We start from the raw sequence: 63,394 nt of genomic DNA, 5'->3' as shown, positions 1-63,394 counted from the left end.
CTGCGTCTGAGGAGTCCAGGAGGGAGGAGACCCCGGGGGGCAGCAGGACCCAGAGGAGAAAGGAGAGAAGGAAGAGGTGGAGTAAGATTAGAGTCTTAAACTGGTGTACAGGGGGCGGGGATTCAGATGGAGCTTCGCCGGTCTAGACCCTGGACGTAGAGCTGGGGCGCTGAGGCTTGGAAATGGAAACTATTCTTCAATAAAGACTTTGATACTTTACTACCGGCTAGCGTTGGTCCTTTGTGAGCTGGGACCAGGAGCCAGCTCTGACAGTTAGATTCTTATGTTAGATTAAAATTTCATTGATGGTGTGTGAGAATGTGAACCCAAGATCTCTGTTTAGATAGAATTTAATACCATGAGCCATTTGTTTTAGTCATTTGTTTTGGAATGCAGGGGCAGCAGGGGCAACAGAGGCAAAAGGTGATCTGGTAATTAAGGTGCCTTGTCGAGGCAAATGTAAGATATATGGCTACTTGTCTGCCATTTATGGATAGAAGGAAATATAGCTCTTTGTCTTCCATAAAAGGTAATAGGAAATGGGTGTATCTTTTATGATTGGTTCTAGCAAACAGCCAATAGGAATTTCAACCAGGCTGATTGGACAGAGGCAGCCAAAGGAGGAGCAAGAGGGCTGGGCTGAGGAAATATAAGTGCTGGCCATCAGGGCTGGAGTGGGCAGAGCTTTGGTAACCATATACCACTGTGCCTATCATTTATTTGTCTGACAAATAAATTATTATTTTAATTTCTCTATTGCTGCGTTGAATATTTCATTCCAGCTAAGCGTTAACCACAAGCAGGGTGCTACAATTCCACATTTCAAGTGTCAATGGTTTTAAATGTTTACAATTATTTTTTAAAAATAAATTAATTATTTACTCCAGTCTTTTAAGAAATGGTTAAAGTTAAACTGTATAAAATCTTGCAAAACCGATAATTTTTTTAAATAAAATTAAAATTTAATAAAATTGTTCTTTGAGCCTCCCATCAGATCCTAGCCGTATTTTCCCAAGGTTTAAGGTATCCTAAGAAAGTTGATTAAGTATTTACTCCAGTCTTTTAAGAAATGGTTAAAGTTAAACTGTAAAGAATCTTGCAAAACCGATAAAAATTTTTAATAAAATTAAAATTTAATAAAATTGTTCTTTGAGCAATTATTACCCCTGTTTCTTTTTCTTTCTCCATCATGATCATTTCTACTTCTGTGATGTTGACAATTCCTGGAAATAAATGAAGAGATCCTCTCATTCTCTGTAGGAACTGCTGCCTAATCCACAATGTTTATTTGCTTCATAGTACCTTGATATCTGGTTCTAGTCTACCTGTCCATCCAGTTCCCAGCAAGGAATCCAAATTTCCCATGTTCTGTTGCTTGTGGTGGGGAGAAGGGAGGGACCTTTGCTTCTCCATCCCCTCCAATGTTCCATCTCTCAACCACCTAGTCTTGCTTCTTGCATGCGTTTTGCCCCGCCATGCACACACAGAGAGAGGGCAGGAGGGAGGGAGAGGGAGTCAGCAAAGAGATCCCCCAGGACTGCTTCTCACCTGGTCTCAGGGGAAATTTAGCTGGAGCTCTAAGTTGCAGCCAGGCTCTCGGGGTATACTGAGAAATGTGGGCAGGACTCAAGAAATAAGTACATCTGGTTTTATCTGTCCCCGTGTAGCATTGTACCCCTCCTGTGGGACTTGCCCTGCCTGAGTAAAAATAAGGAAGAGCCTTTACCCATCTATTAAATATCTATTGCTACCGTACTTGGACGTGGGTGGCGCTGTGGGTTAAACCACAGAGCCTAGGACTTGCCAATCAGAAGGTTGGCGGTTCGAATCCCCGCGACAGGGTGAGCTCCCGTTGATCGGTCCCTGCTCTTGCCAACCTAGCAGTTCGAAAGCACGTCAAAGTGCAAGTAGATAAATAGGTACCACTCCGGCGGGAAGGTAAACGGCATTTCTGTGCGCTGCTCTGGTTTGCCAGAAGCGGCTTAGTCATGCTGGCCACATGACCCGGAAGCTGTACGCCGGCTCCCTCGGCCAATAAAGCAAGATGAGTGCCGCAACCCCACAGTCGGTCATGACTGGACCTAATGGTCAGGGGTCCCTTTACCTTTACCTTACTTAATTCCACATTTCAAGTGTCATTACATCCCTGCCTATGATTTTAACTGTTTACAATTATCTTTTAAATAAATTAAGAATATACTCCAGTCTTTTAAGAAATGGTTAAAGTTAAAATGTATAAAATCTTGTAAAACCAATTAAAAATGTTAAATAATAATGATGATGATGATGAATAAGAAAGAGAGGTACCAAAAGGCTGACATGTTAACCAGATTTTTACAAGGAATTAGAAAGGGCATCGAAGCTATCTACTATGAGCAAAAAGCGAAACTCGTAATAAATAACACCGCATCGGAATATTTTGATATAACCAAAGGGACTAGGCAAGGTTGCCCCCTGTCTCCTTTACTATTTATAACAGTACTGGAAGTACTCATTAAGAACCTGAGGGAAACAACAGAGGTTAGAGGAGTCAAGGTAGGCATTAAGGAATATAAAATCAAAGCTTTCGCAGATGACATTGTACTAACATTGGAAGACCCCAAAGATAGTGTGAATGAGGCCCTAAAAAAATTTGAAGAGTTTGGTGCTGTGGCAGGACTCAAAGTGAATATGAATAAGATTAAAATGCTGACCAAAAATCTAAGTAAAGAAGATAATTTAGAATTAGAACAAAGGACTGGAATTAAGATAGCAAAGAAGGTGAAATACCTCGGAGTGTGGATTACAATTAAAAATATCAACCTATACAAGGATAACTATGAGGTCAACTGGAGGGGTATTAAGAAAGATCTAGAAATTTGGGAGAGAATGAAATTATCCTTCCTGGGGAGGATAGAGGTCATTAAAAAGAATATACTGCCTAGAATGCTATTTTTGTTTCAAACTATCCCTGTACTTAAGGGGTTAAAGCAGTGCAAAGAGTGGCAAAGAGCCTTGGCGAGATACATCTGGCAGGGAAAGAGACCGCAAATAAAAATGAAAATATTGGTAGATAAAAAAGAGAGAGGGGATTTCTCCCTACCGGATTTAAGTCTATATTATGAAGCGGCGTGTCTACTGTGGCTGAAAGATTGGATAAGACTGGAAAATAGAGACATCTTGGACTTGGAGGGCTTCGATAATAGGTTCGGGTGGCACGCGTACATATGGTACGAAAAGGTGAAGGCTCACAGAGGCTTCTTGAACCATATTTTTAGAGGACCAATATTCCAAGTATGGGAAAGAAATAAAAATCTGTTGGAAAGGAAGACACCTTGGTGGATCTCACCAATAGAGGTCCTAACTGTTAAGAAAACTAATATGGAAGGGAAGAACGCCACCTATGAAGAACTTATACGGAAAACTGATCAAGGTATTAAACTCAGACCATATGAAGAAATTAAAAACTCATTTACTGGGTGGATACAGTACAACCAGGTAAATGATCTGTTAAAAGAAGATAAAAAGAAATTAGGATTTGAGGATAAAAAATCTAAATTTAGTACAGAAATTATAGAAGGTAAGAATAAAATACTCGCTAGGTTATATGATATTTTATTGGAGTGGTACACAAAAGATGAGGAGGTGAAGGAGGTTATGACTAAATGGGCAATAGATATTGGGTACAATATCGATTTTGAGAAGTGGCTGGAACTGTGGAACACTAATATGAAGTTCACGGCGTGTATGGCATTAAGGGAAAACCTATGGAAAATGATATATAGATGGTATCACACGCCAGTGAAGTTAGCTAAGATCTACAGGTTGAAAAACAAGAGTTGTTGGAAATGTGGAGAGGCAGAGGGGGACCTCTACCACATGTGGTGGTCATGCAGCAAGGTGAAGGGCTTTTGGGAAAAGATTTACAATGAACTTAAAAAAATACTTAAATATACCTTTCCCAAAAAGCCTGAAGCCTTTCTGCTAGGAATGACGGGCAAAGAAATCAAAAAATAAGATAAGATACTATTTCTATATGCCACTACAGCCGCAAAAATTATGCTAGCACAAAATTGGAAAAAAGAAGATATACCCAGTATAAGTGATAAATTATGCTGAGCGCGCTAGAATAACAGGAAGACTAAGGGATCAAGACGAACAGAAATTTCATGATAATTGGAATAAATATCTGACTTATCTTGGAACTAAATTCCAGACGACACTGGCGGGGTTGAATTAACTCTAACAGCAAATGATATAGAATAAAAAAGACGAAATACGAGATTGTAAAACTTATTTGATACTTAAGAAAAGTGTGGAAGGAAGTCTAAAGCTCAGCAGAGCCTAAAAGAATTGTGTATTATATTTATGATTTGTGGTTTTGATGTGATATGCGTAGGTTATGCTATGAATTTTGTATTTGTTCCTATGTAAAAATATGTAATTTCAATAAAAATTTAATTTGCAAAAAAAAAAAAAAAAAAGGAATTACAGCTTTTCTGCAGAGATCCCTCAGCATTGTTTCTCACCTGGTCACAGGGAAAAAATAACTTGGTGCTCAAAGTTGCAGCCAGTCTCCAGAGGTGTTCTGAGAAATGTGGGCAGGACTCCAGAAAAAAAGTACCTCTGTTTTTATCTGCCTCTATGTAGCAGTGCACCCCTCCTGGTAGGATGGCCCTATTATCATTGGAGAAATGTTGGAGGGTATGGAGTTACCTGACCACCGAGCTGTCTGAAGGCAATCCTGGTCTCAGGGAAGAATTAAGCTGGCGCTCTAAGTTGCAGCCAGTCTCAGAGGTGTTCTGAGAAATGTGGGCAGTGCTCCCGAAAAAGTACACCTCGTTTTATCTGCCTCCCTGTATCATTGCACCCCTCCTGTGGAACTTGCCCTGCCTGAGTAAGAATAAGGAAGAGCCTTTACCCATCTATTAATATCTGGAGTTACCCCACTTAATTCCACATTTCAAGTGTCATTACATGCCTGCCAATGATTTAAACTGTTTACAATTATTTTTAAAAATAAATTAAGTATTTACTCCAGTCTTTTACGAAATGGTTAAAGTTAATATGTATAAAATCTTGTAAAACCAATAAAAATGTTTAATAATAATAATAGAATAAAGGAGAGCCATAGATACCAAAAGGCTGGCATGCTAACCATCTTTTTACAAGGAATTACTGCTTTTCTGCAGACCTACCATAAAACCCATGCAGAAACCTTTGCAGATAATAATTTAGCAATCCTAAATGGCCATTTTCCACACCAGATACATGCATCCGACTACAGAACTGCCCAGGGTTTTCTGGCCACTTGTTTTCCGCCTGCGCTTGAAGCAACAACAATAATAAAAGTCCACCTGCTAAAGCAGTGTATCTTACAAACTGAATGCAGGATTTCTCTAATCACTTAGAATCGTCCCTTAAGGTGTCCACGGCCTTAATGCAGCGCTTTGAGTCTTCTGTAATTCCATGCAAGCTTGAAATGTGGCGACGGCTGAAGAATTCTGAATTCTGGGAAACACCCATTTTGTTTTGAAAAATAGCTCAAGTCTTAAGCTCGTGGTTTTGGAGACTGAAGCTTCCCAATGCATGGAATATATCTCGTGAAATCTCCAGAAGCCAGAGACAGGGACTTGATGAAAGGGAGCATCCATCTCCTCTTCAGAGGGAAGATCATGACCCACCAGTTTGGCCAAGATGTAAGTGAGGGGCTGATAAGGCTGCTAAGCAGCGGCAACAGGATACAGGAGCAAATGGATGGTGTTACTCAGAAAGAACAACTACTGCACCAGTCCACTTGCTCTTCTACTTTTAACTTATTAACTGCCTAAATTCAAATGGCTTGATTACACCATCACCTAGTCTTGCTTCTTGCATGTGTTTTGCCCCCCCCCATGCAGACACCCACACCGAGAAAGAGAGAGAGAGAGAGAACAACTGTCATTGTTCTGTTAGAAATCATTTCCCATTTCTTTTTCTTTCTCCATAATAGTCATTTCCACTTTTGTGATGTTGGCAGCTCCTGGAAATAAATGCAGAGGTCCTCTCTGTTTCTGTAGGAATTGCTGCCTAATTCACAAATGTTTCTTTGCTTCATAGCACCTTGATATCTGGTTCTATTCTACCTGTCCATCCAGTTCCCAGCAAAGAATCCAACTTTCCCATGTTCTGTTGCTCGTGGTGGGGAGAGGTTGGTGACCTTTGCTTCTCCATCCCCTCCAATGTTCCATCTCTCCACCACCTAGTCTTGCTTCTTGCATATGTTTTGGTGCCCCCCCCCCCACCATGCACACACCCACACCGTGAGAAAGAAAGAGAGAGAGAGAGAGAGAGAGAGAGAGCGCAAAGAGATACCCCAGCAATGCTTCTCACCTGGTCTCAGGGAATAATTGACCTGGAGCTCTAAGTTGCAACCAGTCTCCAAGGGTGTTCTGAGAAATGTGGGCAGGACTGCCCCGCCTGAGTCAGAATAAGGAAGAGCCTTTACCCATCTATTAAATATCTAGAGTTACCGTACTTAATTCCACATTTCAAGTGTCAATGATTTTAACTATTTACAATTATTTTTAAAAATAAATTAAGTACCGTATTTTTTCGCCCTATAGGACGCACTTTTTCCCCTCCAAAAATGAAGGGGAAATGTGTGTGCGTCCTATGAGGCGAATGCAGGCTTTCGCTGAAGCCTGGAGAGTGGGGGGGGTCAGTACACACCGACCCCTCTCACTCTCCAGGCTTCAGGAAGCTATCCGCAAGCCTGCGGCACCCGGGGGGAGTTCCTGCTGGGCTCCGCAGGCTTGCGGATAGGTGCTTGCAGCCCGAAGTCCGGGGAGCGCGGCACTGCGCACCCCGGGCTTAGGGCAGCTATCCGCACGCCTGCGGAGCCCAGCAGGAACTCCCGCTGGGCACCCCAGGCTTGCAGATAGCTGTCCTAAGCCCAGGGTGCGCAGCGGGCTACAGTGTCACGCTCCCCGGGCTTCGGATAGCAGCAAGCTCCAGGAGCGATGGCAAGGTTGAGCGCAACCTCGCCATCACTCCTGGACCCGTTCTGGGGGCTGGGGTCGGGGAAAGCTCGGGCTTCCCCCACCTCCAGCCCTGCAAGCTCCGGGAGTGGTGGTGAGGTTGAGCGCAACCTCGCCGCCGCTCTGGGACCTGTTCTGGGGGCTGGGGTTGGGGGAAGCTCGTGCTTCCCCCGCCCCAGCCCCGTGGCTAAAAAGGAAGCCAAAGCCATGCACAGCCTCTGGGGGCTGGGCTGGGTTTATTTCCCCCCCCCCCCAAAAAAAAACTAGGTGTGCCCTATTGTCCGGTGCGCCCTATAGAGCGAAACATACAGTACATGGTGTTCCTCAGAAAGAACAACTACTGCACTTCTACTTTTAACTAATTAACTAAATTCAAATGACACAATTGCATTTCAGGCTAGAGTTGTTCCACACTAGGTACAACTAGTCTTGCTTCTTGCACGCGATTTACCGTCGCTCTCATGCCCTCAAACAGAGAGAGAGAGAGAGAAGAAGAGAGAGCAGCAAGGGAGGGAGGGAGAGAGAGAGTCAGCAAAGAGATCCCCCAGCATTGCTTCTCACCTGGTCACAGGGAAGAATTAACCAGGAGCTCTAAGTTGCAGCCCATTTCCAGAAGTGTTCTGAGAAATGTGGTCAAGACTCAGGAAAGTAGTAAAGCTTGTTATATCTGCCTCCGTGTAGCAGTGCCACCCCTCCAGGTACGATACCGCTATTTTCATTGGCGAAATTTTGGAGGGCATTGGATTTAAATAAATTTTAATTTTAAGTAATTTAATCAATTTAATTTAATAAATTTTAATTAAATGGAAATGCCTCGATTACATTTATGTGTAGACTTGTTGAAATAAACAAAAAAATACGGAGTAAGCAGAAAACAAGATAATCCTCCGAAACACAGGTCAGCAGCATCCCTTCGTTTTATCATCCTGCTGATCTGTGAGAAACATGGTGTGCAAAATATGGTACACCTTGTAAGCATTAATTGAAGCTGAACAAGCACCCAGATCACTTCCTCGAGTATGGTGGGGAATTGCAAAAGTTCCAAGAAGAGTTCTGCAAGTTTCTAAAACCAGTTTGCCGTTTTAAAATCAACCTGTCTGGCACTTGTTTTGCTTACTGGCAGCTTGTGCTTACATACATTAGAACATTTTGGCACAACTTTGTCCTTGAAGCTAGAGCACATCATGAACCAAACATATGCCAGACTCACCTTCCCACCCCTTGTTTCACACACACTTTGACTGTGGACCAGAGCAAGTTTGGACCAGATACAAGTTTGTTTGGCTGTAAATTGCTTCGAGTTGCCTTCGGCAAGAAAAAGCAACATATAAAATTAATTCATCAAATCCCATGTGTGGCTGTCTCCTGGAACAAGCTTGCTGGAACAGGGTTTGCAGGCAGAGGGCGATCTATGCTTCTGTATGACATATTGTATGACACACTGTATGACATATTCTGTATGACATATTCTGTATGACACACTGAGTTCTATCAGAACTATCTGTTGCACCATCCTACTTTGTGTAATATCATTTTAGATTTGTCAAAGTGTTTTATACTATTTCATATTCACAGGTACCCTGATGGGATGGGAACACCCTCCCATCAGATGTCAAGGAAATAAACAAGTATCTGACTAATGCAGCCCTATTTAGGGAAGTTTTTAACGTTTGATGTTTTATCGTATTTTAAATATTTTGTTGTGAGCCGCCCAGAGTGGCTGGGGAAACCCAGTCAGATGGGCGAAGTATAAATAATAAATTATTTCAGAGAATTACCGTATTTTTCGCTCTATAAGACGCACCAGACCACAAGACACACCTAGTTTTTGGAGGAGGAAAACAAGAAAAAAATATTCTGAATCTCAGAAGCCAGAACAGCAAGAAGGATCACTGCGCAGTGAAAGAGCAATCCCTCTTGCTGTTCTGGCTTCTGGGATAGCTGCGCAGCCTGCATTCGCTTCATAAGACGCACACACATTTCCCCTTACTTTTTAGGAGGGGAAAAGTGAGTCTTATAGAGCAAAAAATACGGTATCTTGTTTTCTACTTACATTGTAATTTTTCGCTTATTTCAGCAAGCCTAGGAACTGAGTCATTTGAATTTAGTTAATTAGTTAAAAGTAGAAGAGCAAGTGGGACGCGGGTGGCGCTGTGGGTTAAAGCCTCAGTGCCTAGGGCTTGCCGATCGAAAGGTTGGCGGTTCGAATCCCCGCGGCGGGGTGCGCTCCCGCTGTTCAGTCCCAGCGCCCGCCAACCTAGCAGTTCGAAAGCACCCCTGGGTGCAAGTAGATAAATAGGGATCGCTTTCTAGTGGGAAGGTAAACGGCGTTTCCGTGTGCGGCTCTGGCTCGCCAGAGCAGCGATGTCACGCTGGCCACGTGACCCGGAAGTGTCTTCGGACAGCGCTGGCCCTTGGCCTCTTTGAGTGAGATGGGCGCACAACCCTAGAGTCTGTCAAGACTGGCCCGTACAGGCAGGGGTACCTTTACCTTTACTAGAAGAGCAAGTGGACTGGTGCAGTAGTTGTTTTTTCTGAGTAACACCATGCATTTGCTCCTGTTGCCGCTGCTTAGCAGCCTTATCAGGGCCCTCACTTACATCTTGCCAAACTGGTGGGTTTGCCAAACTACCCTCTGTAGAGGAGATGGATGCTCTCTTTCATCAGGTCCCTGTCTCTGGCTTCTGGAGATTTCACTACATATATTCCATGCATTGTAAAGCTTTGTAAATCCTTCTGGCGGTTCCCTCCTTGCGAGAAGCAAAGCTGCAGGGAACCAGGAAGAGAGCCTTCTCAGTAGTGGCGCCTGCCCTGTGGGACGCCCTCCCATCAGGTGTCAAAGAGATAAACAACTACCTGACATTCAGAAGACATCTTAAAGCAGCCCTGTTCAGGGAAGTTTTTAATATGTAACGCTGTACTGTTTTTAACACTTGACTGGGAGCCACCCAGAGTGGCTGGGGAAACCCAGCCAGATGGGAGGGGTACAAATAATAAATTATAATATTATTAATATTAATGTTGTTCTCCAAAACCACGAGCTTACGGCGAGCTATTTTTCAAAACAAAATGGGTGTTTCTCAGAATTCAGAATTCTTCAGCTGTTGCCACATTTCAAGCTTGCATGGAATTACAGAAGACTCAAAGCGCTGTATTAAGGCCGTGGACACCTTAAGGGACGATTCTAAGTGATTAGAGAAATCCTGCATTCAGTTAGTAAGATATACTGCTCTAGCGGGTGGACTTTTATTATTCTTGTTGCTTCAAGCGCAGGCGGAAAACAAGTGGCCAGAAAACCCTGGGCAGTTCTGTAGTCGGATGCATGTATCTGGTGTGGAAAATGGCCATTTAGGATTGCTAAATTATTATCTGCAAAGGTTTCTGCATGCGTTTTATGGCAGGTCTGCAGAAAAGCAGTAATTCCTTGTAAAAATATGGTTAGCATACCAGCCTTTTGGTATCTATGGCTCTCCTTTATTCTATTATTATTAAACATTTTTAATTGGTTTTACAAGATTTTATACATATTAACTTTAACCATTTTGTAAAAGACTGGAGTAAATACTTAATTTATTTTAAAAAATAATTGTAAACAGTTTAAATCATTGGCAGGCATGTAATGACACTTGAAATGTGGAATTAAGTAGGGTAACTCCAGATATTAATAGATGGGTAAAGGCTCTTCCTTATTCTTACTCAGGCAGGGCAAGTTCCACAGGAGGGGTGCAATGATACAGGGAGGCAGATAAAACGAGGTGTACTTTTTCGGGAGCACTGCCCACATTTCTCAGAACACCTCTGAGACTGGCTGCAACTTAGAGCGCCCGCTTAATTCTTCCTTCAGACAGCTCGGTGGTCAGGTAACTCCATACCCTCCAACATTTCTCCAATGAAAATAGGGCCATCCTACCAGGAGGGGTGCAATGCTACATAGAGGCAGATAAAAACAGAGGTACTTTTTTCTAGAGTCCTGCCCACATTTCTCAGAACACCTCTGGAGACTGGCTGCAACTTCGAGCACCAAGTTAATTTTTCCCTGTGACCAGGTGAGAAACAATGCTGAGGGATCTCTTTGTTGACTGTGTGTGTGTGTGTGTGTGTGTGTGTATGGGGGGGTGCAAAACAAGTGCAAGAAGCAAGACTAGGTGGTGGAGAGATGGAACGTGGAGGGGATGGAGAAGCAAAGGCCCCTCCCTTCTCCCCACCACGAGCAACAGAACATGGGAAAATTGGATTCCTTGCTGGTAGCTGGATGGACAGGTAGAATAGAACCAGATATCTAGGTGCTATGAAGCAAACAAACATTTGTGAATTAGGCAGCAGTTCCTACAGAAACAGAGAGGATCTCTGCATTTATTTCCAGGAGATGCCAACATCTCAAAAGTGGAAATGATTATTATGGAGAAAGAAAAAGAAACAGGGGAAATGATTGCTCAAAGAACAATGACAGTGTACCATCCTGGGATAATCATAAAGGGTATCTGGCTCCTTATAAATCTCCCATTGCTTCAGAGACCAAAGAAGAGGACTTTAACTTAGATGGACATCTAGGAAATTGTGACTCCTGGGAATTGAACTGTGTTGCCATATACCTGAATGTGGTCAAAAGTGGCAGAATACTATCTTAAGAACAAAGAAGTGAGAAGACAGGAGGCCTCCCTTCTTGGCATTTACAGTTAAGAATGTCTTTAGTTATGCAAATAAATTAGAAATCTTAGGCAGAAATTTAATTTCAATACTAATTCCAAGTAATTAGCAACAATGAATTTAGAGACTGAGTTGATGTAAAAATGCACAAATTTCAAAAAACACAGTTAGTGAGGAGATTTCACCCCTCCCATATCCAAGAATCTCCTGAGGAGTCTGCTGATTCTGCAGAGAGGAGGAGGCGTGTTCTGCTCTTTACTTATTCTGCTCCAGCACCACATCAAAGAGTCAGTGAGTGAGTCAGTCAGTCAGTCAGTGTTAGAGAGAGATTGCGTGTTTAGATAAGGTTGCTGCTAAGAGCAGCTGCAGGCACTCAGTGCGGTTCAGCATTCTTTATGCTGACACCTATTTAGCTCTGTATATAATTGTATAATAGCTGTAGTTATAAGAATAAAGAGAATATTCTACAGAGCTGCTCTCCGAGTTGTTTATATACTCTGCTAGACTCTGCTGTACTCTGCTGTGCGATGACTGTCTACTTGTGGAAGTGAATCCGGTGCTCACAACTCTAAGCTGTGAGTCCACAGCACTTTGACCTGTTCCTGTGCAGAAGGTGGTCTCTGGAAGTGCTACCCAGCTCGCCTAGCCCAGTCGGGGCTGAAGTGGATGAGTCCAGTTAGTGGCACTGGCTCAAGGGCGATGCTGACAGTTAGGCTACATATGTGAGGAAATGGGAGAAGGATTTGCGAAGTGCAAAGGGTGGGTTTACTTTAAGTATTCTTCTAGGCATTTGTGTGGTGGCTTTCAGGCTTATTAATTCAATCTGGAACTTGATGCACATTTACCTGGGAGTACGTTCCATTGAAGTTATGGACATGTATAGCATAAAGGGTCAGAGTGCCATCTATGTCACAACTGATGTACAACAGTGGTTGTGTTCTGCATGTTGATCTTACCTGTCTTTTCAACCCATTTGCTCTTCCTTTAGGTGTTCCTATTGTGCAGCTATGGGTCTCCCCCAAAGATGTTCCTTCAGCCAGCCTGCCCTCTTATTCTTCCTCTGCTTCTTTGGCCTCCTGTCCCTCTCTACATTCTTGTACTTGTCTAAAAAAACACCATATCAGCAGTGGAGGATCTTCAGGAATGCATGCAATTTCCCAAGGATGGGAACTCCTGCTTCCCTAACAGCCACCACCACTTCTTCTCGGTCATACTATAACACAACCACCACTTCTTCCAGGTCATCTTCTAAGACAATGGATAGTGGTATATGGACAGTGAACTCCAATGGCCGTTTGGGAAACCAGATGGGGGAATATGCCACCCTCTATGCCTTAGCCAAGATGAATGGACATCAAGCCTACATCTCTCCCGCCATGCACCAGTACCTGTCACCAATATTCCGGATCACTTTGCCTGTGCTCCATGCTGAAGTGGCTAAAAAGATCCGCTGGAGGAACTTTGATCTGCATGATTGGATGTCAGAGGATTATAAACACATCAAAGGCAAGTACGTCCGGCTGACGGGCTACCCATGTTCTTACACCTTTTATCATCATATCCGCCAAGAGATACTTCAGCAGTTCTCCTTCCATGACCACATCAAGGAAGAAGCCAATCAATATCTCCAGCAGCTACGGGGGCAGCGCCAGGAGGTGACATATGTTGGAGTGCATGTCCGCAGAGGGGATTATGTCTATGTGATGCCCAAGATCTGGAAAGGTGTGGTGGCTGACAGAGGCTATTTGGAGAAAGCCATGAACTATTTCAGAGAGAAGTACCCCAGTCCCATCTTTGTGGTGACTAGCAATGGGATGGCGTGGTGCAAGGAAAACATCAATGCCTCCAGGGGGGATGTTTATTTTTCTGGGGATGGGAGAGAATCCTCTCCAGGGAGGGATTTTGCTCTCCTTGCTCATTGCAACCACACAATAATGACAATTGGCACTTTTGGCTTCTGGGCCAGTTACCTGGCTGGTGGGGAGACAATCTACTTGGCCAACTACACCCTCCCAGACTCTCCCTTCCTTAAGGTCTTCAAGCCCTCGGCAGCCTTTTTGCCTGAATGGATTGGGATTCCAGCGGACCTTTCCCCTCTGCTGCCCAAGAATTCTTCCCAAGTCCAGAATCCAGAAGCTTGACCAAATAGGAGCTGATTCAGGTCAAATTAGATACTGTTGGAAGGACTTGTTTGGCACTGATTCCACAAAGCATATATGTGAGAGTGGTCACCAACACTCCTGACAGGGGGCTCAAAGACCTAGCTTGGTCAAACACATTGATTCCACCTCTTTTAGACCTCACTTTGCAGTATAGTGAAGAGGTTGGAACATAACCATATTCTAAGCCCTTCCACCACCAAGCACTTAGCAGCAATATGTACACAGGCCCCATTTATTCCCTCCCTGGTTCCATTGCAGAACTTTATCTCGCCCCTTATTAGCTCTCTATTTATAGGCTTTGGGAGGAGTAAGAGCAGGAAAACGTTCAATACAAAGCAAGGAAGATGTTTTGCTTTGGTTTCTAGCCTGGTCAATTGTCAATAATGCGCTCAGAGAGACCCACTTCCAGAACTCCCTACTGCTGCCTTGCTTCTTAGTGCCCCCTATGTAATCCGATTGCTTCCCCAAATTCTTAACCCCCCGCCTCCAAGTTTGATTGAAGACATCACACAATATCACGCCTTGGGAGTCTCGATCTGGTGGATTGCCATAACACTGGGGAATCATGTGAGCATCCTTGATATTTGTAGGCCACCATGGACCAATAGGCGCAGGAAACTGGACATGGGTCAAAATGGAATATCCGATGCGACTGCTCTATGATGACAGTAGGTCATCATGGATCAAGAGCATGAGGTTTGGAAAGCCCTAGCCAATCAGGGGAGGGGGAATCTGGACATGTTGCAGACTGGCTTTTTGGGGGGGGGCATGCATAGTCATGCTGTGAGAAGTGGAGGTGGCAGCAAAACCAGTCATGGTTCCTGTGGGTTTTACCTACTTTCCTGCCAATATAAAAGAAAGCTTCAGTAGTGTAGCAAGAAAGCGATCAGTACTAAGGAGCTACCGTATTTTTCGCTGTATAAGACGCACCAGACCACAAGACGCACCTAGTTTTTGGAGGAGGAAAACAAGAAAAAAAAATATTCTGAATCTCAGAAGCCAGAACAGCAAGAGGGATTGCTACGCAGTGAAAGCAGCAATCCCTTTTGCTGTTCTGGCTTCTGGGATAGCTGCGCAGCCTGCATTCGCTCCATAAGACGCACACACATTTCCCCTTATTTTTTAGGAGGGAAAAAGTGAGTCTTATAGAGCAAAGAATACGGTAATCATTTCCCCCAAGAGCCATGAAGATTAAGCCTAAAAAGGGAGAGTCAGGGAAGTTTTAGACAATCTGTTAAAAGCTTAACAAAAAAGTATTTCTGAGCCTCCTCATTTTGCCCATGCAGCTGTTCCGGCCAAGCCTACCTGTCTTCCCTTTGACTGTCAGGTGCAGGAGAGGCAAAGCCTACAGCGCAGCCAAACTCAAAAGGAGGAATCTGGGGTGCGCTCCAACTGTGCATTGCGCACTATGCCTTGAAAGCGCAGGAAGCAGACTTCCCCACTTGAGGCCACCATTATTGTTGCCTTCTTGGTGTTCCGGGTAGAGCTTAGAAATAAGTTCATCAGCTTTAACTCCAGAATCTTCAGCCAGGGCTCAGAATATGGCCTCAAAGGCCTCGGCATATTTTTGGATATCATACGGATCAGGACCTCGACAAGACTAAACAGTATGGAAACCTATATTGAGTGAAGCAGGGGTGCCAACTTGAATCAAATATTGCGGGGGCCCAGGTAAGTCCTGCCCCATACAACTGATCACATGATGAAGTGCACACACTCAATTTGAATGGCAATGCCTATCAACTTGAGATCCAGTGTGGTGTAGTGGTTAAGAGCAGTAGACTCGTAACCTGGTGAACTGGGTTCGCTTCCCCGCTCCTCCACATGCAGCTGCTGGGTGACCTTGGGCTAGTCACACTTCTCTGAAGTCTCTGAGCCCCACTCACCTCACAGAGTGTTTGTTGTGGGGGAGGAAGGGAAAGGAGATTGTTAGCCGTTTTGAGACTCCTTAGGGTAGTGATAAAGCGGGATATCAAATCCAAATCCAAACTTTGTGGGAGCCCAGCCCCCACAAATATTTTATTGTGGGGGCCAAAGCTCCGATGGCCCCTAGGAGGTGGCTCCTGTGTAATGAAGCCAGTAGGTTTTCAGCTACCCTTGGCATGTGAAGTGATCTGCTTCGCCAACTCTGTCTCTGTTGCACCACCACAAGAAAATCTGGAGGCAATTTAAAGCTCTTCCTCTCTGCTCACTGTATGGTATTGGGTACATATCTTTGTTACATTTTCATTGAAATGAGATCCATCTTGACATAATAATAAAAATAATTTATTATTTATACCTCGCAAATCTGGCTGGGTTTCCCCAGCCACTCTGGGCGGCTCACAACAGAATATTAAAAATACAATAAAACGTCAAACGTTATAAACTTCCCTAAACAAGGCTGCCTTCAGATGTCTTCTAAAAGTCAGATAGGTGTTTATTTCCTTGACATCTGATGGGAGGGTGTTCCCATCACATCAGGGTGCCTGTAAATATGAAATAGTATAAAACACTTTGACAAATCTGAAATGTTATTACACAAAGTAGGATGGTGCAACAGATAGTTCTGATAGAACTCAGTGTGTAGAGACTATATGTCATACAGGTGCATAGATCGCCCTCTGCCTGCAAACCCTGTTCCAGCAAGTTTGTCCCAGGAGACAGCCACATATGGGATTTGATGATGACCTGTACGTAAAGTCCAATGATCTGGACAGCCTGGTGGCGCCCCAGATTCTATCTTCTTTGGTTTTTAGACCAGGCTCCCTTCCCTCCACGATTCCAAACACATACTTTCTGAAATTTAAAATCAGGTTCAGGCTATCTGATATAGGCTTTTGTTATTAACATTCTTTATCAGTATTACCAGACATTTTCGCACTTCAGGCAAACCACAAAACGGCATCTCCCCTGCCAGGGGGGAAAAGAATGACCAAAGATCTACATTGGGAACAAGAGAAGAGTGAATATCTATTTTCAGAAACAAGGCGATGGATTGAATCAACTTTATGCAGTGGTTGAATTGGAAATCAAAATCAAAGTGGGGGGATGGCATACCCTCCAACATTTCTCTGAGGAAAACAAGGTTGTCCCATTCTACAATGATAATGTTACTATTTATACCCCATACATCTTATTGGGCAGCTTCCAGCATATGTAAAAACATAATAAATCATTAGACATAAAAACCCCTTCTCTATACAGGATTACCTTCAGACGGCTCAGGGGGGGTCAGATAACTCCATACCCTCCAACATTTATCCAATGACAACAGGGACATCCTAAGGAAAAGTGGGACATTCCGGGATCAAATCAGAAACCGGAACGGCTTCTCTAAATTAGGGATGTCCCTGGAAAATAGGGACACTTGGAGGGTTTGGGATGGGCTACTCTGAATCACGTCAGGGAGGTGCAGACTCCAGAAGACCCTAGAGAACAGCTCCAACTGTTTCCTCTCTAAGGATGGGAGGAGACTAGCAGTACATCCTATTTGCTGAGAGGCCGCAATACAGTCACCATGGGGGTCGGCGGCTGAGGAGGCTACAAATCCAGCCTCCAAGGAGAGTGCTGAAGCCGTTCCTGTCTCTTTGATGCTGGCAGCAGGTGGTGATGCATTTCTTGTAGGCCGGATCTGCTGCCCCCTGTGTATACTGCCACACAAGATGGCCGCCTCTCCTTGCCTCATGGGTGGTTCATCTCTGTGGGCATGTTTCGTAAGTAGATATATAGAAATATATCGTGCTATGAATTTCCTTCATCCTTATTGCTTCATTAATACAAATGCATAAAAGTACTTTTCATGCAATATCTGGTTTCAGTGGATGAAATCCACCAGTTTTGTTGAATTTATTAAACTAAGTAGTTTCCATTGGATTGTGATTAAATGTGCAATTAACTGCTTTTTTATAGTTTTATTGTGTTGTTATCTTCCTGGGGAAACCCAGCCAGATGAGGGGGGTATAAATAATATATTATTATTATTATTATTATTATTATTATTCCTTTGCAGGTTGCGCAAACCACTATTCTGAATCATGCTTTTTAAAGGACAGGATAGGGGGCACTGTGGATGAATTTCTGGAACCAGGGGGTGGGTGATGGGGCATGTGTGGCCTGAAATATTTGGGAACCATTGATATATACTATGGCTCAATTGCATTCAAAACAACAGTGGGGAGGAGAAACCTGCATAACCATGTCAGCTGGGCAGCAGCTCCAGGAAAATACAAATATATGTATCATATGATATTTTTGCCAGGAGAGAGATGGGGGGACACACCTCCCCATAGTGATATATTTGGATTAAGAGTGAGTGGTGCGGAATGACAATACATCCTTTAAAAATAAATAAATGGGATAGTGATTCTGTGCCTTTAACAACAAAGGACATGCTGCTTTTTAAGGGACCAAGTGGCAGTGAGTTGAAGATAGTGAAAGCAGTTGAAGGTGGGATGCAGGAATGTCTAGAGCAGGTGTTGGCAACATTCCAACTCCCATCAGCTCTGACCAGCCTAGCCAAAGGCCAAGGATGATGGGAATTGCAGTCTGAAAACATCTGGAAGCCAACATATTGGCTAGCCCTGTTCTGGACCTTGGGGTATCATGGTGAGGAAAGACTTCAGATGGGGGGGGGGGCAAGCTACACTTGTATTTCCCACTCTGACTTTTCCACAGAGTCCCATCCCTGTCCATCATTCTCAATACTAGAGCAAATATTTTGCAGGAAGAAATTCCAACATTCAATCCATTGCATTCCCAGTTGAAACATATCTGGGATTAGGGCTAAGGCAGACTTTTCTCTGACCTGAAATGTTGCAGACCCACTGGCAGTCAGAGTAGATGCTCCTGGGCTCAATATGCCCACTTACAGAGCTAAAGTTCCCAATGTTTTTAGTACGAAAGGAAGCCACTTCAAAGTGCAATTATGTCCATGGTGCATGTGTGCATATTGTTCCTAAGTGCTTGGTGGTAGAAGGGCTTAGGATGTTCCAACCTCTTCACTATACTGCAAAGTGAGGTCTAAAAGAGGTGGAATCAATGTGTTTGATGAAGCTAGGTCTTTGAGCCCCCAGTCAGGAGTGCTGGTGACCACTCTCACATACATGCTTCGTGCAATCAGTGCCAAAAAAGTCCTTCCAACAGTATCTAATTTGACCTGAACCAGCTACTATTTGGTCAAGCTTCTGGATTCTGGACTTGGGAAGAATTCTTGGGCAGCAGAGGGGACAGGTCCGCTGGAATCCCAATCCATTCAGGCAAAAACGCTGCCGAGGGCTTGAAGACCTTAAGGAAGGGAGAGTCTGGGAGGGTGTAGTTGGCCAAGTAGACTGTCTCCCCACCAGCCAGGTAGCCCGCCCAGATGCCAAAAGTGCCAATTGTCATTATTGTGTGGTTGCAATGAGCAAGGAGAGCAAAATCACTCCCTGGAGAAGATTCTCGCCCATCCCCAGAAAAATAAACATCCCCCCTGGAGGCATTGATGTTTTCCTTGCACCACGCCATCCCATTGCTAGTCACCACAAAGATGGGATTGGGGTACTTCTCTCTGAAATAGTTCATGGCTTTCTCCAAATATCCTCTGTCAGCCACCACACCTTTCCAGATCTTGGGCATCACATAGACATAATCCCCTCTGCGGACATGCACTCCAACATATGTCACCTCCCGGCGCTGCCCCCGTAGCCGCTGGAGATATTGATTGGCTTCTTCCTTGATGTGGTCATGGAAGGAGAACTGCTGAAGTATCTCTTGGCGGATATGGTGATAAAAGGTGTAAGAACATGGGTAGCCCGTCAGCCGAACGTACTTGCCTTTGATGTGTTTATAACTCTCTGACATCCAATCATGCAGACCAAAGTTCCTCCAGCGGATCTTTTTAGCCACTTCAGCATGGAGCACAGGCAAAGTGATCCGGAATATTGGTGACAGATACTGGTGCATGGCGGGACAGATGTAGGCTTGATGTCCATTCATCTTGGCTAAGGCATAGAGGGTGGCATATTCCCCCATCTGGTTTCCCAAACGGCCAATGGAGTTCACTGTCCATATACCACTATCCATGATCTTAGAAGATGACCTGGAAGAAGTGGTGTTATAGTATGACCGAGAAGAAGTGGTGGTGGCTGTTAGGGAAGCAGGAGCTCCCATCCCTGGGAAATTAGATGAATTCTTGAAGTTGATCCTCCACCGCTGATATGGCATCTTCTCATACAGGTGCAAGATTGTAGAGAGGGACAGGAGGCCAAAGAAGTAAAAAAAGAATAAGAGGGCAGGCTGGCTGAAGGAACATCTTTGGGGGAGATCCATAGCTGCACAATAGGAACACCTAAAGGAAGAGTAAAGTAGTGTGAAAAGACAGGTAAGATCAACATGCAGAACACAACCACTGTTTTACATCAGTTGTGACATAGATGGCACTCTGACCCTTTATGCTATACATGTCCATAACTTCAATGGAACTTACTCCCAGGTAAATGTGTATCAAGTTCCAGATTGAATTAATAAGCCTGAAAGCCACTACACAAATCCCTAGAAGAATACTTAAAGTAAACCCACCCTTTACACTTTGCAAATCCTTCTCCTATTTCCTCACATATGTAGTCTAACCTTGTTTTTGGAAATTTGTGCATTTTTACATCAACTTTATCTCTAAATTAATTGTTGCTAATTACTTGAAATTAGTCTTTCTGTCTAAATTGTTTCAATGTATTTGCATATTCTTAACTGTAAATGCCAAAAAGGGAGGCCTCCTGTCTTCTCACTTCTTTGTTCTTAAAATAGTATTCTGCCACTTTTTACCACATTCAGGTGTATGGCAACACAGTTCAATTCCCAGGAGTCACAATATCCTAGATGTCCATCTAAGTTAAAGTCGATAACTTTAACTTAGTTGGTCACTGAAGCAACGGTAGAATTATAAGGAGCCAGATACCCTTTATGATTATCCCAGGATGTTACACTGTCATTGTTCTGTTAGAAATCATTTCCCATTTCTTTTTCTTTCTCCATAATAATCATTTCCACTTTTGTGATGTTGGCAGCTCCTGGAAATAAATGCAGAGATCCTCTCTGTGTCTGTAGGAACTGCTGCCTAATCCACAAATGTTTCTTTGCTTCATAGCACCTTGATATCTGGTTCTAGTCTACCTGTCCATCCAGTTCCCAGCAAGGAATCCAAATTTCCCATGTTCTGTTGCTCGTGGTGGGGAGAAGTGACCTTTGCTTCTCCATTCCATCCACTGTTCCATCTCTCCACCACCTAGTCTTGCTTCTTGCATGTGTTTTGGTGTCCCCCCCCCCCACCATGCACACACCCACACCGTGAGAAAGAAAGAGAGAGATAGAGAGAGAGAGAGAGAGAGAGAGAGAGAGAGAGAGAGAGCGCAAAGAGATACCCCAGCAATGCTTCTCACCTGGTCTCAGGGAAGAATTGACCTGGAGCTCTAAGTTGCAACCAGTCTCCAAGGGTGTTCTGAGAAATGTGGGCAGGACTCCAGAAAAAAGTGAATCTGGTTTTATCTGCCTCCCTGCAGCGTTGCACCCCTCCTGTGGGACTTGCCCCGCCTGAGTAAGAATAAGGAAAAGCCACAGGTATTAAAATGCTGACATGTTAACAAGATTTTTACAAGGAAGTTACTGCTTTTCTCCGGACCTGTCATAAAACCTGTGCAGAGAAACCCTTGCAGATCATAATTTAGCAATCATAAATGGCCATTTTGCACACCAGGTACATGCATCTGACTTTAGAACTGCCCGAGGCCCTTTGGCCACTTGTTTTCTGCCTGCACTCCGAGCAAAAACAAAGAAGTCCTCCTGTTCCAACAGTGTATCTTACAATCTGAATGCAGGAGTTATATAATTGCTTAGGATTGTTTGTTAAGATGTCTAGTAGCCCTCCACAAACACGTTAAATAGGCCACAGAGTGTTTAATCAGCCAAAGGCCTGCTTATAGAGAAACGTTTTTGCCTAGTATCTAAAGATATGTAATGAAGGTGACAGGTGAGCCTCCCTGGGGAGAGCATCCCACAACTGGGGAGCCACCACAGAAAAGGTCCATTCTAGGAAGATAGGAATCTGCCACATACTGACTCATTCCTCTGTTGTTTGCACTGGCTGGCAGTGACTTTCAGTGGTACACAGTGGTACAGTGGCAATGGTACACAGCTCTTCCTGGAGATACCAGGGACTGAAAGACCTTCTGCATGCAAATCAGTCCTTCTTAAAGGCAGAGAAAAAAAATGAGGAGCGTGAGTGAGTGATTCAATATAATGAGATAGAAAGGAAGAAGTGGAAACTAAGAGGGTTGGGTCCATACACCCAGTGTCATTACACCCAAAGCTACCCAGTCATATTATCCTGAGGAACATAGAGGTGGGGAAGAAATACACGCTGCCGTATTCATAGGGGAATCCTAACCACCTTTTCCTGGGCACTCCCAGCATAAGAATATGACCAGGCTTCCTCAGCCTTGGCCCTCCAGGTGTTTTTGGCCTACAACTCCCATGATCCCTAGCTAGCAGGACCAGTGTTCAGGGATGATGGGAATTGCACTCTCAAAACATCTGGAGGGCCAAGGTTGAGGATGCCTGGGTATGACCCTTCCCACCTTCCTCAGACTCACCACAGCCAGCTTCTTTGGGGGGGGGGGGGCAATTACAGCACACGCCTTGCCAGTCTATATCCTATCATGCATAGGAGCCAACTCCTAGGGGGCGAAGAGTCTTCGGGGGCCCCAATGAAATATCATAGGGGCCTCCCAAAGTTAATGGACATTGCCATTCAAATGGTGAGCATGCACAGTGTCATGTGATCAATTATGTGGGGCAGGCTTATCTGGGTCCCCCTAATATTTTATTCAAGTTGGCACCCCTGCTGTCATGTGACCTCAGCTCTTTGCTGAGGCATCACCTCTCTGCAAGTTAGATAGGAAGAACTTCAGCCAGCCCAAGGGGAGCTGTCCGTGGTCCTGAATTCCACAACCTCTGATGAAAGATACCTGCCGAGAAGAGATTCTGTTTGCCTGCTTCCACTTACCACATGAGCCCCAAGCTCTAGTAGAACAGGATGCCTGTGCGTAGGATACCTGGTGAAGAGGTACCAAAGCAGAAGAACAAGTGCTGAAGAAGGAGAGAGTGATAGGCAGACAAACAGACTGGAGGGATACTGCAGCCAGGAAAGTTGCCCAGCTATGTGACAAAGAAAACAGTTTGGCTTGAAGGGGAGTTGAAAGAGGGGCACACGATCCAACCAGATGGGGTGCAGTTTGCCACTTCCTATAAGCTGGCAGCTCTAAATAATAAGCTGAGTGCAACAGATTGGGGAAGGGCCACAGCTCAGTGGTACAGCATCCGCTTTGCCTACAGGAGGTCCTAGTTTGATCCCAGGCATCTCCAGGTAGGGCTGGGAATGTTCCCTGCTGAAACCCTGGAGAGCCCTGCCAATCAATATAGGCCATGCTGAGCTGGTTAATCCACACGACGGGGTGAGTTCTTGTTGCTCTGTCCCAGCTTCTGCCAACCTAGCAATTTGAAAGCACGCCAGTGTAAGTAAACAATGTTTCCATGCACTCCATCACAGTGTCCCGTTGTGCCAGAAGCTGTTTAGTCATGCTGGCCACATGACCCGGAAAGCTGTCTGTGGACAAATGCCGGCTCTCTCGGCCTGAAACAAGATGAGCACAACTGACACTACAACCACCCAATGGTGGGCGGCACTCACTGTGGGGCCTACAGCACACCTGAGCCACGCATCTCTCCTGGGAGTGACATGGTGGCTTGAGTGCCCGCAGGCTCCACACTGCCCTAAACAGTCCACCCGTTACCTCCCCCTCAGCTATAGGGTGGCTAAGTGGGAGGAGGCAGGCAGACTCCTTGCAGGCCCCGTGGTGCCCCCGTGGGTGGCTGGCCCTGCCCCCGGGTGCAGGGCATGCGGGCCACCCTGGGCACCTGATCGGCTTGCTCCACCACTGCCTACAGGGGTCCATTGTGTGAATGAAACAACACTCAAAAGTGTCCTATTCAGCAGACCCCATCGCCGCCCCCATCAACATATGGCCTTCACTCTATCTTTTGCCCTCACTCTATCCTCCACATGATCACATGCACTTTAAAGACCTCTGAAAAGGACTGCCAGCTTTTTTTTTAATCTTTATTGTTCAAAAAGTACAGAATTATATGTGCACTAAACATGGTAAGACGTAAATAAGACAGAGAGAAAGAGAAAGAGAAACAGAACCCAGGTAGAAGGAAAAAATAAAGGGGGAGGGGGGAAACCCAAAACTGTATACTTTACAAGGTGGTTATTATACTTCACCAGATCTTAACCTATTACAGTATTTGTAAGAATGGATTCCAAATCTAACTGAATTTGTCGATGGCAAGTCTGCGTTTATATGCAAGTTGTTCATATGTTGCAAGTTTGTATAAGTCTTCAATCCAATCGTAGAAGGGAGCCGCATTTTTATTTTTCCAATTCATCAGTATCAGTCTTTTTGCTGTGGTAAGAGCACAGAGAGTCCACTCGTACTGTCCTTTTGTAAGGTTCCATGTGCTGGGCATATAATTCAAGAGGCTATTTTGCTCTGAAAATGTAAGGTTGTTCCCTACAGTTCTGTTGATAGTTTCAGTTACTTTCTGCCAAAAATCTTTCAATAAAGGACAATGAAAAAACATGTTTTAGAAAAGCATTATCCCTATTGCATTCCCAACAGTTAGATACCTTAGATAGCCCTTTTTTAAACAAACATAATGGGATCCATTATATTCTAAATATTATTTTTGGTTGTGTGGGCCTTAATTTAAGATCCAGAGACACCCTCGTTATAGCAGTTAAAACAGTTTCCCGCTGTGTGGTCAAAACTGAGATCTCTAATTCTTTACAGTGGTACCTCTGGTTACAAACTTAATTCGTTCCGGAGGTCCATTCTTAAGCTGAAACCGTTCTTATCCTGAGGTGCACTTTCACTAATGGGGCCTCCCGCTGCACGCGCACCTCTGGTGTGCGATTTCCGCTTGCATCCAGGGCCAAAGTTCACAACCAGGAGCACTACTTCCGGGTTAGCAGAGCTCATAACCTGAAGCATTCGTAACCAGAAGCATTCGTAACCAGAGGTACCGCTGTATTCCAATCCTCCCTCAGTACCTGTATATCCAATTGGTTTGCTAATAACAAAGATTTATATAAAAGGGCTGCCAGCTTGTCACTTGAAGTGACACACGTGTGCAGGTCTTGCTTCACTCTTGCCCCTTCTATCAGTGCTAACTAATCTGCAGTTTACCACAGCGCACATTTCCTTTCCATACTGCAAAGCAAGACAGCTACCAAAGTAAACGATAACGCAATCGCATTGACCAAATGACTCACGTTCTGACTTGGAAGGAAAGAATGGAAAGGAGGTTATGAATGAACAAACGTGGGGTTATCACCTGTGCTTTCCAAACGTATGTAAGCCACTCTAAATTACCTGGAACTGTGCCTGTCTAAATAAGGAGCTGAGGTTCCAGGCTTACAAAGTTGTCTTCAGAAAGGAAGAGTCTCATAAAGCAAAGGTGGCCTTCACAGGAATGTCTGATGGTTCAAAGGCACGTTTTCTGTTCACTTCCTCCCCACAGGGGTATAATTATTAGCACACAAGCACCCCGCATCTGCAAGGATAGGAACCAGAGGGGGTACAGTTGCATATATCTCCTATACCAATCTAGAGTTTGCCAGATGTTTTGGACTACAATGCATTAGCCAGGGCTGAAGGGAGTTTCAGTCCAAAACATTTGGATGACTTCAGGTTGATGTTGACTGTCCCATACCTTTATGGAAGTCAGAAACTCATTAAACTATTTGCTTTTAAAATGACTGCTCAGGAACAGTGTCACTTATTACATCCAGTGGCAGCAATAAGCTTGCAGGAACAAGCTGTTTGGAGGAGGGTTTTGTTTATTAAAGGCGTGTGATCTATTTCAAGGTTTTTGAGAACCACTGGATAGCATCCAAGATTTCCTCCAAAATTTGTCTGAAATGGTGCTCTTGCTTCGCTCCCATATCCCACAGTTCATGGCTCCCTTGTTCTTGGCAATACACTACAATCCAACATTACTTGCTGGGTCTGATGGGAGTTGTAGTCCAAAAACTCATCGTGTTGGCAAAGGCTTATCTTTGGGATGAATCAAGGCCAAACAACATGTTATATTCAGGGTGTGTTTTTCCCCAGCTAGAACTCACCAGAACTCAGTTTTGGCACCTCTCAGGTGGGCGCTATTGCAATGGTAAGAGAACAAGGGAGGTGTTCATGGTGAGTCACAGCACCTCTTTTTCTAGAAAAATACCACTGGCTATATTATTCATGAGGGAAGCGGGTGGCAATGTGGGTTAAACCACAGAGCCTAGGACTTGCTGATCAGAAGGTCAGTGGTTCGAATCCCCACGATGGGGTGAGCTCTCGTTGTTCGGTCCCTGCTCCTGCCAACCTAGCAGTTCAAAAGCACAGCAAAGTGCAAGTAGATAAATAGGTACCGCTCTGGCGGGAAGGTAAACGGTGTTTCCGTGCACTGCTCTGGTTCGCCAGAAGCGGCTTAGTCATGCTGGCCACATGACCCGGAAGCTGTACGCCGGCTCCCTCGGCCAATAAAGCAAGATGAGCACCGCAACCCCAGAGACATCCGCGACTGGACCTAATGGTCAGGGGTCCCTTTACCTGTAACTATATTATTCACAGTTTTAGAGAAGTGTGCTTAAGCAGGCTACTTTTATTCAGAAGGAAAAGCAGCCGAATGATGCCCCCAATCTGGAACGTGCTCCCCATTTGGATCACGGCACTGTTCCTGCATGGTCATACTGCTCTTTACCCTTGACGATGAAATCCTTTTTTGTACCAAAAGGATACAAAAAGCAATATGAGCCATAGACCTTTTGGCAGAAAATTGGTGCAAGATCCAGATCAGAAGCATGTTCTAGATTGTGGCCCCATGGCTGTTTTTTCTTTAGAATAAAAATGCCTAGTTTATGCATTTTCTTTTTAAGCACGGATCATGTAAGGGGGGGTCTGTCCCTCAGTCTCCTAAAGCAGATATCATCGGGCAGCTCTCTTTGGTAGCTCTCTTTCAACCAAGTTAGGGCTGTGCCCATGCACTCTGTCTTTCCAAATTCAAAGTGTCCACGTGCCTTCTCACTGCCTTTCCATTTCATCACCAGTTTCTGCTGAGCATCTCACTCCAAAGGCTATGAATCAGGGGTGGGGAGCCTCAGGCCAGCAGGGCAAACGTGGCCCTCCAAGCCTTTCAATCCAGCCCTCAAAACACTCCCAATGCCACACCCCCTCCTACTTTGCCATACGTGCTTTGCACCCTCCCCAAATGTTTTGGCCTGGCTGGAATGTGTCCTTGAACTCTTCTGGTGCTTTTTGCTTGCCTGGGTGGAGACAGAGAAGTATGTGTGAAGACACCAGCCACCTAAATAGAAGTGAAATTGGTGTTGGTTGCTCCACCACCAGCAGCATGTGGCCCCAGAAAGTTGCCCAGAAGGAAATGTGGCCCTCAAACTGAAAAAAAAGACTCCCAACCCCTGCAACAGAGAGACATTGAGGATCACTGTCTCTTTTGTTCAGCCCCTGACCACCAACACCCACCAGTCAAGCAAAATCCTAGTGCAATAGGCCCATCTACACTCATCCAGAAGAAAGCCAAGTCTCGCCACACTTTCTCAACGTGTTGATTGTTCCTCTGAGATCTCAGTCCTCATCAGCAGCCTGCCCCCCATCCAGCGAGATTACATACCCATACTGCCTTTTGCCTTTCCATCTCAAACCCCCAGGCTAAGTTTATCTTCCTCCTAACAGCTGGGAGGGCTCTTCTTACACCGACATTCCAGCCTGGGAACAATGGAGGGGTGGGGAATGGGGTCTGCACTTGGCTGTTTCTATTCTCTGCTTGGATGATGCTGCCAGCTCCTCTCATTCTTCTAAGGGCCTCCAAATAGAAAGCTCTCTTGGTACGCAGCAGGGCATTGTCACACAAGGACACTGCAATGGGCAAGCTTGTTTTGCCGGTATCCATAGCTAAAGGCCCCACCAGCAGGGGCAGGGACCATATATGGAGGGTTAGGGAGAGGGTAGCGTTTCTCTTCCCCCCACCCCACCCGCTGTCCCACCCACACCAATGTCAGATCATATGAGATTGTTCCTCAGACATTCCTTTAGCACCGGCCAGCTCCCTGCTTCTACACACTGATGTGCTCTCCAGCTATTAGCCAGAGACAGTCCGTATTTTGTGGTTCCTTCTGCTAGTAACATGGGTGGTGCTGTGGGTTAAACCACACAGCCTAGGACTTGCCGATCAGAAGGTTGGCGGTTCGAATCCCCCGATGGGGTGAGCTCTGTTTGCTCGGTCCCTGCTCCTGCCCACCTAGCAGTTCAAAAGCATGTCAAAGTGCAAGTAGATAAATAGGTACCACTCTGGCGGGAAGGTAATCGGCATTTCTGTGTGCTGCTCTGGTTCGCCAGAAGCGGCTTAGTCATGCTGGCCACATGACCCGAAAGCTGTACCATCTCGGCCAATAAAGTGAGATGAGCACCGCAACCCCAGAGTCGGTCACGGCTGGACCTAATGGTCAGGGGTCCCTTTATCCCTTTACCTTTACCTCTGCTAGTGAATCTGTGTGCAGCCGGATGCAAAAGAGGGCAGGACTCTTGCACCTTTAACAGTTGTGTTGTTGTTGTTGTTAGAATTTATATAATGCCCTATACCCGGGGGTCTTAGGGCAGTTCACAGAATAAAATCAAGATATAAAACCACAAAATACCTAATAAAAATAAGACAGCAACCCAATACCAGGGCTCTTTTCCCCAGCTGGAACTCACCGGAACTCAGTTCCATAACCTCTCAGGTGGGTCATTAGAAGAGAACAAGGGAGGTGTTCATTGTGAGTTACAGCACCTCTTTTTCCAGAAAAATATCACAGTGTAGAACAAGGAAAATCTGCAGGTGTGGCTTGCCTGAAAAGCTACCTTCCTAATATTCTCTTTTCCACGTAACTATTAAAGGTGTACGAGCCCTGTCCCGTTTTGGAACTGGGCCAATGGAGGCTGGTCCATTTGCACAAAAGGGGCACTGCCCCAGTGAACTCTGTCCCCTCATACTTGCCTTCCTCTTTATTCGCAATGAGAGCTTTTTGGCGCCCACCTTACAAGTCCCAATGGCTACCACCTACCACTTACTTGGATGCCCTATGACTTCCAATATGTTGTTGCTAATTTGCTTTGGGGTAAGGCCTTAAAAATAGATTGGATGCTTTCCTTTCGCTGCATTGGTAAACTGACTATAAACAACAACAAAACTATCAGAGTCACTTAACTTACTTAGCACAAGCTGCTTCAGAAGCTGAAAGCAAGACAAGCAATTGCAGAGAAAATCAGTACTTTCAACAACAACTCAGGTTGCCAAGTTTGCCAACTGGCAACAATAGCTGTGCCTTTAATAAATATTCAATCTTTATATGAAAATGTTCAGCTACTTTCCGGGAATGTGCTCAAGCCGCAGCTATAAAGCACACAGTCTGGTTTAACAGCTGGCAACCCTGTTCATGAACTCTCAGGACTTTGTAACAGCGGAAGTGTTGGTTGGCTTACAGAGGCATGGAAAGTACACAAGACTGAGCCTCTTTTCATCTGCAAAGTGTTGGAGGGATTATCTGAATGACAGTCAGACAGAAACAAGTAAATGGGCTTATTTATCTAGAATGAATTCCAAAAGATCCATGTAAAAACCTCTTGTGCGTTTGTTTTGTTATTAAATGATTTTACTTTAAGGTTGCCAAGTATCCAGAAGACTACCCAATTTAGGGCTCATCCGCACTTAACCTTTGCTCCCCATTTCTAAACACAAGTCTGGGCTTTCTGGTCTGTGTCTGTTTGTTTTTCTTTTTGTCCTGGCACTTTCCCCAGGAAAACCCATGTTTTACCACCGAATTGGAGCAAATGGCAACCAGATTTTCCATGGATTATCATTCCCTTCAATTCAGTGGTAAAACATGAGTTTTCCCGAGGATAGTGGCAGGACAAAAAAGTCTGCTTGAGCACCGAAGGACACAGGGGAAGCTTTTCAAAGCATAGCAATAAACAGAATCCCCAGTTAAAGTTTGCATATCACACTGCTGCTAAAGTCACAGCTGCACAAACTGGCTAAAAAAGTTGGCCACTTTAAATACTCATGGCTTTCCCCCAAGAGTTATGGGAGCTGTAGTTTGTTTAGGGGATGCGGGTGGCGCTGTGGGTTAAACCACAGAGCCTAAGGTTTGCTGATCAGAAGGTCAGCGGTTCGAATTCCCACAACAGGGTGAGCTCCCGTCGCTCGGTCCCTGCTCCTGCCAACCTAGCAGTTCGAAAGCACGTCAAAGTGCAAGTAGATAGATAGATAGATAGCTACCACTCCATCAGGAAGGTAAACAGTGTTTCCGGGCGCTGCTCTGGTTCGCCCGAAGTGGCTTAGTCATGCTGGCCAAATGACCCGGAAGTTGTACGCCGGCTCTCTTGGCCAATAAAGCGAGATGAACACTGCAACCCCAGAGTTGTATGTGACTGTACCTAATGGCCTTTACCTTTACCTTAGTTTGTTTAGGGTGCTGGGAACTGTTAAGAGAAGCCCTATTTCCCTCCCAGGGCTACAATTCCCAGAATTCCCTGGGAAGAGGTAGTGACTGTCAAACCATACAGCATAACAGACAGCAACAGTATATGGTGAGTGTCTTGTCTGTTTAAGGTTGCATTTAAATGAAGTATTGTTTTGCTTCATTTTGTTTTGTTTTAATGTTCTCCCTCACTCTGTGATGGTGTGAACAATGAAGAGAAGGCAATAAATAATTTGAAATAAATAACAATAATAAAATCGCAGGAAGCTAAGAGTGAAACATCAAAATAGCAAATAAACATTAAAACAGTCTTAGTAACATCACAGATAGGAAGTCCATTGATTTGCAGTTGGCCTCCTGGGATCCATCCACTGAAAAGGCCCAAACAGAGAGCTATGTCAACCGCTGGCACTGAAAAGTGCATAATGTCAGCAGTAGTACCGTGAGGGAGGAGTGAGCAATCCAATCCAATTTGCATCTAAAGACAAACACTCATAATTCATATCGTTTCCAAAACAATACATCAACCAAAGCACAGCCGTCCTCCCAAATTTGTGCTTCTCCGAATTTTGCAATGGAGTTCTCCAGCGAAGTACTGTGTGCAAAAATGGATGGCCTAGGATGAAATGTGCATAAAAATGTATGCATTAGTGAAAATAATATACAGAAATGCATTGCTTTAGAGAAAATGATCCCCCCAAAAATGTCCCCTTTTCAGGGCTTATGCTGGCTTAAGCACAACTGGGATGGGTTCAGCCAGCAGGCTGGGAGAGATACTCTAGCATATTTCTGGCTGAACTGAGGATGGGGAATTATGCTGGGGTAGCCCAGCTGTGCCCAGAACCTCCCAGCTCACCAGGAGATCCTCTGGATCTCAGCCCTGTGAGGTAGGTTAGGCTGAGAGGTAACAACTGGCCCAAGGTCATTTGGTGAGCTTCATGGCCAAGTGAGGATTTGAGCTCGGAAATTCCCAGGTCCTGGCCCAACACTCTAAACCACTACACAATGGGTAGGCAAACTAAGGCCCAGGGGGCAGATCCGGCCCAATCGCCTTCTAAATCCAGCCCGCGGACGGTCCAGGAATCAGCGTGTTTTTACATGAGTAGACTGTGTGCTTTTATTGAAAATGCATCTCTGAGTTATTTGTGGGGCACGGGAATTTGTTCTTTTTCTTTCTTTACAAAATATCCCCCCCCCCAAGGTCTGAGGGACAGCAGACCAGCCCCCCGCTGAAAAAGTTTGCTGACCCCTGCACGACACCAAACTGGCTCTCATTTGGTTAGTTCTCTACCTGAAAACTGAAGAACAGTGTACCCCAAAAAAGTTGCCTTGCGGAACATTGCTTTTCAAAAATTGTGCGTAATAGGCAAAAGTGTATGCAGAATGTCAAGCACACATGCAAATGCATACACATTTCTGTGCGGACGTTTAAAATAGAATTTGTGGAATGTTGTGGAAACAGAGCCTGTTGAACTTAATATCTGAAAGATGAGAAATGGAGAGAAAGCAGAATTGACCATCCATCGCCAGCTTGACTTGCCCTTTTTATGTTTTCATGTAGGGGTGAGGGACGTGATCTGCCTTCATGGTCCTTCTTCATGGTCCTTAGAACAGAGGGACCTTCCAAGGACATGCGGGTCTCCTTACAGGTGTCCTGCAGAAAGCGTGACGTTCAGCGTCAGGGTGACGTTCTGCTTTGGTGACATCCACTGTTTCTCACGCACGTTACTTTTGCCCCCACGTGAATGTCTGAAAAGGGTTTCCAGCTTGCAACAAAAGAAAATGCTGCTCACACAAGATTCCTCTGCTCATTTGTGACCGTGAACATTCTGCCCCAGGAATGCAGAGATGAACTCACACGCCGGTGTCGTTTTCCTCTCGGCAAACTGCATCCTCCAAATGTGAGGGGTGGGGTGGGGGTGTCTGGTTACCTCATTATAAGGCCTCACACACACACACACGCTTCGGCTCCTGCAGTAGCCAGTGCCTGTGGAGGGGAAGAGAGATCTCTGGACTGCCCATCTCCAGGTGAGGTCAGTGTGTGTGTGTGTGTGTGTGTGTGTGTGTGTGTGTGTGTAGCAGCCATGTTTGCTAGGTTTGGTGCTTGATCTGTATAACTGGGGTGCAGGAAGGGCTGCTGAGATGGTCTGTGTTCTTATCCGACTCCTTTGTGAGAAACTAACAAATGTGATTGTTGGTGAGGTTGTTCAGTAGCAAGTCTGTGCTTGGAAGACTCATGCGCACATGTAGAGGAACATAAGAAGCTGACCAGATGGCACATATCAACCATCTAGTCTACTCTGACTGGTAATTGGTGCTCCAGGTTCTCTGGTAGAAAAAGCCCTGCTAGCCGAGATTCCTTCCAGATACAGAATGCCAGGGACTGAACCCAGAACCTTTCCCATGCAAAACATGTGGTCTTCCACTGAGGAAATGGCCTCAAGCCCCCGCTCCTTACAATTCATATCTTAATCTGTTTCTTTCCAAACTCTGTCCCTCTTTCCCCCGATAATCTAACTCTTTCCCTCAAAGCTCATTGGGAATCATTTCCCAGTCCTTTGCCCGTGGGACCAGTCCAACCAATCATAAAAGATTAGAACACCACTGAACATGTGCAGAGTGCCTTTTTCACATAACCATAACCACAAAGTCCACGTGCCACTAGGAGTAGGAGGCAGGGCTTCTGGTTCACAAAAAGTGGTTTCTGGGAAAAGCCCCACACAAACCTCTTCTCTGTAATTAAATGCAGCCTAAGTGGTTATTGGGTTCGTAAGCTCAGCCTCAAATACTTTCAGCCACAAACAATTGAACCTTCTTCCTCAAGCCAACAAGCAACCAGCCCATTTTGTGGCAGGAGAGCAGAGTGCATGGAACTGCATCAATGGGAAAAGGCAACATGTTTGCTAATATTCTGCTATTATTCAGTGGGAGAGATTCAAGCAGAACTTTAGGTTTGTGCAATTAAAAAAAGAGTAAGACTTTTGTGGTTAGAAAAGTGATGGGAAATGCACTGAAAAGTATAGGTTGTAGGAATGAGTAACGGTTTGGGATGGGGAAGATATTGGATTATATGTTCATTTAAAGGTGAAGCTACCTGATTTTCATTTTCAAAAACAATACATGAATCAAAACGCAGCCACATTATGAAATTCGCCCTCCTCCAAATTTTTCAATGCAGTTCTCCAGCCAAGTAACATATACGAAAATGCAAATAGCAGGGTAAAGTGTGCATAAAAATGCTTATAAGTGAAAATAAAAAAAGAAAGACACATTCCGATAGGGGAAATCGCTTGCGGAAAATGCATATAATTGGGCAAAATTGCATACAAATGTGAATATTAGGAGAAATTCACACTAAAATGCTGGCGAATTTTTCATCACATAAAAATCACAAAATGCTGTGGTAATGTGGATAACAGAATTTAAGAGTAGAAAAATGAGAAACTAGGAGAAGCTGAAATGTAAAAACCCTACAAGCAGATCAGGATGAACGGAGAGTGAGTGCTCATTGTAGTATCATCTCCCTGCAAACAAATCAAACCAAATACTTAGTAAAGACCAGGTATAATCAGCATTAAGCTTCATGCAAACAAATCAGGATGAGTGCTCAGTAAATATGTCATCTGGGGGAACCCTGAGGGAACATTTCTCCCATTCCTGATTTCATCACTTAGAGGTCATGATTTCTGAAATCCCTGCTTTAGCTTGACGCCTTGTTCAGTCGGGGAATGAGTGGAGTGCCCAGTTTGAGCTCCTTGCAGCTTACAGCAGGGTTAGCCAACATGGTGCCCCCAGGTGTTGTTGACCTACAGCTCCCAGCATGCCTGACCCTGACTCTGGCCATGCTGGCTGGGGTGAGGGAAACTAGGGTCTAACAATATCTGGATGGCACCATTTTGGATACCCCTTGGCTCATAGTATCCTAAAGGAAAGCAGAGTTTGCTGGCTAGAACCCTGAACAGGAGCACTGCGATAAGGAGGTGAAGATACACCGCAACATTTTGCTGCAGATCGCCTTTCCCCCTCTTTACTGTTCCAATTTACGCTGGTAATAATAATAATAATAATTTATCATTTATACCCCACCCATCTGGCTGGGTTTCCCCAGCCACTCTGGGCGGCTTCCAACAGAATATTAAAATACAATAACCTATTAAACATTAAAAGCTTCTCTAAACAGGGCTGCCTGTTATCTAGGGGGTTGAGCTGGATGTCCTCTAGATGCATTCTAACCACTTCATTTTGGCAGCTCCAGTCTAGTCAGAGGCGTGGTGTCTGGTTCAGTTATCTTGTGCCTTTTGCACACAGGGAAGCTTGCCAGAGGTGTAGTTCGATATGTTTGCCTTTAGAGATGTAAGCAAACAAATTATAAAACAATTCATACACTTTTGCGCAGCAAGCATATGGTAAGTCGGATTTGCTTCCCGGATGCGGAAAGAAAGATATCATTCAAAACCATATCAGGGCTTTTAAAAAGGTGGCATGACCGTAAAGGGGTTTTTTCCGGTTTGTTTGTTCTTGAAGCTTTCCATTAGGTAGATGAACTTGCTTGGCACAGCAGTGACTCCTGTGAGGGAAGGTGGTGGCTTCGGGTTGGCAGGATACAGGGATGCCAGCCCAAGCTGGTCAAGGTTATTTAAAGATATAGTAGGAAGGGACTCAAATGGGACACTGAGAAACAATGGAAGGAGACTTCCAAAATATCTGTGACCTTTCACAACAGCTGCTCAGGACAAACGCTCCCGCTGCCATCACCTCAACTGTGTCAAACAAAGCCCCAGCGGGCACAGGAAGGGCAGGGAAATTGTGCCCCAGAATGCCCCTCTGCGCAAGCCCAAACCCTGTAGGTTAATTACGGGACTGGCCCAAGACATTTTGCCACCTCAGGGAGAGCAGAAAACAAGACCCAACAGGTCAAGGCAGTGGCAGTTGGTGCCCATTGGGACTAGTGGGGCAAAAGGTAAGGAGGCCAACAGCAGGTGGCGCCAGAGCCAATGAAAGGCAGAGCTGCCAGGTGAGGACTAGCTGAGGGCAGAGTGAGGTTGGTGGGGCAGTGTCCCAATAGCCATCATGAATCAGTGGCCACTGAGTCAAGTGCTTGGTATCCAATGCTGGCCAAGATGTTTTGGCACATTGGCCACTGTAAGAAAAGGTTGTTGGATTAGATGGGCAATTGGCCTGATAAAATGAGGATTTTCTTATGCTGCTATGCCAAACAGAGCTCCTTGTAGATGGGGCAGAAGAAAATGCCATGCTATAAACCAACCAACCAACCAACTAGAAAAGCAACTTGTTTGCATTCCAAATTGATCACCAACCGATCTTAAGTAATCCTCTCAGCGCCATCTCCTGTTGACTCTCATATTGGGGCCTGCCCTGCCATGTAGCTGTCTCGCGGGGGGTGGGGGGAGAATACTGTTGAAGGGCCGCTAATTTCTAAATACTTGTGCTTTTGTATTTTTGAATGTTGTATTTTTGTTTTGTTGGTCATATGAAATTAATTCAACACACGCACACGATTCAAAGGACCATGTGGATTTTTCTCCCCCAGTTGCCAAAATCTCTTGGGTTCAGGTTGTCTGTCACCCACCTGCCCCCTCAGAAGTAGTAAATGGCTTTTCCAACCTTACACGTCTTTGCTCTCACAACAATCCTGTGAAATATGTCACTGTTGACATAAATTTTACAAGTAAGGGAACTTGAGGTTGAGGTGGTGACTTGAGCCAGTTTGCACAAAGGAGCTTGTGGTGTGGCCTGTAAACATGAAGTAGTTTAATTGCCATGCCTTCTGTGAAAAGAAACCTGAGAACTGAGACTTTGGGAAGGCATGGGGCATGCATACCTAAAATACCCACATGGACCAGCTATTCCTTGGCACATAAAAAACACACACAAAAATTGTCTCGTTGGATGATTGATGCCAAGGCCAGTCTAATCCAGAGTTCTGCTTTCAATGGCTGCCTGCTAAGTGCCTCTGGGCACTCCCAAGCACCACACATAGGGGTTGGCATTTCCCATTTGTGCCCAGCTGGGCTGCCCATGGAGTGAAAGTCAAACGTTGATACCCAAATCACTAGGGATGGGGGAGAAATCTGATTCAGCTCTCATTTAAAAGCGAACCTGGTGAATTCACACTTTCCAAAACAGGGGTTGGCATTCCCCATTTGTGCCCAGCTATCTGCTGTACAGGCTAACACTATCTCTTTACATGGAGCTTCCATTTGGGATGAACCACGAATTTTGCCCAATCCTCTTTTTTTTTCTTTTTAAGACACCTGAACTAATTACTATTCCTGCATCTTGTGAATTATATAAATAATCTGCTGTACACCCCCCCCCAAAGGATTTTCTTTTATCTGAAGCTAACTGCAAATATACCTCACTGGTGAATTCATATTCTAGTAAGCAGGGTAGGGGGACTTGCGGCCCTCCAGATCAGCTACAGTTCCCATCATCCCTGACCATTGGGGCTTGCTTCTGAGTAAACCTGCTTAGGATTGGTTTGTGCACCTGCCTTTTTCACTAGCCAAAGGCACACTGGTGAGTTTGTAGCCTCTGCCATGGCCCAGCCATCTCTTTCCTAGAAGGCCGAGGTGAATGCAGACCTAATCAGCATCTATACATCTCAGATGCCCCGCTCTAGCCATTATCCTTCCCCAACCTCCCCAACTTCCAGCAGCTGCAGCCAGCATGGCCAGCATTCAGGGATGATGGGAGTTGTAGTCCAACAAGAACACTGCACAGAATCACAGATGAGGGTGTTTCAAAGTTCTTCGGGTCTCACCGTCTGCCGATTTTACAGCATCAAATACTGGAATGTTACAGGGAGGTTGTAATCCTCTGCTGGGTGATTGGCACATTCATTTTGTGTAGCAAAAACCAGGGAGACAGGCAAGGCACTACTGATCTCAAACATACAGCAGGGGAATTAGCATCCACTGCACAAGCCCAACAAGAAGAGGATCCTCTCTGTACAAGGTGTTTTCTGTTTCACTTGCTGGTTTCCCATGACAGTCATAGGGGAATCCAAAGTCTAGAAGCCTCATTACCAGTCAACCGAAGGATGGCAGTCTTCACCAGCCATGATACGTTTGGAACTAGGCCAAGGATGGGGAGCTGCTGGCCTTCCAGATATTGTTGTCCTCCAGTGCCCATCAGCCTCTGCTAGCATGGCCAGTGGCCTGGGATAATGGGAAGAGCAGTTCAGCAGCACCTGTAGGGCCACAAAATTCCCCTGTCCCTGAACTACGTAGTTGCTTGAGCTTCAGACACCTCACGCCAGCCTGGTTTTGAATATGTCAGTAATATCAAAGGCAACACGATGACCAAGTACAACAATGCGATATCAATATACACTCTTTATATAATCTATATGGAACATTGAACAATATGAAATGTACGAAATATGCACTCTCTGCAAATCATATGCACATTTCATATTGTTCAATGTTCCGTATAGTTTATATAAAGAGTGTATATTGATATCGCATTGTTGTACTTGGTCATCGTGTTGCCTTTGTATTACTGATAATTGTTTGCAACACGAGGGTTTAATTGTTTGGTTTTGAATATGTGGCATGAAAGTCCCTTATCGCACCAACGGGTTTACTTTGGAGTGAAGCCATTGGGTTTAAACAGTTACGCACCTTTAGGCATGAATGTATGCAGTGATATCTTTGCAACAGATCACTTCCTGCTGGTACAATGTTCCAGCATTGGCTAGAAAGCGAGATTATAGCACTGCACTTGCATCAATGCTTGCGGTGGCTTTGCAGCTGGAAAGGCGCTAACTAGGCTTTGGGAAAGAGGGAGGAGGATATCACGTCAGGGCCTCACGCCTCCTTCCCAAAACCCAGCACCTTGCTTACCGGGCTCTAAGATGGTGCCCCCTCAGCTCAGAACCCACTTGCACAGCCCTAAATCCACCCCCACCAGGATCCCTGATGGGAGCCACTGCTTCCTACAAGGGGAATACCTTCTGTTCCCTTCCACACCGAGCCGTGCAATGACAATGGTTATAAATAGAAAGTGATGGAAGGCTTGGAACTATTCTCACCCCTAACCTTGCCCCCACATACCCCGCCTGCTCCAGCCTTTGATCACAATCCTTCTTTGTCTGTCCACTGCCCCTGCCTGCAGTTCGTACCATAAAAGGGAAAGGGATTCCAGATGGAATTAGGATGGGAAGGGGCTGGGATGAATGGCGATGACCTTTGCTCTGTGCCATCATCTCCTATTTAATTTTTGCCCTGATTGGGTACCCCTGAAGATAAGCCAGTGTGTTGAGAAGGGGGGCGGAACCTCCAGCTGACCCAATCAAAGATAGCCATATTTAGCTCTTTATTCACAAGTCCCCCTGCTGTTATTGCTGAAGAGTTTCTGAAATTTAACTCTACAATGCATCCCCTCTCCCCAGCCAAACCTTGAGAGTCTTTCTTCTCTTCCAGGTGAAACTCAATAACCGCCACCATGTCTGATGAGGAAGCTGAGTACGAGGAGTAAGTAATATCCAGACTGCGGTTACCCATGTGTAATTAAGAATGCACACAAGTTGGGGTTAGGGGTGGGTAAGAATTTCATTTGGACTTCATTGTTAATTCATGTTTGGAAACTTCAGCTAGTGCAGAATTCAGCGGCCAGGTTGCTCACCGGAGGAAGACTGGTCTGACTGCACTGGCTACCAATTAGTTTCCAGACCCAAATCAAAGAGTTGATTTTGATTTATAAAGCCTTTAATGGCCCAGGACCACAATACCTCAAGGACCGCCTCTTTTCATATGAACCTACCCGGACCCTGAGATCATCTTCTGAGGCCCTCTTTCATGTGCCCAAGAGGTCTGGAGGGTGGCGACACGAGAAGGGGCCTTCTCTGCAGTGGCTCCCTGTTTGTGGAATGCCCTCCCCAGGGAAGTTCACCTGGCACCTTCATTATACACCTTTAGGCGCCAGGCAAAAACGTTCCTTTTTAACCAGGCATTTGGTTGATTTGATTGGCATTCTATGCCCTTTTAAAATGTGGGGTTTTGGGGGAGGGGGTTACTGGATTGCTGTTGTTTTTGTTTTGATTATATATTTTGTGGTTTTATATTTGATTTTGTTCTGTGAACCACCCTGAGACCTCCAGGTATAGGGCGGTATATAAATTCAATACACAATAATAATAATAATAATTGTTAAGAGAAACAAGATGATTTGTACACCCTGGACTAATACACAGATTGGAACAGAATTATCCTTCAGATTTTTCAGTTCTCCAAGTTGTGTGATATAGTTCTTGGCTCAAATAAAGTACCAAAATGTGTATTTTAGACTTTACCCCCCCCCCCAAGTGTATTTTAGGATTAAAATCAAATCAGAGATCACACTAAGCCACACCATGTCTTAGTTTGAACAACCAAACCTGTAAGCTCCTGGAGCAATTATCACAGCTGCTTTGCTCCTCCTGCAGTCCTGCTCTTGCTGTTCTTCCCAGGGCTATGCCATGTCTGAACCCAGGCTGAATGACAGGCAGAGCAACCAATTCTAGTTTTGCCCCATCTCCCTTCCTGCTGAGTTCTTCAAGGCAGCACTGAAACAGAGGAGGAGGAGGAGGAGGAGGAGGAGGAGGAGGAGGAGGAGGTTGCAGCAGTGCCACTCCCTGGACTGATTGTAGGTAGGAAAGCAAGCAAGCAGAAGCTGGGTGAGGCCAGGCCGGGGTTGGTGGGGCCGTGCCCCATTTGCCCTAAAGATCTATTAAGAAATTCTTCATGAGTAAGAGAAGAAGCTTCACATGCAATTACAAGGCAAAGTGGACACACATTTTAAAACTCTGTCAGAAGACTTCAGCAAAGATCTTGATCACACCTCACAACGTCCAGCTTGACTTCAGGGGCGGACGAGAGGATGTCCACATTTAACAGACCAAAAGTGCTGCACAAAGGAGCTCGTGGTGTGGCCTGTAAACATGAAGTAGTTTAATTGCCATGCTTTCTGTGAAAAGAAACCCGAGAACTGAGACTTTGGGAAGGCATGGGGCATGCATACCTAAGATACCCACATGGACCAGCTATTCCTTGGCACATAAAAACACACCAAAAAAAAATTTGTCTCATTGGATGATGCCAAGGCCAGTCTAATCCAGAGTTCTGCTTTCAATGGCTGCCTGCTAAGTGCCTCTGGGCACTCCCAAGCACCACACATAGGGGTTGGCATTTCCCATTTGTGCCCAGCTGGGCTGCCCATGGAGTGAAAGTCATGCGTTGATACCCTAGGGATGGGGGAGAAATCTGATTCAGCTCTCATTTAAAAGCGAACCTGGTGAATTCACACTTTCCAAAACAAGGTAGGTAAAGGTAAAGGACCCCTGGACAGTTAAGTCCAGTCAAAGGCGACTATGGGGTTGTGGTGCTCATCTCGCTTTCAGGCTGAGGGAGCCGGTGTTTGTCCACAGACAGTTTTCCAGGTCATGTGGCCAGCATGACTAAGCCGCTTCTGGCACAACGAGACACCGTTGGATGTCTGAATAACATCCAAAAGTACATTTCAAAATTGTTTCAAGACTTTTTAGCTGTATGGTGTTGAGATATGTCCACAGTTCAACATCAAGGACTCATTAATATATGTCTCCATTGCTTTCTCTCCTTCTCTTTCCCTGCCACCCCGTTTCCCACTCACCAGGGAGCAGCAGGAAGGTAAGAGATTCCTAAGTCATCCATTAATACTCGTGATCAGTTGTGATCTTTTCCACAATCTTTTCTGGCTGTGGATGTTTTGCTTTTGTGTTTTTTAAAAAGGCACTACATATTTTTTATATACTGGCATCTACTTATCAACAGACTTGTTTGTATTTCCTGATGGCATTCCTAGGGTGCATCCAGGCAGGCAGCTCTTAATGCTCTCCATTCATTGTTCTTCCCTTGTAAGCCACACCTGGCATTCCACAGCCATGCGGGTGGGGACGGGGGGGGGGTATAATTCATCTGGGTAGCACCTCTCCCCCCCTTTTCCCGATTCATTCATTTCATGAGAAAGTTTTATCTCAGCTCCTCCAGGTTCCTCTCTGCCTGCCTGTGCCATGACCAGCAACCAAAATTGAAACCCACAGCAGCTGAGGTGCAATGTCATCTAAGCATCCCACACACAAAAAAAAATCAGAATGAATGAAACAGTCAGCTTCATCTAATCTCCCTCCAAACAAATTATGATGAATGCTGGGTAAACAGGTTGTCTGGAAGTGCCCTTAGACTGATATTTTTTCTTGCAGAGCAAGAAGTGAAACCCTCATTCTTTCCAGTCCTGAACTCTTGTGTGTGTGTGTGTGTGTGTGTGTGTGTGTGTGTTTACTTGTTTGTAAGAACTTTTTCCTCCAGCAGAATGTCTTACAGGGCAGGCCATTCTCCCACTCAGACCTTGTTCCCAAAGCATTCCCCTAACTTGCGGTAATCAGCAACCAATATCCCATATCTGTTGACACCACCCTTGCCAAACTGATAACCTCCCTCTGTCTCATTCTCTCTCTCTCTCTCTCTCTCTCTCTCTCTCTCTCTCTTTTCTTGAAGAAGAGGAACAAGCTGAAGAAGAAGGTGAGGTGATACCACACGTCTATTCCCTCCCTAGTCTTCCTGCTGAGCATCCTTTGTTTTGTTTTGTTTCAGGCCTAAGGCCCTCTCACAGAGTTACTTAGTGGAGAACCAAGAATGCTCCTGACTCCCACGGTGGCTCCAAATCTTAGTGACTAAGATTCAGAAAAGTTGGGGTCAGGGCTCCATTTCTCTGGGAGGAGAATGGGGTTGTTTCGATTGGGAAAGGGGGCCTGTGTGAACACAGGATGTCCGGTTTCTCCCCCCCCCTCCCGTGCCTGAAAGGTTTGCCTGCTGTCATTCACAAATTTTCTCCCTTCTGGTTTTCAGCCTGGGATGACTCAGCCTCCCTTTATTGCTTTGAAATTCACAGGCCACTTTTTTGAGCGTCACATGTTGTCAGGATGCTGTCAGCAGCTCCCGGCTGGTTGCCCAGGAAAGTATAAAGACAAGGAAAGTTTATTACAGCCCTTTTTTATTTCAAACTTTACAGAGAGAGGCTATAGAATTCAGCCTCTTGGATAATGGCATAGTCACGATTGAATCTACACCCTCCCTTCTCTCCCACTTCCTTATTTGTCACCATCATCACCTCCTCTACGGGTGCCGCTAAGTGCCCTCTGTCTTTGAGCTCTTTGCTCTCCTACTTTTAAGGCTCGCCGGGTTCTGGGAGGTGGTGGGTCTGGAATGCTTTCTAGTGACAACGTGTCAGCCAGCTGCCGCTCTGGCTCTGCCTGCTCCTCCTCTGCCATTATTTCCCAACTTTTCTCCTCATCTGCCTCTGAGCTGTGACCTCCCGCAAACCCCTGTTGTAAATCTAGACTGTCTTCCTCTTCCTCCTTCTACCTGGAAGGGCAGGCAGTCTCCACCATTCTTCCTCCTCTGCCAAGCCCCTGGCATATGTGCAATAACTCTGTCTCATATCTGGGTCCAATGCTGTTTTCTTTTCTTTTTTACAATCTGCATTCCACCTCCTAGATGCTTGAAGCCGGTCCCTTTATTTACGCTCGTAATGTCTTTCTTTCCTTTTCAACCCGTTTGCTTAACCAGGCGACAAGGCTTGATGGCGGCGGCTACTTTTGCCTTCCAGTTATAACCAAGCATTATTTTTCCTCTTCAAATTTTTGTCCTCTGGTACCAATCCCTGTGCACCTGGAAAGTTCTGAGGATCATGTATTATTCTAAATGGAAGCTGAGCCATGAAGTGTAAATGGTTCTTTTCGATATTTTTGTGCCTCTTGGGAAATGGCTCCTATTCTTCTTCTTGCCATTTTTTATTATTAGAAGGCATCCATTGTGGGGAAGAAGCAGAGAAAGAATGATGGCATCACAGTACCAATCAGGGATCACATAAAGTACAAAATGTGACCGTGGCACTGTGTAGCCATTCAGATTTTGCTACATGGGGGCATCGCTAAGGCCAAACAAACAATATTACTCTCAATTTGAATGGAGAGAAGCAGCCTACATATCATAGCTGTCAACTTTTCCCTTTTCTTGAGAGGAATCCTATTCGGAATAAGGGAATTTCCCTTAAAAAATGGGAAACGTTGACAGCTATGCTACATATCTTCGCTTTCCCCCTTGGCTAATGTCTTTTTTATTTTAATGACATTTCCCTCTCATTTTTATCCACAACCTGTAGATCAGGGGTTGGGAACCTTTGGCCTGCCAGAAATTGATGGACTTCAAAGCCTATCAGCCATAGTCAGCATGGCCAAGGGTGATGGGAACTGGAGTCCAACAATGTCTGGAAGACTAGAGCTTCCTCACCTCTGCTGTAGATGGATTGATCTGCCTTTTCATTTCTCTCATTAATTGGGTCTCTACCCTACAACTTCCCTCTCTCTCCTTGCTCCACCTCATCCTTGCTCCATCTGTGTTCCCCGTCCTCCTGACCCCTGTGATATATGTTGTTTGCAGTGGCTGACGAACCTGAGCAGGCTGCTGAGCAAGGTATCTTTCTTCTTCACTCCATTCTTCCTTTTGGGGGTGGGGGTGGGGACACATAACCAGGAGGGGGCAAGTCAAAACGTTACTTCCCCTCCTCTCCAGCAAAATCTGGCATGTCACAGCCTGGTGATGGGCAGCGCTAGGCCGCACAACCTCAGGCAAATGGCTGGAAAGAGAGCATAAACACACAGTCACTGATGCCCTGCTCTACACATGATGAGGTGATAGAACAGGCTATATCTTAGAGGCTAGGAAACCTGTGACTCTCCTGATGGAGTACAACCCCCATCATCCCCGGCTATTGACTGTGCTGGCTGGGGCTGATGGGTGTTGCAGTCCAACAACATAGATTCCTCATTCCTGATGTGGGTGAAGGGTTGCTTTTGAGTGCTTCCCTACAGAAACACTTATCTGCCATTATGCAGCTAAGACACCAGGCCTGAAGAGGTCCAGTTGCACTAGCTGTTAGTTAGTTAGTTAGTTAGTTAGTTAGTTAGTTAGCTAGGTAGGTAGGTAGTTAGTCAGTCAGTCAGTCAGTCAGTCAGTCAGTCTGTCTGTCTTACTTGTAAAGAGTTTTTAATGTAGGGAGAAATTCATAAATGAGATCTGCTCTCTGCCATATGACACCCACAGAGGCAGCTATGGGGTTTTTTTACCCAAGAATATCCGAGGGCATTATTCTCATGGGTGTTCTGGTCCAGGAAACACTGTCAGGAGAACGTGGAGAGCTCTGGTGCTTTTACAAGTTGCCACAAGGTTTTACAAAAGAGAATGGATAAGACCTTGGCCGCTATGTCTAAATTAAGGCTAGCCAACCTTCTGCCCTCAGTCTTTGAGGGGGTTTTCTTTTTGCCCTTCTCACATGAAATACTAGGCCAAAAGCTCTGCCTCATTCTGATGCATAGTAGGCTTGGCTTGAGTGTGGTGCCGAGTGCACCACCTTTCTGAGTTAAATTTAACGGCTTACTTTATTTACATACGCACACACCTCTGGCAGCTCCCATGAGGTATTTCTGACTTCCAAGAAATTATCTCGCCAGCCATCCACACCCCTCAAAGCAGGAGGATGTGCACAGGTTCCTAACAGAATATGCCTTGTTGATATATTTTGTGGAGATATATCTACAGGCCTCTGGTGTTGTCCGTGTGCCACACATGTTCTGGATACATGCAAGTCATGTGTTTCCTCTATGTATCTGTGTTGAGAACATGTGCACCCCCATCATGTCTATAAGGGAAGCAACATATCTAAGCCCAGATGGGGTAAAAGATATTTTCCAGTACCTATGGACATGCCTGTGACCATGATCATGAAAACCGTCTTCTGTCTGGTGTCTGTCTGGACTCACCTGCCAACAGCCCTGAAATTTCGGTTGGCTTCCTCTAGGCCGACCCTGGAATATTTAGCTGCTGTACGACCAAGCGTTCTGCTTTCAGCTAGGGTTGAGCCAAAATTTCTCAAAAGACAAAGTTTGTGGCAGTTGACTTTCTTTTTTTAGCTCCTCCTGAACCACTGGAGAACATCATGAGTAAATGAATAGATTCACAAATGAATAGATAGATAAATAAATAAATAAACATCCCCTGAATGTGAATACTCCCCAATTTTGGGTTCTGTGAAAAATTTCACCATTCTTGAATTTTGGGTGCAACTTTGGATCTAGTTTAGGGTTGCATATTTCAAAAAGTGAAAATCCAGACACAAAAGTTGTTGAGATTATTATTATTATTATTATTATTATTATTAGCCAGATGTGTATGCCAACATGGGTTGCATATATGTCCGGATTTTCCTGATTCCGACTGCAGTATTCTGGGTATGTCCACATGTACGGCAACCCTAATCTAGTTGTATTATGGTTTGATATCATTTTAATATCTTTGAAGAAAACAATGGACCACTCTCTTAGCCCCTTGCTCCCTCTACCCAACCAACCATATGAACTAACAGCAGAGTTTCATTCAAAATTAAATGAGATGGACATGTCTCAGAAGAGAGTTTTCTGAGAACTGTTGGAGAATTTCACCTTACTCCTCCCTCCCCCCAAAAAACCCCACAACCATTGACCCCACCTCCATTTCACCCCCACCAAACATCATGAATAATTTGAGGAGGCTGTTTTAGACCAGTCTCATGCTGGTGGGGCTGATGAGAGTCCTAGTGCAAAATGTTGGGAGGGCACCAAGATGGGGAAGGTTGACATGAGCCTCTGTGGACTATAGTCCACCAGCTACATCAAGTGTCATCCTCAGAGTTGCAGATGGATCGATAGGCAGAGAGGCCCAGTAACCCCACTGCCATGCATCAACTCTTTCGTCACGACACAATTTCGGTATTACATTCTTCATTTCCTCCAGTTCAACAATCTATACCTTTCAAATTGACCTGCAGTCAGATACCGGTATACCGTATTTTTCCGTGTATAACACGCCCCCGTGTTTTTTGGGGGGGCACTCCAAATTAAGAAAATGGGGGGAGATTGTCCAGACTTCTTGAGCTTTTTTCAGGGGGTGGCCCAGAGTTGTTCAGCTTTTTTTAGGGGGGATCAGCAAAAATCGCTCACCCGCCTGACCTTCACTGCCACTCGCACGCGTTGCAAAATCCACCTATCATCTGTCCCCTTGCCGGCAGAAGCCGCCAATCACCCGCCCAATTGCCGCAGTGACAGCCAATCAACACCAGCCCTTGCCGCGGCCACCAATAACACGCCCATTAGCCACTGACAACCTCCGGTTCGTGGCAGCAACCAATCCCACATCCCCCCCCCCTGCACTATCCGTGTTTAAGACAGCCCCTGATTTTTTACACAATTTTAAAATTAAAAATAAACTTTGTCTTATACATGGAAAAGTACAGAATATCTCTGTGAGAACGCAACGGTTTGTGCTTCACCAATGGTAGTTGAAACCCCACTTCCGCAGCTAGCTCCGGAGGGCAGCAAAGTCAGCCATTTTCTAATCCTGGCCAAGAGCCCACCAGCCCTGCAGGGGAGCTGTTCTCACTTTGCAGAGGGGGAACGCAAGACAGCTGGAGGCAGCACAAGAGAATTCTCAATGCGGGCATCTAATTCTTGGGAACTGGGAGGGCCCCAGAGACAGTGCCTTGCTGACAGCCACAGTGATGTAAGAAGCTCCCTTACACCAAGTCAGCCTGTTGGTCTCTCTAGCTCTGTTCTGGGTACACTTGTTGATGGGCAGCATCTCTGCAGGGTCTTATGCAGAAGCCTTTCTTAGCTCTGCCTACGGACATCAGCTCCCCAACCCTCCTCCTGCCCTCCAGAGTTTTTGGAGCTGGCTATCTTTGTAACAGCCTGTTGACGATTTGTTCTGCCTCTGTTAATGACCATTCTTTGCCTTCTGTTTCTCGCAGAGGAAGAACGCCCCAGGCCCAGGTAAGCAACAGGTATAAGGTGCTTCTTCCACAGAAGTTCACTGACCACAGGAGCATTGGATACTCACGTTCTCGCTGGAGGGTGGAAGAAGCAGTGTGTACGCAAAGGCAGAGTTCCTGCCATCCCCCCCCCCCATCAAAATCTCCTGTGTCTTTCTAAGTGACCTGACAGGCTGAAAGTCAAGAGGGTTTTCTGCCCAGGGTGGTATCATCACAGTGAGGGAAGGCAGTAATTATTGAATCACTGCCTAGAATGTCTAGTTTTTAAAAGGCCCTGAAACCTTTTGAGTGTTTCCCACCACCCCCTATAATTTTTATTAAATTTTCTGTTTTACATTTTAGAATATTCATTTAAACAACCCAATGACATCCCTTCTTCTCTTTCCATGGTTCATTTTGCTTAACATAAATCCCTGCACATTTTATATAAACTATACCATTCAGTACTCCATTACTACATCCATCAAATCTTATTTCCACTGCTGAATTTATCTTAATGCCGCCCACGTTTTCAAATGTACACAATTTCCCCCCATACATTCAATAAACATTTTCCAATCTTCTTTAAACATATATTCCTCTTGTTCTCTTATTCTATATGTTAGGTCCACAAGCTGTGCATATTCCATCAGTTTAAGTTGCCGTTCTTCTTTAGCTGGGACCTTGCTCATTTTCCATTTTTGGACTAACGAAAAACACAAACTGTAGTAGTGGCATACATAAATATCCTTTTTTGACACCTGGGAATTTCTACAAAACCTTTTGAGTGTTGATGGGCTTTGATTTTTATTTTTTAACTGTTGATTCTGTGGAGGCCTGATTAGATTAGCTGATTAATCTCATAGTGATCGTGTTATGTAGTTGGGAGGAGACGGTTTTTACAAAAAATAAATATGTTATGACTTTTTGTGTGATCACTAGAGCAGCTTGTTGTGACTGCACTGATGTTTTTACAATTAAATTCTAAATTTTATGTGCAGTTGTTTGTCTATTTGATATGCATTTCTTTTTTACTGTACCGGTGCAAAGAGTGATTTAAGGTGATGAATAAGTTCAATAAATATTGATCCTTCTATAAGAAAAAAAAAGGACAACCCAACACAAAATTGGCACTTGAAGATTCCGCTTTTTGATATGCAAGTTTAAAAATTCTCTCTCCCCTCCCCCAAAACAAAACACACTCACAGCAATTCATTTTAGCTCTGACATGTCTAATTCAAGGGAAGTGGTAGCAGAGATTTGTTTTAAATTTTGGCAGGGGTTTTATTTGGGGGGGGGGTCAGGAGAAGGTCAGTAGCATTTTCAGATATTAACTATATTTTTATTTCCTTGTCTGTATTTGCACACAAAGGCCGGTGGTTCCACAGTTGGCTCCTCCAAAAATCCCTGAGGGGGAGAGAGTAGATTTCGATGTGAGTATTCTGTTTTATTAAACTGTCCTAATCCCCGTTTTTTCTTTTCTTTTTTGCATCACTTCCCAGAGCCCCAAGCCCTTCAAACAAACAGCCTCTGCCAATAGACCAGACGTTTAGCCAACTAGCACAGATGCCCTCCTCAGTCAACCTTAGGAATTAAATTGGTTCTCACAAGACAAATTGGGGATCTGGTTCCTGGGGTTGCCTGATGCTCTGCTAGCAACTATAAACACGTGGCGGCAACAGCAGCTACATCTGCAGACACTAGCTGGTGATAATACAGATCTTTTTCTCCCCCATGGGTGAAAAACAAGGTGGTTCTTAAATGGAAAAATAGCTGGAAATGAAAATTTAACCACTAAACAGTCCTTTCTTCCATTTATATTTGCTTTTAATTTTTAAAGACAATGCCTGCAGTGTGTACCATGTAAAGGTAAAGGTAAAGGGACCCCTGACCATTAGGTCCAGTCGTGACCGACTCTGGGGTTGCGGCGCTCATCTAGCTTTATTGGCCGAGGGAGCCGGCGTACAGCTTCTGGGTCATGTGGCCAGCATGACTAAGCCGCTGCTGGCAAACCAGAGCAGCGCACGGAAACGCCATTTACCTTCCCGCCGGAGCAGTACCTATTTATCTACTTGCACTTTGATGTGCTTTCGAACTGCTAGGTTGGCAGGAGCAGGGACCGAGAAACGCGAGCTCACCCCATCGGGGGGTTTGGAACAGCCGACCTTCCAATCGGCAAATCCTAGGCTCTGTGGTTGAACCCACAGCGCCACCATGTACTTTGACCTTAACTTATTAGAGATAGTGGGAAAGCAGGCACTGTGCAAGACAGAATGCCCTCCTGTACTGTTAGAAGTCCTGCAGCAACAAGTAGAATTTTCTTCGGCCATATAATACCTTTCAAGGGTCCGCCCTAGGCCAGCCCACAGAGACATGCAAAGGACCATCTGGGTGACTACATTCCCTTCAAGCTAACCTCTCCCTCTGCCTGATGGACAGGACATCCACCGCAAGCGTATGGAGAAGGACCTCTTGGAGCTGCAGACCCTCATTGACGTGCACTTTGAGCAGAGGAAGAAAGAAGAGGAGGAGCTCGTTGGTCTCATGTCAAGGATTGTGAGTTCTTTCTCTCTTTTTTGTATGTAATTTTTATTAGGTTTCTTTTCTAACAACAAATATCAAAACCATTTCCAAACATACATTCTACATTTCCACACACACGCCCCTTCCCGTTGACTTCCTTCAGCTTCCCCTCTGGTTCCTTACAATAAATGATACAATCTGCTATTCCTTATCTGTCAAAATGCTATTAAAGGATTGTGAGTTCTGGGCAGCAAAGGATTGTGGGTAGCTGGGAACAGAGGGGCGTCTGGTCAGCGTGGACACACACACACACACTTGTGTATTGTGTGTAGACTGGTCCCCATTCATTTCACAAGGCTGTCCACACCTGAATAAACCTCCCACCAGTTTCATCTCTAGTCTTCCCCAATCTGATACCCTCCATATGCTTTTGGACCGCATCTCCCATTATCCCTGACTGTTGGCCATGCTGTTGCGACTGATGGGCGTTGGGAGTCCCAGAACATCTGGAGGGCCACAGGTGTCCCCATCCCTGCATTGGGTGGCTCATTTGAAATTGGTCCGTGCTCACCTACTTCTAAGGGCATCGTGGAAACCACATAGTGGTTTTTCCTTTGCAGACATGGGAGGCAATGTCCACTGGCATACATTTAAGGCACTCTTCCACGCCTTTGACAATCATGGCTCCCCCCACTTGAATCCTGGATCCTCTTGTTTGTTTAAGGATGCTGGGAATTGTAGCTCTATGAAGGGTAAATAAATTTTCCCAGGATTCTTTGGGGAAGACATGACTGTTAAGTGGCACAGATGGGCTTTAAATGTATAACTTGGATGTTACTTGAGCTACATGAGAGCTTTAATTCTCTCTCTCTCTCTCTCTCTCTCTTTCACACACACACACACACACACACCTGAAATGAAACCAGCACTACCCATCTTGCACTTAGGGAAAACAATTCCACTGGTGTTCTTTAACCCTTTCTCAGTGTTACTTTTCTGATACCTGTCCCACCACCCACTGCTATTTGTTCCATTTGAGAAAACATATCGGTACAGATAGCTGCTTTTTTTCAGAAATTTAAAGAGGCTGGCAGTTCAGGGATCTTCATTGCCATGTCCAGTTTGGCCCTAAAAGACAAATACTGGGTTGGCAAGGGGTATTGGGGGGGGGGGTAATGATAAGAAATGCTGGCGGCTAAGAAGCTGCCCAGAGGGAAAAGAAGTTTTTTAAGGTTACACAGAAAGGCAAATTTTTATACGAGAGATAGAGAGACGCAACCTGTTCTTCAAGATTACATCGAAGCGTCTGATCTGCTTGACGCTTTTATTGGCGACTTGACTTGCAAGCGTATGTTGATTCACCGGGCAGTGGTGTAGATAAGGATCTGAGAGGTATTTTTAAGAGACATTTCAAAATGTGGGTAAAATGTATTCGTCCAGTTCCAGAGACATATGGGAAATGGCTTTTCGAAATATAAATTGGCACACTTTCCCCAGCAATATTTGAATCTTGTAGCTGCATCCTGTGTTGCAAATCATGTAGCGAGCTGGATCTTGAGCGAAATAACCTCCAAGGTTCGCTTGCAAGCCTATGATTCTAGGGGTCTGTTTCAATGTTTCCAAGCACAATTCAAAGTGTTGGTGCTGACCTTGAAAGCCCTAAACGGCCTCGGTCCTGTATACCTGAAGGAGCGTCTCCACCCCGATGGTTCTACCCGGACACCGAGGTCCAGCTCCAAGGGCCTTCTGGCGGTTCCCTGCCTGTGAGAAGTGAGGTTACAGGGAACCAGGCAGAGAGCCTTCTCGGTAGTCGCACCCACCCGGTGGAACACCCTCCCATCAGGTGTCAAGGAAATAAGTAACTACCATACTTTTAAAAGACACCTGGAGGCAGTCCTGTTTAAGGAAGTTTGTAATGTTTAATGCTGTATTGTGTTTTTAATATTCAGTTGGGAGCCGCCCAGAGTGGCTGGGGAAACCCAGCCAGATGGGTGGGGTAGAAATAATAAGTTGTTGTTGTTGTTGTTGTTGTTAACCAAACCCATTGGGTTGGCTTAGAAGAGCCATTCTGGCTGCCAAAAACCAGGAAATACGAAACCATACATAGAGTGCCAGACTGTCAGGAACTGTACAGAGAAGGAATGGTGGAGACAACCTCTCTCCCCCCCCCCCCAACCTTCCAGAGAAGAGGAAGACAGTATAGATTTACAACAGTGGTTTGAGGAAGGTCACGGCTCAGAGGCAGATGAAGAGCAGAGTTGGGCAATAATGGGAGAGGAGGAGGAGGAGCGGGAAGCAGAGCTGGAGCAGCTGGCTGACACATTATCACTAGAAAGCATTCCAGACCCGCCTGCCCCTTCTCCCAGAACCCAGCGAGCATTGAAAGTAGGAGAGCAAAGGGCTCAGAGACAAATGGCCCTAAGCAGCCACCGTAAGGTGGGTGGTGCTGTTGGCGATTGAGGAGAGAAGGGGGGGTGGAGTTTACTAAGCGTTTCTAAGCCTCTCTCTGTGAATATTGAATAAAAGACTTTGGTAAGAACTCTCCCTATTTGTCTATTCCTGGTAGCCTACTGTGGGGGTGGGATCAGATTCCCTGAAGCCTGACACAGATGCAGCCAAGAAAGTCACAGCATGGAAGAATCAAGGTCTGGGTCTAAAGGACGGGTGGGGGAGCTGGTGCCTCCCCCCCCCCCAAATGCTCTTGGAGTCCTCCAGCTCCCACCACAACAGGGAGCAAGGCCAACGCTTAGGGGTGATGAGAGTTGCTGTCCGGTGACATCCGGGTGCAGCGGTGTACCTAGGGGTCGGTCATGTTGGCCCCCACCAAGGTCCCAAGCACAGGGGGACACAAAAATCACACCTCTCCACTCTGGCTTGGAGTGACTAGGAGCCTGTCTGCCCATCCATACGCTGCCCAGGCCACTCCTTCACTGCTCTGGGTAGCCAGGCTCCTCTTCCAAGTGTGCAAGGGATACATTGGTGGGCACCGATACATCTCCCTGCCAAGGGTACAAGGGAGCTTAGGTGCACCTCTATTAGGGGAGCCCCTGTTTCCCCATCCTGCTCTCAAGATATGCAGGGCAATAGTGTGCAGATCTGTGCAGTATGAAAAGCCTCTCTCTTAAACCACTACCTTCTTTCCTTTTTTGCTTTCACTCCTTTCGTTACCTTTTTGACCTCTCCCCCCCCCCACACACACTTTTATTTTATTTTCCCCTCTTCCAGGCTTAGCTATTTGGCCATCTCTTTGTTGGGTGCATGGAAATGTAAACGGTGCTCAGATGTGCAAAAGGCTCATTTAATATATATATACATATATATATAGAGAGAGAGAGAGAGAGAGGTTCAAACTTTTACAAACAGGTGGAGTCTGAGACAGATGTTGGCAGCTGGAAAGAAGGGGAAGGAGGGGGAGAGAGAAGAAAAATGAAGTCTATGTTTGGGGTGAATGCACTTTGGAGGTCTAGGATCTCTCTCTCTCTCTCTCTCTAGGGCAGCTTTGCTCAACCTTGCACTCTCCAGATGTTTTTCGACCACAGCTCCCGTGAGCCTTAGCCAGCACGGCATGGGCAAAAACAGAAAGACAGACCATGATGCAGGGAATGGTTGTTCTTTGCTCCCACCTAGCGGTTGGTTAGCTGTGTAGGCATAAGATCTTAGATGCTGAATCCAAACAGGGTTGCTCTCTTGCAGAATCTACTGAAGAACATTCAGATGTCGCAGGTTGTGTGACAAAAAGGGTGCTGGTCCACCAGCACTGGAAAAAGAGAAATAGTCATATACATGGTTACCCCAAGTGACAAGGGTGTTCCACAGGACCATTCAGGATATGGAGGGAAGAAAGACTTCGTGGGTAGCATGGCATTCACGCTCTCTGGTTTGGCAACCCTTGGACTGCAACATCCCAGATGGGTTCCGTGTCTGGCCTCCATCCAGCGAAGGAAAGCCTCCCATTCCCCAAGTTCTGTTGTTGAACACCTCTTACTTTTCAGAAGCTTCTCCTGCCAGGTGTTGTTTGCAAAGTCACTTTCACATTTCTCCTTGAGGACCGCAAAGGTCTGAGCCGTTTCTCGTGTCCTTCGGCAGGAACATCGGCGGGCGGAACGTGCTGAGCAGCAACGTGTCCGCACTGAGAAGGAACGGGAGCGGCAGAACAAACTAGCCGTGAGTATGGCCATCGCCTGGCAGCTTCCCATGCCAGCTCACAGGCGGGGGACCTCAGGCTAGGAGCCGAATACGGCCCTCCAGGGTTCTTGGCCCGGCCCTGGGAACTCTCCCCAAGCCACGCTTCACTTCATATGCTCAGTACCTGTTTTTGCCTGGCTGGAACGTATATACGCCTGAGCTCTGAAAGTGCCTCTTGGTTTCCTGGACAGGGCAGACAGGGGTGTGTAAGGCCTGGGCATAGAAATTACATACCAGTGTTGTTTTTCTGGGGGGTACTCAATGGTACACCCCCCTCCCCCCACCGCCGCAAATGTTGAAAGCGTGCCACTTACATGGTAAGTACTGGCACCTTGTTCTATTTAAAACAAAAACCATTGGACATACCCATTGACTTAAGGTTACCAGACGTCCCCGTTTCCTGGGGACAGCCCCCGGATTTACAAATCAGTCCCGCTGTGGGTTAAACCACAGAGCCTAGGACTTGCCGATCTGAAGGTCGGTGGTTCGAATCCCCGTGACGGGGTGAGCTCCTGTTGCTCGGTCCCTGCTCCTGCCAACCTAGCAGTTCAAAAGCACGTCAAAGTGCAAGTAGATAAATAGGCGGGAAGGTAAACAGCATTTCCGTGCGCTGCTCTGGTTGGCCAGAAGCGGCTTAGTCATGCTGGCCACATGACCCGGAAGCTGTACGCTGGCTCCCTCGGCCAATAAAGCGAGTTGAGTGCCGCAACCCCAGAGTCGGCCACGACTGGACCTAATGGTCAGGGATCCCTTTACCTTTACCTTTACCCCATACAAAATCCATTGAAGTTCAAAAGTGTCCCCGGATTCATTGAAAAAAAATCTGGTAACCTTACATTAACTGTCCCACTTTAAGTGGGACATCCTAGATTTACCAGCTCCCAGGATGTCCCCTTTTGGCTCCCACGAGAGAAGGGCCCCAAAAAATGCCCATTTGGGGGGGGGGGGGTCATGATCTTGTGCGAGTCACGTGGCTCCCACGGGAGTGCGGCCCTGAAAAATGCACATGCTGATTTGACTTGGTGACATGTTGGAGAGGATGAAATGAGCCCGCTCTAGAAAAGGTGAGATTTACATTGGTTGCTTCACCCACATTCCACCACCCCCCCACACACCACTGTCATGTGACCGCTGGGTGGTGGCCCAGTTGGGGATGTAACCCTCAATCTGAAAAAAGGTTCCCTGCCCCTGTTTTGTCATTGGATAATGGATTCCACGTGGTCACCCTGTGCAGGAAGAGAAGATGAGGAAGGAGGAGGAGGAGGCCAAGAAACGGGCAGAAGATGATGCCAAGAAGAAGAAAGTGCTGTCCAATATGGGGGCTCATTTTGGCGGGTACCTGGTAAAGGTAAGTTGCTGGGTAACAGTAAGGAGGGGTTTACTCTTTTGGATCATCACAGTCTTTGCTTTGCTTCCTAATATTTCAACCACTTGCATGCCAACCAATTGGACCTATTTTAGAGGTGTACAGTGCTAGCTAATTCCTCACTGCAAAACCATAGCTTCATAGTAGAGGACGTGCTTTGCACGGTGCGGGGAGTGTTGTTATAGGATATTTTAGGTTTATTTTTCCTCTTTTTTGGTTTTTCGCCTTTTTTTGAAACAATTTTTATTTGATTTTACAAGTGTAGAATTATAACAATACAAAATACATATCCACACTTAGAGATTTCTCCAAATCTCTGGACTTCCCACCTTCCCCTCCGTGGGTCCAATTGTCAATCTTTTTGACTCCATATTATTCCATAATCCATATTTTATGTCACTCCATTTTGTCCATAGTATCTGCTACGTTACCAGTGTTATTGCAATCCTGCTAATGTTTTCATCTGCTTACAGTGGTCTCCCAGATAAATTATATTTTTTCCCCATTCTTTATTAAAGTTTGGGGGATATTTGGTGTTTCTAACAGGGAAAGGGAGATGTGGGCTGAACAGTCTGGAGACACCAAATTCACCCTAACCCCAAGCAAAACCTGATGCCCACCTTATCTGTTCATCCTCTGCAACTATTCTCAAGCCTTTGAGAATCTGCTTCCCACCTGATCTTCTGGAAGGGATGGAATATATAATAGCACCGCGATGCCACCAGGTGGCTGTTTTCACAATTGCAGCCACCATCCCTTTCCTGCGATTCAGTCTGTCGAGGGTAGAGAGATACCTGTAGCCGATCCAGATGTTTCCGGACTCCCAACTAGGGCTGGAAGAATCTGTGCATCTTGCTTCTCTCCTTTTCCCCATTTTTCCAATCTTCATTTTGCTTCTTCACACTGCAGCAATTTTCAAATTCTTTTTGTATATATGGGGCGGAGGGGGGGTGTTCCCAATGAAAATTCTCCAGCATTTTACTGCAAATTTCTCCTAACGAATTTTATGTTATTTTCACCAATATATTCATCGATGTGCACAGTTTCCAAATACATGCATTTTTGTAAACGTTGTTCCACTGGAGAACTGCAAAATTCAGATGAGTGCCAATTTTTGAAGGGTAGCTGTGTTTTGGTTCACGGATTGCTCTGGCAAGTTTGTAAGCAGCTTGCAAACACGGTAAAAATACAACAACAAAAAACCCAGTTACAGTGAACACAGTCAATAAAAACCTAAAAAACAAAAGCATTTTCTGCAAATAAAAGCTCTCACAGATCCTTCTAACACCGAAAGAGGCTGCAAATACTTTAAAGGCCTTCAAATTAAGGGTCAAAATCCTGGTTTAAAAAGTTTTCCCTAGGCGACTCCCTTTTGCACACGCTTCCCGCCTGGTTTCTCTCTCTTAGGCCGAGCAGAAACGTGGCAAGAGGCAGACAGGCCGTGAAATGAAGATCCGGATCTTATCGGAGCGAAGGAAGCCGCTCAATGTAGAGAACTTAAGCGAACAACAGCTGAGGTTGGTAACAGAGTGGAGCTGCAAGACTGGCGCCAAGGGTCCCCTGCAGGGGTCACCCATAGAAGAGCCTCCTTGACCCTGCCCCTCCTCACCATTGCAGCTGGCTTATTCATGTGCCTCACACTTTGGCCCAGTTATAAGGGGGGAGGACTGCTCCTTTTCCCTCATGGGGTATTCCAGAGCCCGTATAGAGTCCTTAAGTGGGCTCCTTATCGGCAGGAGAAATAACAGAAGCCAACCAGAGTACAGCCATACCTTGGAAGTCGAACGGAATCCGTTCCAGAAGTCCGTTCAACTTCCAAAACGTTCGGGAAGCCACAGAAGCAACGAATGTTCCAAAGAACATTCACAAACCGGAACAATCACTTCTGGATTTTTGGCGTTTGGGAGTCAAAACGTTCATCTCACAAGGCGTTAGACTTCTGAGGTGCGACTGTAAATTGAAAAGCAAAGTGGCTAGTAAGCCTGATCTTGCAACAGGGCTCCACACTCACCACGCAGGAGGAAGGAGAACCCAGAACATTGGTGCACAAGCCCTTATATAGACTTTTGAAATTGCCCTCCCTGTAGCCCAAGACCCCCCCCCCCGAAACATCATACATACATCACAGAAGGAGGCGGTCTCCAGCAGAAATCTTGCCTGCCAGGATACCCGATAATGGTCACTGATTGCATTACTTGGGCAGCCTGGCCATTCTTTTTGTGATGGTTAATACTTTAGTTCCTGAGTCCAGGTCACAGGCTCACCCTATTCATACACAAATGCGGCCTTAAGACAGGATTTGCAAGCAAAAAGACCATGGGAAGACTTTCCCCATTTGCCTCCCTTCCTGCAGAGGAATATTTGAGGTCAATGGGAGAGTCAAAATGGCTTCAGGATTGCTCTCCCGTACTATTTCAGACACATGGTTCATATATTTAGATATGTGTGCATGGGTAAAAGCCTCAGCGCCTAGGGCTTGCCGATCGAAAGGTCGCCGGTTCGAATCCCCGCAGCGGGGTGCGCTCCCGCTGTTCGGTCCCAGCGCCTGCCAACCTAGCAGTTCGAAAGCACTCCCGGGTGCAAGTAGATAAATAGGGACCGCTTACTAGCGGGAAGGTAAACGGCGTTTCCGTGTGCGGCTCTGGCCCACCAGAGCAGCTTCGTCACGCTGGCCATGTGACCCGGAAGTGTCTCCGGACAGCGCTGGCCCCCGGCCTCTTGAGTGAGATGGGCGCACAACCCTAGAGTCTGTCAAGACTGGCCCGTACGGGCAGGGGTACCTTTACCTTTACCTTTATGAACATTTATTCTATACGTGAGACCTTAAAAGTCTTATAACAGCCCAAAGGGGAGAAGCAAGCAGACACAGCAATGGCGGGGAGAAGATAGCGCTGCCTGCTTGGCCCTTGGCTCTGTCTGGCAGCCAAGATGAGGCAGAGGAGCACCATCAGTTGACAGCAATGGCGGAGAGGAGGGAGGGGACCAGGGAAGGTGGCTTGGCCAAAGCCCCCACCATGGCCACCAGCAGTTCTTGGCACTGTTGAGCGTCTGGGCAGGGAGGGGCGTGAGGGATGTTTGGGGGGGAGGGGTTTTTTTAAATCAGATAAGTCCTCCAAACCCCAATACAATTTGCCTCGCTCTGTCCAGGGACACAGCCAAGGAGCTGCATGACTGGATCCATCAACTAGAATCAGAGAAATTTGACCTGATGGAAAAATACAAATGTCAGAAGTATGAGGTAAGGAGGGAGAAAAAGAAATATACTTTTGGATACGGAACTTTCCCTGGTGCCAAAATGATATTAACATCAATTTCCCTCTCTCTGTGTTGTGTGTGTTTCCCTTCCTTTCCAGATCAATGTTCTTTACAACCGCATCAGCCACGCCCAGAAATTGTGAGTGACTTTGTGGTTCTGGCAGCAACACACATACAAATTACTCTGGCCTCAAATCCCATTACCCACCCACCCACCGCATGTTTTATAGCCACAAAACTTGTGCATTTTCACAACTGGAATCCACAGTGTGGAAACTGCTTGAGGAACAGGTTCTAGTGCTCATGTGGAACTGTGCATGAATTCATAAAGTCCACAACTGCCAGATTATAAAATTTAAAAATCCTCTTTTTGGCACCTGCTGAGGAGTTTTTTGTTCAGACAAGCTTACCCAAATGCTTAGGAAGTTGAGGTCATTTTAATCTGTTTCAGCATTTTAACTTTTGTATGTTTTAAAATACAATTGTAATTTTTTTCTTGATTTTATTGTTATATCTTTATGTAAACTGCTTTGAGGGTTGTTGTTGTTGTTTTTACAATCAAGCGGTATATAAATTTTCTGAAACAAATAGATCACATACTATTTTGGAGAGCTGGAATGCAGGTCACCAAAATCTCAAGATCTGCACCAATTGGAAGCTGAAATTCAGCTGTAGAATTCTCTCAAACTTTAACATTTCATATTCTGGTCTTGTGACTGCTTAGCTTGAGTTTCCCTCACAAATTATATTTCAGATACAGTACATAGTGTATAATGCAAGCAGTACACAGAGCTGGATGTGAGTCTTCTTGGATAGATAGATAGATAGATAGATAGATAGATAGATAGATAGACAGACAGACAGACAGACAGATGGTGAATGTGGATATTTTACAACTTGTACATTTCTTCCTTGCAGCAAGAAAGGTGCCGGAAAAGCCAGACTTGGTGGCCGCTGGAAGTAAAAAAGAAGACACCCACCCGCCTTCAATTCATGCGGAGATCTGGGAGCCACTATTGATTGCAGCATCCCATTGCTTCCCCTGGCCTGTTTTATGTTGAAAGTTGACCAGCCTGCCCTTTGTCCATTCTTCTTCACCCCTGTCATGTGTGCCTGTAACAAGCTCTTTGTCACAAGCCAGACCCAATAAACCAAACTCTCCCCGCTGTGGTACCTCCCCAGTGAGTACAGCCTCCCTGTGTTTTATTGGTGGAAAGAATGTAGAATCTCTCTTTCTATCTTTCTCCTCGCTTTCCAGAGAAGCTGCCTTATACTGAGTCACACTTCTGGTCCATCGAGCTCATTATTGTCTACACCGACTGGCAGCACAGTGATGATTGCTCCAAGCACGTTAAAACTTGGTTAGATCTGCATTTGCCCTCACCCACCTTTAAGCAAATGTTCCTCACAAAAAATACTTAGACTGCAATAAATTGCAGACCCTTAGCTTTGCAAATACAGTGGTACCTCGGGTTACATACACTTCAGGTTACATACGCTTCAGGTTACAGACTCCGCTAACCCAGAAATAGTACCTCAGGTTAAGAACTTTGCTTCAGGATGAGAACAGAAATCGTGCTCCGGCGGCGCAGCAGCAGCAGGAGGCCCCATTAGCTAAAGTGGTGCTTCAGGTTAAGAACAGTTTCAAGTTACTAACAGACCTCCGGAACAAATTAAGTACTGAACCCGAGGTACCACTTTAAGTGAATAGTTTCCAAACAAGTCTCCATCCGCTGGAAACAAAATGAAGAAAAAAAGGGTTCCAAGCAACTTGAAAAGAAAAGTACTTGGCTTCTATACAAAGTGAATCAGGCAATCTTTGTGTTAGTTATAATAAGCAAGCTATAAAATCTCCCTTTTGGAGAGGTTCTTTTCATTTGCAGGGAGCCATAGATAGCCACTTGGCTTCTTGCTTGTTCCAGGAAGCGCTAAGAGAGGAAAAACTGAGAAGGGGGTGCTGAGAAGAACTGAGAAGGGCGTTGAGAGCCTACTAAGCCATACCCACACTGGTAACCTGAACTCAGGGTGCAGGTTAACATTTTCATGTATGCTGGTGTGAGTCAGTAACTGTATATTACATGTTTTGTAGCAGCCCCTAAATTGTGACCCTCCCTCCCCAGAGAGATGTGTCTGACACCTTCATTATACAGCTTCCACACCTCTTTTGGCACTTGAGGTCTATATTTTTGAGGACCTACCTTGTAATGTTGCTTTAAACTGTTTTTAATGTTGTCTTTTAATGCCGTAACTCACACTGGGACATTAGAGTGAAAAGCAGGTAAATAATCATCATCATCAGTGCCTCTTTTCTGGGGGTACTCAAGGCCATGCGGTACTGGCAACAAAGCTGTAAGAGGTCAACTGGATGCCTTTAAATTTATAACTTTCCTTGATTATTTTTAAAGAAGGTAAAAATAGATAATCTAAAATAAAGATAGGAACTGTCACGAAACAAAAAAACATTGAAAGCAAAACAAGGCAGTTGCTAGGCTTGGCCACATGATTGCTATACTACTTTGCAGCGATGGGAATTCTCAGAGTTTAAAAAAAGCAGCAAGGGATGGAGATCGAAGAAACCACAAACTGGGAGACTTTGGTGCGTGGCGATACTCTCCCTTTAAGACTAGCTGTACCACTCCAACAGAGGGCCTACTTATTGCAGCTAAGGAGGGGGCGCTGGAGCTCAGGGAGGAGAGAGCTTGCAGTGGGAGCCATTTTGTGTGTGTGTGTGTGTGTGTGTGTGTGTTGAACATAGGCCTGCAACTCCACGAGTGAGCCACCCGCATCCCATTTCAGAAGAGGCTTCATTGGGATACTAGAACTGAGGAGCAGGAGTGCGCTGAAAGCAAAGCAGGACGTAAGAGGTAGCTCAGTCTGGGCCCTTTTCATAGACGTTGCTGGGGGAAAGCCTGATAGCAGCAGACCTGTTGCACTTCTGTGCTTTGCAATCCTGCGCAAGCCATACCGCTTGGCAACATTGCAAAGCTGCAGGGCTGCCGGCGGCGGGTGGAGGGGAGGTATGGGGCAACTGGGGTAAATAGCCCCAGGCCTACACAAAACCAGGGATTCCCTGCCTCGGTTCCTCTGGGTACCATTGGCCACCAACGGTTGCTTGAAGGATGACTTGAGATTTCCAGGCAAATGTTCCACTGAAAAGTAATTTTCTGTGGCAGTTAATACAGCAAAAAGAGGCATTAGTGGTGTGAGACCAGGCCTTAAGAGAGAAGTCTTTCCTGAGTGTTGGAGAAGGCCAGCAGCAGACCACAACCAGAAGACCAATGAGACTGAGCCTCAAGAAGCAGAAAGAGTCTGGAATTTGGAGGAGCTGCTTGGGGAAAGTACAAGCTAATCTTCATTCCCTTTTCTGCTGGTTCAGAGCAAAGGCAGAGTCCAGCATTCTGTTCTGACAGTGGTCAAAGGCATGACTACAGGTCTTTGCCAGCCCTACCAGGAGATGCCGGGTGTCGAATCAGGGTCTTTTTGCATAAAGTTAGAAAAAGACCAGAGTAGCCCACAGGTTGTGTATACACCATACATTTAAATCAGATTGCTTCCCCAAGGAATCCTGGGAAGTGTAGCTTGCATCTCACAGAGGTGCAATTCCCAGTGCCCTTAACAAACTACAGTTCCCAGGATTCTTTTGGGGGAAGTCATGGGCTTTTATGTGTGTATGGTGTATACATAGCCCCACTCTGAAATTCAGGTAAAAATTAAAACTGGCATTGGCTGTGATTCTCTAGGGATGTGGTGATGCTGTATCTCATGACATTTCTGTTATTATTTTTATATAACTTGTGGAGGTTGAAAGCCAGATCAAGCTTAGATGCTGATTAGGGCTGACATAGTGTGACCCCATTCTTTTCATATTTCTATGGGCACTCGCTGAGTCTTTCCTCCTCCTTAGGGTTCCATAAAGTCTATAAAGAAGAGGGCTCAGAGACAGGAAATAGGTTGAGAAATACACACACAGCGCCCACCAGTTCCTGTCAGCATTTGAAAGTGAATCTGTTTTCCACTCTCATTTCCAAGGCAACACATGTAGGGAGATGTCGGTGAGCTAAACAATACTCCACATCTTCATATATATTATGCTACATATTACATTACAAGGATGGGAAACCTGTGAACCTTTAGATGTTGTTTAATTGCTGCTCCCATCCTCCTTGACTTTTGGTCCCACCTGCTAAACATTGAACAAGCCTACTGAAGACCTTCTTCTTCCAGCAAGCCTTTTGAGTCAAGATCTTCCCCAGTTTGGATCTGTATAGGAATTGTTTAAAGATGTTTCTAGATGCTTACTTGTTTATTGCTTGTATGCTGCCCTGGGAGGAGGGGTAGAATGTAAAATAAAATAAACAATAATAGTAATAGTAGCTGGAATGCAGCAACACCCTTGACAAAAGACCTGCAGTCAGGGTTTATTATCATTATTCTAATTACTATATTTCCATGGTAATCCCACACAAATTGACTGCTTCTTTTAAACTCCATCTCCCAGGAGCACTTGTGTGTGGGGGGGGACTTCAGTCTCATCTCCCACCATGCCACACACATCTGTTTCGTTTCCCCCCAAAAGATGGAAAGTTTGAGAGTTGCGCACTGTTACATCTGTAATTGGCAAGGTAGGGCTAATGATTTGTACTGCAACCTCCGAGACAAAGCAGCCAGGGCTTTTCGCCGCATAGTTGCTGCTCTCCGCCTGCAATCACGACCCGGGTCTGCTTTCTTCTCCTCGTGGTTTTAACGGCATAAACAAGTGCCCCCGCTTTCCATTCCCACCCGC

At 45.5% G+C, this 63,394-nt stretch overlaps 3 protein-coding genes across 8 annotated transcripts; 2 read left to right on the top strand and 1 right to left on the bottom strand.

Annotated features, from left to right (window-relative positions):
* Window positions 1–12,808: 12,808 nt before the first annotated feature.
* On the top strand, window positions 12,809–13,786 carry LOC310662213 (galactoside alpha-(1,2)-fucosyltransferase 2-like; the record flags this gene model as incomplete). The annotated part of the gene is made up of 1 exon (XM_083408987.1): window positions 12,809–13,786. The coding sequence occupies one exon, from the start codon at window positions 12,809–12,811 to the stop codon at window positions 13,784–13,786; it is 978 nt and encodes a 325-aa protein (XP_083265113.1).
* Window positions 13,787–18,964: 5,178 nt separating this feature from the next.
* LOC310662590 (galactoside alpha-(1,2)-fucosyltransferase 2-like) lies at window positions 18,965–19,990 on the bottom strand (the record flags this gene model as incomplete). Its single annotated transcript, XM_083409529.1, has 1 exon — window positions 18,965–19,990. One exon carries the CDS (start codon window positions 19,988–19,990, stop codon window positions 18,965–18,967), a length of 1,026 nt encoding a protein of 341 aa, XP_083265655.1.
* A 12,291-nt stretch (window positions 19,991–32,281) lies between these two features.
* TNNT1 (troponin T1, slow skeletal type) lies at window positions 32,282–59,796 on the top strand. Of its 6 annotated transcripts, none has more exons than XM_083411666.1 (14): window positions 32,282–32,429; window positions 38,849–38,899; window positions 41,058–41,071; window positions 41,939–41,962; window positions 43,883–43,915; window positions 47,283–47,304; window positions 48,655–48,715; window positions 49,722–49,838; window positions 53,892–53,969; window positions 55,225–55,338; window positions 56,764–56,873; window positions 58,504–58,594; window positions 58,710–58,750; window positions 59,530–59,796. In XM_083411666.1, the coding sequence occupies exons 2-14, from the start codon at window positions 38,871–38,873 to the stop codon at window positions 59,573–59,575; spliced, it is 780 nt and encodes a 259-aa protein (XP_083267792.1). In that variant the 5' UTR covers window positions 32,282–32,429; window positions 38,849–38,870; the 3' UTR covers window positions 59,576–59,796. The 6 variants fall into 6 exon arrangements, with proteins under 6 accessions (XP_083267792.1, XP_083267790.1, XP_083267794.1 ...); XM_083411664.1 differs by having other exon boundaries at window positions 41,055–41,071; XM_083411667.1 differs by having other exon boundaries at window positions 32,333–32,434.
* The last annotated feature ends 3,598 nt before the right edge of the window (window positions 59,797–63,394 follow it).

Source organism: Podarcis tiliguerta (assembly GCF_965153285.1).
Source record: "Podarcis tiliguerta genome assembly, chromosome: 13".
Classification (NCBI taxonomy): domain Eukaryota; kingdom Metazoa; phylum Chordata; class Lepidosauria; order Squamata; family Lacertidae; genus Podarcis; species Podarcis tiliguerta.
Note: the sequence above shows the minus strand (reverse complement) of the source record. Positions and strands in the feature narration are given on the sequence as shown.

Excerpts from the sequence above, each read along its gene's own strand:
- TNNT1 (XM_083411664.1), top strand. The coding sequence starts at position 38,871 with ATGTCTGATGAGGAAGCTGAGTACGAGGA. Across the intron at positions 49,839-53,891 it reads TTGGTCTCATGTCAAGGATT|GAACATCGGCGGGCGGAACG; the intron begins GTGAGTTCTTTC and ends GTCCTTCGGCAG. Across the intron at positions 55,339-56,763 it reads TTGGCGGGTACCTGGTAAAG|GCCGAGCAGAAACGTGGCAA; the intron begins GTAAGTTGCTGG and ends TCTCTCTCTTAG.